Genomic DNA, 72,089 nt, shown 5'->3' on the forward strand with positions numbered 1-72,089 from the left:
TTCCTCCTTCCTTCCCTCCCTTCTTTCCTCCTACCTTCCCTCCCTTCTTCCCTTTTTCTTTCCGTCCGTCTTTTCCTCCTTCCTACCCTTCCTTCTTTCCTCCTTCCTTTCCTACTTTCCTCCCTCCTACCCTCCCACCTCCTCTTTCCTATCTGGAGGTAGTACCTTACATCCTAGGAATAGTTAATGGCTTTTTCTTTACGGGAACCTGGCATTACCGGGAGATTGTTCACTCTTTTGGCATTATGGTTTCTATTTTGATTTTCCTCCCAGGAAGAAGGAGGGGGAATTTGTATATCAGCTTCACACACACACACACACACACACACACACACACACACACACACACACACACACACACACACACACACAAACCCCAGTCACATATACAACCTCCCCCACATACTTAACCCCCCCCCAACACATGCAAACGCAAGCAACACCCACAAAGAAGGGAAGAGGAAGGAGGAGACGCAGAAACTACAGTAAACAAGACATAAAATTAGGAAAGTTTGGACAGCACTTGAGCGAGCGGCACTCTTGTGTCAGAGGTGGCAACAAATGGCCAGCGTCCAGCATACCAAGACAGGAGATTACTTGGGAAAACGATAAAGAAAACTACAGTAATGAAAAGAATAAAGACAACGATAGGGGATAATACAAAACTAGGAACACATAGGAAATAAATCACTTAGGAAAACGATCAAGAAAAGGAAAGAAAAGAAATAGAATAAAGACAACGGTAGGAGGTAACAGAACACTAGAAAAACCATGGGAAAATATGCAAATCTACAAGACGTATAATGAATGAAGCGAGGGAAAAAAATTAATATAGACAAGAATAGGAGGTAATAGAAATCTAGGGAACCATGGAAAATTATGCATAACTAAAAATGGTTAGAAATCATAGGAAACTATAGGTAAGGAAGGTAAAACGGAGCGCAGGCACAATCAGACGCTTAGCCGCGGTACTCATCTCCTTATCCTAGGCCTTTGAGGCAGTGACGAATTACTCATCTAGAGATCAAAAGCTACTACATTATCCAGGTCACAGCACTTACCTCCACTAAATCTTACCCCAGGTACTCATTTTACCTACCAAACTACAAAGGGTGGATGGACACTTCTGTAGAGATACTTCTGCTGCCGACACTAGGATTCGAACGCTGGCGCTGTCTGGCAGGCAAATTCGTTGCTGACGAGTGTGGTGGCTGAGAGGAAGCAATACAAATAGAAAACTAGAAAAAAGGCTAGAAAATAATAGAAACATATTAAAATACAGGAAACTACGGCACCCTACGACAGGTAGAATCCTTGATAACTGAAAAATAGTCGGGAAAAAAAGATACATCTTTGCCGACCCACACAGAGTTGGAAAGATAATTAACGGTATAATTTTTACCCTCTTCTGCTGGTGGTTGGAGGGGGTACGTGGGTGGAGAACAAACGAGACTCCTTTATTTGGGTGTGGAGGATGTTGGTAAGCCGTTGGGGGTCTCTTGGTTTGGTCTGATTCTGCAAGAGAAAGGAGACCATTTTAGGCTACTTCTTTTTCCCTCCTCCTCATATCCTTCTTTCGCCTCCTGCTTTCTACAGAGGGCTTACTCAAACACCCAAACGTTCTCTTTCTCTCTCTCTCTCCCTCTCTCTCTCTCTTTCTCTCTCAAATAATGCGAGGGGTAATTACTGCCTAAGAGAGCCCCGTGTTTTTTTTCGTGTGTGGCTTTATATATTAGGCTGTGGAAATGACATTCACTGCACCATGCCAGAATTTTTATCATGACCATTAGGGTTTATCATTTATTTATAATTGCTTTTGTTCATTTTTATGGTGTGTGTGTGTGTGTGTGTGTGTGTGTGTGTGTGTGTGTGTGTGTGTGTGTGTGTGTGTGTGTGTGTGTGTGTGTGTGTGTGTGTCTGTGTGTGTGTGCGTGCGTTTGTTTCTTTGTGTTTGTTTGTTGTGTGTGTGTGTGTGTGTGTGTGTGTGTGTGTGTGTGTGTGTGTGTGTGTGTGTGTGTGTGTGGTGTGTATGTGTGTGTGTGTGTGTGTGTGTGTGTGTGTGTGTGTGTGTGTGTGTGTGTGAGAGAGAGAGAGAGAGAGAGAGAGAGAGAGAGAGAGAGAGACTGAGACACAAACAGGCAGAATAGTAGGAAGCAGACAGACAGGCAGACCGACAGATAGACAGGCATCTACCAGGAAAAGTGAGTGACCTAGCAAGAGAAAGAGAATCATGAGAAAACACAAATAAACGTATTAAGAAAGTATGAAGTTAGCGAGCGTTCCAATACCTACCGAAACAGATGCAAAGTGGCCGAACAAAACCCCATTACACCCTAATGCACCAGACCAAGCCATCCGATAATCTATACACGCCTGTGATTGGACACATAGACTGGGGAGAGAATTATACAATGATTTCCGGCCCTTCTCAGCCCTGAATTGAGGCATTATGCAGATTTGTGTTTCCCTGGCGATGGAGGGGGTCTTAGAATACACAGGCCTTCCCCATCTTCCTACCGACATCTTTACTTCTCTCACTTCTTCACAACCATCTACACCTTTACTCCTCCAACCTACCCATATAATTCCTCCCACCTACCCCATTATCTCTCCCACCTACCACATAAACCCTCCCACATACCATTTTGCTTCCTCCACTTACCCCTGTGCCCCTCCCGACTACCCCTTAACCCCTCCCACCTACTCCTTTACCCCTCCCACCAACACGCTTCTAAAACCTTCCATCTTTCTCTTTCTTTCTTCATAACTTTTTTCTTCCTTTTCTATTTTTTTCATTACTCTTATCAATCCTTCTTCCTGACCCGCTATTATCATCCTTCCTTCCTCTTTCCTTCATTCTTCCTAACCCGCTACTACCTTCCTTCCTTTTCCTTTCTTTCTTCCTCACACTCTCCATCTTCCATATTTTTTCTATCGTTCTTCCAAACTCTTTTCTTTCTTCCTTTATCACCTCCATCATCTCTTATTCTTCGTCACTTTATATTACCATGTTATACAATTTTTTTTTCTCTATTTTCTTCCACCCTTATACCCTTCTAAAAATCTCCTCTTTTTTGCTCTTTTATTCTGCTTCCTTACTCTTTTCTACCTGTCTTCTAACCCCCCTGCCGTTCAATCTACCTCATTTTTTTTTTTATCTTTCGTCTTCTTCCTTTACTCATATCCTGTTTTCTCTCTCTTTTCCTCGCCACTCATCCTGAACTCTCCTTTAATCTCTTCTCCCTCCCTCCCTTCCGAGTTTCTCCCTCCCTCTTGCGTTTCTCCATCTCTCCTCTCCTCTTGGTTTCCCACTTTCTTCCTCACCTTCATCTCGTCCTTCCCTCTCACTTTCCTCCCTTTCTCTCTTTCCTACTCCTCCCTTCCTTCCTACTTTCCATCTTGGTCTATCACCCAATTTCTTTCCTCATTCTCTTTCCCTGGCAACATTCTCCATTCTTCCCTCTTTTTCCGCTTCTCTTTGTATTTTCTTCCCTCCCTTTCTCTAGTTTCCTTCCGTCTTTTTCTTCCTTCCTCACCACAGTATCCTTCCTCATCTACAGTACTCTTTACCCGACAATCTTCCTCATTTTCTCCCTCCCGCCCTTGTTTCCTCCTTCCTTCCCTCCCTTCTTTCCTCCTACCTTTCCTCCCTTCTTTCCTCCTACCTTCCCTCCCTTCTTCCCTCTTTCTTTTCCTCTCTCTTTTCCTCCTTCCTACCCTTCATTCTTTCCTCCTTCCTTTCCTACTTTTCTCCCTCCAACCCTCCCACCTCCTCTTTCCTATCTGGAGGTAGTATCTTACATCCTTGGAATAGTTAATGGCTTTTTCTTTACGGGAACCTGGCATTACCGGGAGATTTTACACTCTTTTGGCATTATGGTTTCTATTTTTTTTTTTCCTCCCAGGAAGAAAGAGGGGGAATTTGTATTTCAGCTTCACACACACACACACAGAAACCCCAGTCACATATACAACCTCCTCCCCCACATACATAACCCCCCCCCCCAACACATGCAAACACAAGCAACACCCACAAAGAAGGGAAGAGGAAAGAGGAGACGCAGAAACTACAGTAAACAAGACATTTAATTAGGAAAGTTTGGACGGCACTTTAGCGAGCGGCACTCTGGTGTCAGAGGTGGCAACAAATGGCCAGCGTCCAGCATACCAAGACAGGAGATTACTTGGGAAAACGATAAAGAAAACGATAGTAATGAATAGAATAAAGACAACGATAGGGGATAATACAAAACTAGGAACAAATAGGAAATAAATAACTTAGGAAAACGATAAAGAAAAGGAAAAAAGAAATAGAATAAAGACAATGTTAGGAGGTAACAGAACACTAGAAAAACCATGGGAAATTAAGCAAATCTAGAAGACGTATAATGAATGAAGAGAGGGAAAAAAATTAGTATAGACAAGAATAGGAGGTAATAGAAATCTAAAGAACCATGGAAAATTATGCATAACTAAAAATGGTTAGAAATCATAGGAAACTATAGGTAAGGAAGGTAAAAGGGAGCGCAGTTACCATCAGACGCTTAGCCGCGGTACTCAGCTCCTTATCCTAGGCCTTTGAGGCAGTGACGAATTACTCATCCAGAGATCAAAAACTACTACATTATCCAGGTCACAGCACTTACCTCCACTAAATCTTACCCCAGGAACTCATTTTACCTACCAAACTACAAAGGGTGGATGGACACTTCTGCAGAGGGACATCTGCTGCCGACACTAAGATTCAAACGCTGGCGCTGTCTGGCAGGCAAATTCGTAGCTGACGAGTGTGGTGGCTGAGAGGAAGCAATACAAATAGAAAACTAGAAAAAAGGCTAGAAAATAATAGAAAAATAATAAAATACAGGAAACTACGGCACCCTACGAGAGGTAGAATCCTTGATAACTGAGAAAATATAGTCGGGAGAAATAGATACATCTTTGGCGTCCTACACCGTGTTGGAAAAATAATGAACGGTATAATTTTTACCCTCTTCTGCTGGTGGTTGGAGGGGGTACGTGGGTGGAGAACAAACGAGACTCCTTTATTTTGGTGTAGAGGGTGTTGGTAAGTGGTTGGGGGTCTCTTGGTTTGGTCTGATTCTGCAAGAGAAAGGAGACCATTTTAGGCTACTTCTTTTTCCCTCCTCCTCATTTCCTTCTTTCGCCTCCTGCTTTCTACAGAGGTCTTACCCAAACACCCAAACGTACTCTCTCTCTCTCTCTCTCTCTCTCTCTCTCTCTCTCTCTCTCTCTCTCTCTCTCTCTCTCAAATGTTGCCTCCCTTGCATTATTTTACAGATATTTTTTTGGCAAATGCTCAGACGAAGTTGCGTCCATGGTGCCACCTCTCCATGCCTTCCCTCGTGCTACACGGGCATCTGGTAGCGCTCATGACTGGAATGTCACTCAACCATATTGCAGAACTTCTATCTATCTATCTATCTATAGCCCGACGCCCTAATCCCGCAAAGGGTGGCCGCAGACAAAACGCCTCCAAGTCACTCTGTCACCCACCATTTGACTCCCCTCCCCCCAACTCACCCTCCCCTCCCTCATATACCTCTCAACTCCATCCCTCCACCTCATCCTCGGTCTACCCCTCCCTCTCCCTCCCTCCACCTCACCTACATACACCCTCTTAGTCAGTCTTTCATTCTCCATCCTCTCCACATGTCCAAACCACCTCAGTGTATTTCTCCTAATCTTTTCAACCACATCCACATCTACCCCACAACGTTCCTTCACTTCTTCATTCGTCAACCTGTCCCTCCATGTCACTCCACGTGCTCCTCTCAAGTAACTCATTTCCACTGCTCTCACTCTTGACTTGTTCCCCTCTTGCAAGGTCCACGCCTCGCTTCCATACGTCAGGGTAGGGATCACAATACCATCATGCAGTGACTTCTTAACTTCCATACTCACCTCCCTATTTCTCATCACTGCTTTCAGTGTGCCAACAACCTTCCTTCCCTGCTGTACCCTTTCACGTACTTCATCCCCCAAAGTTCCATCCTTACTCATCACACTACCCAAGTACTTGAATGCACTCACATTCTCCATATCCTCACCATCCAACCTCACTGCACACTCTGTGACTTCATTCCTCTCAAACACCATAACTTTACTTTTGTTTACATTAACTTTCAGCTTCCTCCTCCTACACACTGTCCCAAATTCATTCACCAAACCTTACAACTCCCATTCATCTTCACTCAACAATACTGTATCATCAGCAAACAGCAACACCGGAAGCTTCCAAATCTCACCCTCATTCATTAAGGCCACCCCCACATCCAATGCCCTACCTTGTACCTCCTTTACGACCCCATCCATATATATATTAAACAGCCAAGGAGACATTACACACCCCTGTTTCAGTCCCACATTGAGATCAAAGAACTCACTCAGCTCACCATCCACTCGCACCGTAGCCCTAGCTCCCTCGTACATACTCTTCACAGCACTCAACAATTTCCCCTCCACTCCATATATTCTTAATACCTTCCACATACCTTTCCTATCTATTCTGTCATAAGCTTTCTCCAAGTCCATGAAGGCAGCGTACACTTTCCTTCCCTTCTCTAGATACTTCTCCACTAAACATCTTAGAACAAATATCTGATCTACACACCCTTTTCCCTTCCTAAATCCCCCTTGTTCTTCTCCAACTAGCTCCTCTGTCATATGCCTAACCCTATCAATGAGTATTCTACCATATATTTTACCAGTCACACTAAGAAGGCAAATACCCCTATGGTTACCACATACTTCTCTCTCCCCTTTTCCTTTGTACAGAGGAACAATTATACCTGATTTCCAGTCCTCTGGAACCCTTCCCTCTTCCCAAGCCAATCTACACAACTTCCATATCCACTCCACAACAATCTCACCCCCATACCTAAGCATTTCACCACACACTCCATCAATTCCTGGGGCCTTTCCCAGCTTAATCTTCTTCATCGCTTCCACTACTTCCGACCTACTGATCTCTTCCTCCCTCCTCTCATCTCTTCTTCTCCCAGCCATTCCCCAACCACTTATACTCACACTGCTCTCACTCTCTACATTCAACAAATCCTCAAAGTGCTCCTTCCATCTCCTCAATTTCTCTCTCTTCTCCACCAACAATCTATTATTCCTATCTTTCACTCCCCTACTATTTCCCCTTTCACACTGCCTTACTTTCTTTACCTCCTTCCAAAACAATTTCTTACTCTCCCTCCATTTCACACTCAGATTCCTCCCAAACTCTTCATCCACTTTCTTCTTACTCTCCTTCACCAGTCTCTTAACCTCCCTTCTCCTGCTCACATATACCTCTCTCTTCTCTCTCTCATCTTCTCCCCTACCTCTACTCGCCAACCATTCACCATATGCCTTCTTCTTTTGTTCCACAGCTCGTTTCACCTCATCATTCCACCATGCTGTCCCTTGCACACCCTTGCATCTCCTCCTCACTCCACAAACCGCCTCACACGCTGTGCTTATCTCTTCCGTGAATACCTTACATACGTCTTCCACCCCTTCCATCTGCTCTAGCTCATACCTTCCCAATCTTTCTTCCACTATGCTCTTATACTCTGTCCTCTTCTCACTATCTTGCAATTTCTCCACTCTTCTCACAGGAGCTGCTTCCTCCTGTCTTCCCCTTCGCCTCCTCAACCACTTTCTTTGCAGCTCTACCTTGGCCATCACTAAGTGATGGTCCGAGACTCCATTCCCCCACCCTCTCCACACCCTTGCATCCAACACTTGTCTTCTCATTCCCTCATCCACACACACGTAGTCTATCATTGCCTTTCGTTCAACAAGTTCACCATCCATCCTCCTCATTACTCTCCATGTATACCGGTGGATCATCTTATGACGAAAGTAGGTGTTGGCTATTGCCAACCCCTTACCAGCACAGATGTCCACCAAAGCACTACCATTCCCATCTACTTCCGCTGGCACACCCCACTGACCAACCACTCCATCCACTCGTACATTCCCGACTTTGCCATTCATGTCTCCAATCAACAGCACTCTCTCGCTCCTCTCAAACTTGTCCATACATGCTTCTACTCTCGCCCAAAACTCATCTTTCACTCTTGCCACTCGATCCTCTGTTGGAGCATATACACATACAATCGCCCATGCTTGTATACCTACTTTCATCCTCACTCATACAATCCTTGCACCCACTGTTCCATAGTCTCTTATATTCTCCTTCCACTTCTTGCTTATCATCAGACATACTCCCTCTCTTGCCCTCTCATTCTCACTGACTCCCGCACATATACCTACACCGTATTCCCATTCTCTCACTCTTTCACCTACCCTTTTAGTTTCAGTCAATCCACATATATCCACTTTTGCATCCTCAAGCACCTGGACAATCTCTCTCTCTTTCACTTCATCATTCACTCCTCTCACATTCCACGTTCCTACTCTCAGAATGTCCTTTGTCCGTTCCTTAGTCGTCAACGTATGGTCCGTCCGGGTCCGAGGCGCTTTATTTGCTTTTTTAGTTAGTTCTTTTTACGGGGTGGGGCACTAACCCACCAGAACTTCTGCCTATCAGAATTCTTTCATTCCCCGAACTGCATCTCTCTGGAACTCGCTTCCCCAGAGTTGTTTTCCTCCAAATTTCAACCTACAACTGTTCAAGTCTAACTATTACAGATATTTTATGAACAGAGGACACCAGTAATCTGGTGTATGGATTATTTTTTTTTTTCCATTTGTTTTTCCTTCCTCCGTTCTGTTATTTAAAAAAAAAAATAATAATAATGCGAGGGGTAATTACTGCCTAAGAGAGCCCCATGTTTTTTTTCGTGTGTGGCTTTATATATTAGGCTGTGGAAATGACATTCGCTGTATCATGCCAGAATTTTTATCATGATCATTAGGGTTTCTCATTTACATATAATTGCTTTTGTTCATTTTTAAGCTGTGTGTGTGTGTGTGTGTGTGTTTGTGTGTGTGCGTGCGTGCGTGCGTGCGTGCGTGTGTGTGTGTGTGTGTGTGTGTGTGTGTGTGTGTGTGTGTGTGTGTGTGTGTGTGTGTGTGTGCGTGCGTGCGTGCGTTTGTTTCTTTGTGTGTGTGTGTGTGTGTGTGTGTGTGTGTGTGTGTGTGTGTGTGTGTGTGTGTGTGTGTGTGTGTGTGTGTGTGTGTGTGTGTAATTATATTTCGTTTTCTTGCTTTATTATAATATGTACAAGTAATATGTTTGTGTGTGTGTGTGTGTGTGTGTGTGTGTGTGTGTGTGTGTGTGTGTTAGTATTTGGCTTAGTGTGTAACTTTTACTTTCAATGTCATTATCAGGTTATTAATATTCTGTAAAATACATGTGGATGTGATAGGAAGCGTTATGAGGAACACACTGAGGTGGTTTGGCCATGTGGAGAGGATGGAGGGTGAAAGACTGACGAAGAGAGTGTATGTGAGTGAGGTGGAGGGGGGAAGAGGGAGGGGGAGGCCGAGGATGAGATGGAGGGATGGGGTGGAGAGGTATATGAGAGAGGGGGGTGTGAGTTGGGAGCAGGGCAGTGAAATGGCGGGGGACAGGGCGACTTGGAGGCGATTTGTTTGTGGCCACCCCAAACAGGATGGAGGGGTCTGGCAATAGATAGATAGATAGATAGAAAATACATGTTGCTTTTCATCGAGAGGCATAGAATATAAAAAAAAATGAAGGGCTCGTGTTTGCCAGAAGACCTTAATTTTGTTTAGACTTTCCAGGAACACGAGTTCCATCTTCAAAACCTCCCTGGAGTTATCCTTGGCGAGAGACTCAGTATTTCAACCCTATTAATATTAATACATAGGGAGTGAGGTATCCACAAGCATAAAGTGGAAATTTTAATATACAGTAAAGTGAGCCAAAAGTAGGGGAAAATATTATTCCAGACATAATCCAAAAAAAATTCATTTAACTGAAAGTGAGCACAGGGGGACTAAGGATATTAATTCTTCCCAGTTATACTCTCACGTGGTCTAGTCAGTTACAATGTTCTCTCCCATGTAACACCAAACAGTTTCATTCAACTGTCAGCTCAAAGGAACCAAGCATTGTTAAGGAATATATAAATATCCTGTAAAGATAAATTGCATATCCTTTTGGTAAACTCTGAGATAAAGGAAGAAGTGGTCTAAAGTATTCTATGGCGAGAGAGAGAGAGAGAGAGAGAGAGAGAGAGAGAGAGCACTAGGTTTCTTTGTGGCGATGTCGTTGCTTTTCGCTATCAGTAAAATATTTCAGTTTCCCTTAAAGAGTAGAGGAAGGAAGTAGAAGGAGATCCAGGGATTAGGACTGCCAGAGTAACGAGCAGTGAGTGGAACACACACACACACACACACACACACACACACACACACACATAAACAAACACGCAAACCTCGTTGTCTCTCTCTCTCTCTCTCTCTCTCTCTCTCTCTCTCTCTCATCCAGTGTTGCCTTGGTGTCGCAATCATTGGTCACAAAAGACCAGGTCATTTTTTATCTCCCCATCCAATGAATTTCATCAGATACATGACGAGGAATGATAGATTTTGGCCGCTAGAAAAAAAAATCAGATGGCTCTGTTTTTACTCCCCCCTCTCTCTCTCTCTCTCTCTCTCTCTCTCTCTCTCTCTCTCTCTCAATCTGTCTACATTTTATTGTTAATAGTGCAATGGACGAAGGTATACTGACTTTCTTTTCCTTGTCTCATTTTGATAGCGAATCTACTTGGCTCTCTCGGGCTCCTATGACACACTCAACTGAATAGAATCGTCTGAATCAGCTAGATTGGAAGAGTTAAGTGATTCCCACCATGAGAGGGTTATGTTGATGGACACTTCTGCTCCTATGACTTACTCTCAGCTGAATAAAATCACCCACGTAGAAACTTTAAAAAGTAATATTATTGGTCATTGTAGTGATTTGCGTCTTCTGTACGTGCCATCTTTTTTGTAACTATTTATCTTTCTATCCATCTATCTATCTATAATTCTATCTTGCTATACCTGCGTATCTAGACATCGTTTTCTTATTTATCCTATGATGAGAAAACCTAACCTATTATGAAGAATGGTTTGGAAATTACTTTGCTCTTGTAGGAGAGATGCGTTTCACTGAGTGCCCCTCTAGTTATATAAGCGCCCTCTCATGAAGTAATATATCCCAGTGGAAATGTTCTTGATTGGAGATATGAATGGAAAAGTAGGGAATGTGAATGTGGATGGAGTAGTTGGTGAGTGGGGTGTGCCTGCAGAGGTGGATAAGAATGACAGTGCCTTAGTGGACATTTATGCTGGGAAGGGATTGGTGATAGCTAATACCCTCTTCAGGCACAAAATGATCCACAGGTATACATGGCGAGTGATGAGAAGGGTAGATGGTGAACTGAATGAACGGAAGGCAATGATTGATTATGTGTGTGTGGGTGAAAGGATGAGAAAGTGTGTGATGGATGCAAGCGTATAATTATGGAGGTTGGGGTAGTGGACTTTCAGACCACCACTTGATGGTGGTCAGAATCAGTGTCCAAACAAAATAGAGAAACAGAAGAAGGGAAGGACAGGAGGACGTAGCTCTTACAAGGAGGGTAGCAAAGTTACAAGAGGATAGAAAAAAGGCAGAATAAAAGAGGGAAGTGGTGGAGCGATTGGGTGAGTACAGACTGAAGCAGATGGGGGATGTGGAAGGTGCGTGTAAGATATTCACAGAAGAAATCTGTGCAGCATTTGAGGTGGTGTGTGGGCTGAAGAGAAGACGAAACGGGATGCAGGGAATAGCATGGTGGACTGAAGAGGTGAGAGAAGCTGTGGCACAAAAGAAGAAAGCATATAGTGACTGGATGAGAAACAGGGGCGTGGAAAAAATTGAGAGACGGAAGAAAGAGTTATATGTAGAGAGGAAGAGAGAGGCGAAAAGATTATTGAGAGAGAGTAAAAAGAGCGTGGATGAGGAATTTGGAAGGAATTTGAGTGTAAAGTGGGGGGAATGTAAGAAAATGATGTGGAAAGAGGTCAAGAGAGTTTGACAGGGTACCAAAGACGTTAGTTGGGGAGTGAAAGATAAAAATGGTAGGTTACTAGTGGAGAAGAGAGAAAAAGTGAGCAGATGAAGAGAAAACTTCAATGAATTGTTGAACATAGAGAATGAAAGTAATGCAAGTATAAGTGGCTGGGGAATGGCTGGGAGAAGGATGGAGGTGAGAAGACAGGAAGAAATCAGTAGGATGGAAGTGGTGGAAGCAATGAAGAAAGTTAAAATGGGGAAAGCCCCAGGAATTGATGGAGTGTGTGGTGAAATGCTGAAGCATGTGGGAGAGATAGTAATAGAATGAATGTGGAAGATGTGCAGATTGGCCTGAGAGGAAGGTAGAGTCCCGGAGGATTGGAAGTTAGGTATAATTGATCAATGAACAAAGGCAAACGGAAAAAAGAAGCGTGTGGTAATCATAGGGACATTTGTCTTCTTAGTTTAATAGGAAACGTATATGGTAGGATACTTATTGACAGAATTAGAGAAATAACAGAGGAATTAGATGGAGAAGAACAGGGAGGTTTTAGGAAGGAAAGAGGTTATGTAGATCAGATATTCATTCTTAGATCCTTAGTGGAATAGTTTCTAGAGATGAGAAAGAAGCTGTATGCAGCCTTCATGGATTTGGAGAAAACACATGACAGGGTGGAGAGACAAGGATTGTGGAAAGTATTAAGAATATATGGAGTAGATGGAAAGTTGTTGAATCCTGTGAAGAGTATGTATGAGGGTACCAAGGCTGCAGTGCGTGTGGATGGTGAACTGAGTGAATTTTTCTCTTTGAAGGTTGGATTGAAACAAGGATGTGTCATTTCTCCATGGTTGTTCAATCTGTGGTTGGGGTTATAAAAGAGATACAAGGTAGGGCAGTGGATGTTGGAGTGGCCCTAGTGAGAGAGGGCAGTGTTTGGATACTCCTGGTACTGTTGTTTGCAGATGATATGTTGTTGGGTGAAGATGACGGGGAGCTGCAAGACTTGGTGGATGAGTCTGGGATGATGTGTAAGAATCGGAATTTAAAGATGAATGTAGGGAAGAGTAAAGTTATGGTCCTCCAGAGAAGTGAAGTCAGTGAATGTACAGTGAGGTTGGATGGGGAGGAAATGGAGAATATGAGTGCATTTAAGTATTTAGGTTGTGTGATGAGTAAGGATGGAAGTTTACAGGGTGAAGTGCTTGAAAGGGTGCAGCAGGGAAGACAGGTTGCTGGCTCCTTGAAAGCGGTGATAAGAAACAGGGAACTGAGCATGGAAGTGAAAAAGCTACAACATGACAGTATTGTGATACCAACTCTATCGTATGGAAATGAAGCCTGGATGTTGTTGGAGGGTTAGAAGTCAAGAGTGAGAGCAGTGGAAATGAGTTTTTTGAGAGGAGCATGTGGAGTCACATGGAGAGACAGGCTGACGAATGAGGAAGTGAAGGAGCGGCGTGGTGGGGATGTGGATGTGATAGGAAGGGTTAGGAGAAACACATTAAGGTGGTTTGGCCATGTGGAGAGGATGGAGAGTGAGAGACTGATGAGGAGAGTGTATGTGAGTGAGGTGGAGGGAGGGAGAGGGAGGGGTAGGCCGAGGATGAGATAGAGGGATGGAGTGGAGAGGTATATGAGAGAGGGGGGTGTGAGCTGGGAGCAGGGCAGTGAAATGGCGGGGGACAGAGCGACATGGAGGCGATTTGTTTGTGGCCACCCCTTACGGGATTGGGAATTTTGGCAATAGATAGATAGATAGATAGAAGTGTACCCATCGCAGACAACGTGTCTCTTTATGGACGATGGGTGAGGGGGCGGGTCTTAGAGACAGTTTATGTGGGGCCAGTATAGCAAGAATAAACTGAGGCACCATTAGAGTGACGTAAATTACCCATTGACTATAATGAAACATTCTTGTAGTATATTCTTCTTGTTTAATCTTGTTACTGTAACACGATTTTCAGTTTGAGTGTCGTCTATAGTTCATTTATTTTAACCTGCTAGCCTAATGATAAAGCAAAACAGTATTGAAGCTGTACATCTTTTTCCATACTACTGCTTCGTGACTGGCACTGTATTCTAGTGTTGATCTTCTCTTGCTGGTCAGTATTCAGATTGGAGAAATGGTAATATTATGTCCAGCTAAATCGAACAGAATATATTAATGAAAGGGTTAATAATGTTTGTATCTGGCCCCACAAGTTAAGGAAGTACAGGTATTTCCCAAGTTATTTACAGCACCCTTGGAGAGACCAAGAATAAAATGAAGAAAAAAAAACTCTTCACTACTGTATTTACGGTGAAAGGTGAGGAGGAGGGGAAGGGAAGGACGCGGGTTTCGATTCTCTACCCATTCTTTTATTTTTTAATCTTTGAATTATTACCTTCTCATATTATCGTATCCATTCATTTTGCTGCCTCAGCTGAACAAGAGAGACAATTTAATTTGTGGCCCAGGCGAGAAGAGAGGGACTGGGAGAGAAGAGCGAAAGGGGGAGTGGAGGAGAGAAGGAAAAGACAGGGCCAGAGAGAGAGAAAAAAAAAATGGGAGGGGGACCTGAGGTAGGGAAAGAGTGGGAAAGAGGGAGATGAAGAGGTTTTAAGTGGGATTAGGGAAGAAATGAAGGGGTATGGGTATTGGGGGAGAGAGAAAATGGGTTGGAGAAAAAGGAACGAGGAGTAAGACAATAAGGTAGATGAAAGGGGAGGAGTACAAGAGTGGGAGGAGAGAAGTTGTGTGGGAAAGAAAGGGGGAAGAGAAAGTGTAGGAGTTGGGAGGGGGCAGGAATGGGAGCGGGAGAGAGGATGAGGGAGAAAGAGAGGAAGAAAGGTAAGTGAAGGAGCCTAGGCGAGGGAAGAGTGGGAGGGAGAATGACAGAGGGGCTAGCCAGTGGGGGATGGGATTGCGAGGTGAGGGGGCAGGAAATGAGCTTGTCAGTCACTATGGCAGATGGTATAGTGGTTTTGTCTGTGGGATTCATTTAATGAACGTTGACAAAGCTGTTCCTCTCATCCACCACAATATCAAGGAAGGCAATTAAAACGAGGCAGAAAAAAAAAAAGTCACCTCATTAATCTCTGTGATGCGGAAAAAGTCTTGTCGCAGGAGATAGGAGGTGGGATACACATCTTCACCACGACTATTTCTTGTACAGTATATTTAGAGCAGACGAAGACATAGCGATTGTCAGTGAGTCGTTGTCTAAATAAGTATATATATTTGTATGTATATTATCTTTGTGATAAGAAAGTATCTTATCAATAACCGATTCCATTCCGATGAACATGTTCACATTTATTGTGTGTAAATCTGGAGATTAGTGATTAGATTTTGGTGCATATCTACTAAAGGTCATAGGTCATAGGTCAAGGTCAATGTTGAGGGTGCTGTTATCTCATGAAAAACTGGAAAATTGGCATATATATTGGGTGTAGGTCTAAAAGAAATTTCATTTTTTTTTTTTTCAGTCAAAGTTCAAGGACGAGTCAAAGCCAAAAGCAAAGTATGGACCCGACATCGCTCTAGTTTGTCATTACTCCCCAACCACAGATTGGTAAAGATCTCTCACCTCGAGTAGAGGGTTAATGGAGGCAGTCGAAGGAAACTGTAAACTAAAAAAAAAAAAAAAAATCTATTGCCTTTTCCTTTAGATTGCATTTCTTCTGTGACATGACGGTTCTTTGATAAAATAACCACCTCTCTACATCCTACACAACTCTCTCTCTCTCTCTCTTTCTCTCTCTCTCTCTCTCTCTCTCTCTCTCTCTCTGTATACATACCGGTATCTCATTCCCAGTGTTCACGCCACACTTGCCATACATCCAGTGGATATTTACACTCGCTGGTCACTAATTAACCCTGGTATTTATGTTAATATTGCTGCCGGTCAAATCTCATCTCTATATCTCAGAGGAAGCGTTCATTGCCATATGGTCTGTTAACCTGTTGCATTCATGAGTGACTGAGAGTGACGGTTAGCTCTTGCATTAGAGATTTGGACAGAGAAAGGATGAGGGTTTGTTTCTAGACGTGTGCACCGCGCCCGCTGTAGCGGTGAAGGGATGCCAGCAGACAGTTAAGAGGAACAGTGGCCATTGAAGCAGCGACAGAAAAGAGATACAGTGTGTAAGATATATAAGAATCACATAAAACAGTTTTCGTAGAACACATACATTTGTGCTACACAATGTTGAGACCCTCGAGGGTAGACATAAAATAATTGCATTAATAAATATAACAAAAATCATACATTAAAAATCACATTTACAGTCTCTCTCTCTCTCTCTCTCTCTCTCTCTCTCATGACCCACATCACGATATGCCCGCTGCTCACTCATCTTCTTCACTGCTGGTTAAACACTACATCACTGTCTCTATATTCTTCCTCAACTTTCTTTGTATGTGCAGTACACCTTTGCCAGTTCTGTTTCATCACCTTTTCAAATCCATCGTGCCGGCCTTTATGCGGTGACCTGACACAGGCAGGGAGGGTGGGAGGGAGGTCAGGGGAGGAGAGGGATGGCCACCCGGTGACCTTGGGTGAGATTTGATGAGAGAGAGAGAGAGAGAGAGAAGGATGGAGAGGAAGGACAATGAAAATAATTATCGAGGTCCATGCTGTAAATCAATATCTTACCTACTTCATAGAGTTGATAAACCTATCGAGAGAGAGAGAGAGAGAGAGAGAGAGAGAGAGAGAGAGAGTAAATGCGATTTTACTGTATGATTTTTTTTATATTTATTACTGCTCTTATATTATGTCTTCCCTCAGACACACACACACACACACACACACACACACACACACACCATGCAACATTGTGGAAGGGTGGGCCATGGGTCATGGAAGAAATGAATAAATTTAGGGGCGGAACCGGATCCGGATCCGGAGTATGCAGCACAATATCTCAAAAGGTTCTTAATGAATGTCAATGAAATTTTGTGGAAGGGCCATTGGCCATAAAAAATTGATTAAATTTGGCGTTGGATCCGGATCCGGATCATTTCAATGGCAATGGCATTGGAGGAGGCATACGCTCTCTGGGTACTTTCTAGTTTATACTTGTTATCTTCAATTGTTTTAACTTTTCTAACTGGAGGGGTTAAATATAGCATTCAATATGCTTCTTCAAGGTCGATGAGCTTCCCTCAGCTGAATAAACAAGTCTGTAGGTAGGGGGAATACACTAAGAATATACGTCACAGGCTTGGAGGGGTTAACGGATAAATTAAGGTTAGGAGAGGAGTGTTAGGAAGGGGGTTATCCTCAGTTGGATCCTGCTGGTGGATGAGAGAGAGAGAGAGAGAGAGAGAGAGAGAGCAAAATGAAGAAAATTAAGAAAACTCCAAGACAAAGCGAGAGAAAATATTGGTCAAATTTAGGGTTGGCGAAAGGACAGGCAGACTTTATGTTACGTCTCCGTGGAATTGCCTTTATTGGGAGTTGAAAATTCTTTGTGTGTGTGTGTGTGTGTGTGTGTGTGTGTGTGTGTGTGAGAGAGAGAGAGAGAGAGAGAGAGAGAGAGAGAGAGAGAGGTACTAACACAGACAGACGCAAACAGGCAGAATAATCGGAAGCAGACATACAGACAGGCAGACCGACAGATAGACAAGCATCTACCAGGAAAAGTAAGTGAGCTAGCAAGAGAAAGAGAATCATACGAGAAAACCCAAGTAAACGTATTAAAAAAGTATGAAGTTAGCGAGCGTTCCAATACCTACCCAAACAGATGCAAAGTGGCCGAACAAATCCCCATTTCACCCTAATGCACCAGACCAAGCCATCCGATAATCTATACACGCCTGTGATTGGACAAATAGACTGGGGAGAGAATTATACAATGATTTCCGGCCCATCTCAGCCCTGAATTGAGGCATTATGCAGATTTGTGTTTCCCTGGCGATGGAGGGGGTCTTAGAATACACAGGCCTTCCCCATCTTCCTACCGACATCTTTACTTCTCTCACCTACTCCTTTACAACCACCTACACCTTTACTCCTCCAACCTACCCACATAATTCCTCCCACCTACCCCACTACCACATAAACCCTCCCACATATCATTTTGCCTCCTCCACTTACCCCTCTGCCTCTCCCGCCTACCCGTTAACCCCTCGCACCTGCTTCTTTACCCCTCCCACCAGCACGCTTCTAAAAACCTATCTTACTCTTTCTTTCTTCAAAGCTTTTGTGTCTTCCTTATTATTTTTTTCTTCAATACTCCTATCTATCCTTCTTCCTAACCCGCTACTATCTTCCTCCCTTCCTCTTTCCTTCCTTTTTCCTAACCCGCTACTACCTTCCTTCCTTATCCTTTCTTTCTTCCTCACACTTTTCATCTTCCATACCTTTTCTGTCGTTCTTCCAAACTCTTTTCTTTCTTGCTTCTTCTCTCCTTCATCTCTTATTCTTCGTTATTTTCTTTTACCATGTTATATAGTATTTTGTTTTCTTTCCTCCGTTGTGTTCCACCCTTACACCCATCTAAGAATCTCCTCTCTTTTGTCCTCTATTCTGCTTCCTTACTCTTTTCTACTTGTGTACTAACCCTCCTGCCGTTCAATCTGCCTCACTTTTTTATCTTTCGTCTTCTTCCTCTTCTTATATCCTGTTCTCTCTCTCTTTTACTCCTCACTCTTCCTGAATTCTTCTTTAATCTCTTCTCCCTCCTTCCCTCCCGATTTTCTCCCTCCCTCCTCCTCTTCTCCTTCTCTCCTTTCCTCTTGGTTTCCCATTTTCTTCCTCACCTTCATCTCGTCCTTCCGTCTCACTTTCCTCCCCTTCTCTCTTTCCTACTCCTCCCTTCCTTCCTACTTTCCATCTTGCTCTATCACCCAATTTCTTCCTTCATTCTCTTTCCCTGGCAACATTTTCCATCCTTCCCTCTTTTTCCGCTTCTGTTTGTATTTTCTTCCCTCTTTTTTTCTTAATTCCTTCCGGCCTTTTCTTCCTTTCTCCCCACATTACCCTTCCTCTTCTACTCCTTACCCCACATTCTTCCTCATTTTCTCCCTTTCACCCTTTCTCCTCCTTCCTTCCCTCCCTTCTTTCCTCCTTCCTTCCCTCCCTTCTTTCCTCATTCCTTCTCTCCCTTCTTTCCTCCTAACTTCCCTCCCGTCTTTACTCCTACCTTTCCTCCCTTCTTTCCTCCTTTTTTCCCTCTCTTCTTTCCTCCTTCCTACCCTTCCTTCTTTCCTCCTTCGTTTCCTGCTTTCCTCCCTCCTACCCTCCCACCTCCTCTTTCCTATCTGGAGGTAGTATAGTACATCCTAGGAAAAGTTAATGGCTTATTCCTTACGGGAACGTGGAATTAGGGGTAGATTTTTTCACGCTTTTGGCATTATGGTTCCAATTTTGATTTTCCTCCCAGGAAGAAAGAGGGGGAATTTGTATTTGAGCTTCACACAGAAACAGACAGACAGACAGACACACACACACACACACACACACACACACACACACACACACACACACACACACACACACACACACACACACACACACACACACATACACACACTCACACTTCATCTGTATATATATATATATATATATATATATATATATATATATATATATATATATATATATATATATATATATATATATGTGTGTGTGTGTGTGTGTGTGTGTGTGTGTTTACATGGAATATATACCATCGCAGTCCTGTGATTCTCTAATTAATATCCTCTCTTTTACCTCTTCAAATCAATTATGTAATTTTTGTTCATGCTGGATCCATAGAATCTTTCAGTGTATCAGAGAGAGAGAGAGAGAGAGAGAGAGAGAGAGAGAGAGAGAGAGAGAGAGAGGAATAAAAGATAAACAGCAGACACGAAGAGAGAGAGATAAAAAAAAAAAAAAAAAGAGAACATACGGTAATTGTAACTACGTGCCTATTAAATGGAAATAGTTGTGTATTATTCTGATTTTAAACAATGTTCAGTTATCTTCAATATTTATCCTGATTTTATCACTCATCTGGTGTTTCTTTGCCGTTATAGCAATTATTTTTATTATCTTCATAGGACCCAATTTTCCACGATTGGTTGCCTATCCTCCTTCTCCTCCTCTTCTTCCTCATCCTCATCCTCATTTTCATCCCCCTCCCCCTCATCTTCATCATTATCATCATCATATTTCCTTTTCTCTGTCTCCCTAACTTCCATTCGATAAGTCTTTACCATTATTGTCATATTACACAAGATTGTGTTCATAATCTCCTGCCTCCCCTTCTAATCTTTCCCTCATCTCCATCCCCTTCCCCAGTCTCTGCTACTCCCCTCCTCCCATCCCCCCTTCCCTCTCCTCCCCAGTCTCTGCTACTCCCCTCCTCCCATCCCCCCTTCCCTCTCCTCTCCTTTTCTCTAGTCTCCCTCCTCCCCTGCTACCTCTCCCTCAGTCTCCTCTTTCCCCTCCTCACTTCCCCTCTCCTCCCTCTACTCCAGCACCCAGCACTTCTCTCCTCTCTCTTTCTTGTCCCCTTCCTCCCACGACTTCTCTTATAGCCACTTAAAAACAGAGGAGCCTTGGAAGTTTTCAAGACATTATGATCACGCTTGTGTATAAACATTTACTTATAAAAGAAAGAGACTTCATAATTTTAGAGCAAATTTGGCCGAAGATCATGAGATGTAGAGCATTTTAGACTATATATATATATATATATATATATTTGTGTGTGTGTGTGTGTGTGTGTGTGTGTGTGTGTGTGTGTGTGTGTGTATGTGTGTATCTGCATATATCATCATCATCAACCGTTTGATTGTCCACTGCAGGATTGGCCTATCCCGACAGAAGTGGGGAAGATACAGCCTATGTAACTCTACTAAGTGGCTTAGGCTGTCTGGTAGAGATTGTATGTAGGGTGAGAAGTGCTTGTAAGTGTGATTGTAGTGTTGGAGGGGCTTTGGATATGTGTGCAGTCTGTGAACCATGTGTAATCGGCCCGACCAAGTAAACTGGGTGCAAGCATACTTTATACTACACGACACTTGTTCAACCACAGCACCCCTTGTGTCCGCCAAAGCAGTATGTGGCCAGAAGAACGCTCCCAAAGTTTATTACCGAGGCAGGGTGCGAACCCTGGTTCTTCCATGTACGAAAACGCAATGTCTACCACTTACCACTGAGGCTTTAAATATATACAGTCTGACCACTACCTGGTGGAGGGGAAGTTAAGAGTAGGTAAGAGATGGGTGAGAGCGAGGAGAGTTATGTGTGGCAGGGAGATTTTAATGGTGAGTGAGTTGGATCAAAGAGAGAAAATGATAGAGTATCAGGAGAAATAGAAAGATGAGTGGAAAGCAGTGAAAGATCAGGAAAATGGCAGCGTGGAGGAGGAATGGCAGTTGTTTAAGAGTGCTGTGGTGGGACATGCAGAAGAGGTGTGTGGTGTGAGACTTGTGGTTAGTGGTGTAAGAAAAGGAGTGAATGGTGGTGCGAGGAAGTAAGTATGGCTGTGGCTGAGAAGAGACGTGCATATGAAGTGTGGCTGCAGAGGAAGGATGAGGTGTCATATGAGAGGTAAAAGGAAAAGAGGAATAGGGCGAGTAGGGCTGTGCGTGATGCTAAAGTGGCAGCAGATGAGGGGTGGGGTAGACGGTTGACCGAGAATTTTCAACAGAATAAGAAAATGTTTTGGAAGGAGGTGAAAAGGGTGCGAAAGGGAGAGTCTGGGAAGGAAGAGCGAGTAAAAGCAGAGGATGGAAGGATGTTAACTGAGATGGATGCAGTAAGGAAGAGATGGGCAGAGTATTTTGAAAGACTGTTAAATGTAGAGGAGGAAAGGGTGGCTGAGACTGTGGAAGAAGGAAGGGTGCAAGGAAGAAATGTGTTGGGAGAGTTGAATGATTCTTTGATCACGAAGGAGGAAGTGCAGGAGGCAGTAAAGGAGATGAAAAAAGGGAAAGCTGCCGGTATGGATGGGTGTGCTGTGGAATGCCTGAAGGGTAGTGGAGTGCTGTTGTTGACTGGTTAGTAAGACTGTTGAATGTGTGCTTTGTGAATGGTATGGTGCTAATTGACTGGGTAAGTGCTTGTGTGGTCCCTTTGTATAAAGGCAAAGGTGATAAGTATGAATGTACTAGCTTTAGGGGTATAAGTCTGTTGAGTGTTGTAGGTAAGGTGTATGGTAGAGTGTTAATTAAGAGAGTTAGAGAGGGTACAGAGGGAGTGAGTGCTAATGAGCAATGTGGCTTTAGGAGAGGGATGGGATGCGTGGATCAGGTGTTTGCTGTGAGACAAGTGCGTGAAAAGTGTTTAGCGAAAGGCAAGGATGTGTTTTAGGTATTCATGTATTAAGAGAAAGCGTATGATAGAATTGATAGGGAGGCTTTGTGGACTGTTTTAAGATTGTATGGACTTGATGGTAGGTTACTAAAAGGGGTGAAAAGTTTTTATGTAAATAGTAGAGCGTGTGTAAGAGTGGGAAATGCAGTGAGTGATTGGTTCCTGTGGGATTTGGGCTGCAGCAGGGGTGTGTGATGTCGCCTTAGTTGTTTAATGTTTATATGGATGGTGTTGTAAGGGAGGTGAATGCAAGAGTTTTAGATGGAGGTCTGCGTCTGGTGAATGTTGATGGTAGAGAGTGGAATCTGAAACAGCTGCTGTTTGCAGATGATACCACACTGGTGGCTGATTCAGAGGAGAGATTGAGACAGTTGGTAGAGGAGTTTGGAAGGGTGTGTGAAAGGAGGAAATTGAAAGTAAATGAGAATAAGAGTAAAGTGATGAAGCGTACGAGATCGGTAGATGGTAGGAGGATGAATATGGTTCTGAATGGTGAGTTGCTTGAGGAGGTACAGTGTTTTAAGTATTTAGGGTCACATGTTGCTGTGGATGGTAAAATAGATGCAGAAGTGAAGTTTAGAATAAATGAAGTAGGAAAGGTGCTGGGAGGAATGAAGGAAGTGTTTAGATGTCGTTCGCTTAGAATGGATGTAAAAAGAAGGCTGTATGAGGGTGTTGTGGTACCGACTGCGTTATATGGGGATGAAACATGGAATATGGGTGTTGCAGAGAGGAAAAGTTTGAATGTAATGGAGACGAGGTGTCTGAGGAGTATGTGTGGAGTGATGCATATGGATCAAATGGGAAATGAAGAAGTGCGAAGGAGAACTGGAGTTGTTCGGGAGATGGCTAATCGAGTTGAGCAGAGGGTGTTGCGATGGTTTGGGCATATGGAGAAAATGGATAATGAGCGTTTGGTGAGAAAAATAACTAGATCTGATGTGAGAGGTGTAAGGCTGAGAGGGAGACCACGAATAGGTTGGATGGACAGTGTGAAGAGAGCGTTGGATGCGAGAGGGATGTCTATTGAGCAAGGAAGAGTGGGTGTGCATGACAGAAATAAATGGAGAGAAATTGTGAATGAATAAATGATGATGCAACCCTGAGGGGATCTCCTGCATTTGGTCTTATCAGCTGATCAGGTCAGGTGCGGGTAAGGGGATGGGTCTATTATGATGTGGCAGGGGTAAACCAGCTCTGCTGTTGAGCCCTGCTGCGGATGTCACTGATTGCACTGCGCAGTTGACACTCGTGCGGTGTGGTGCGGTGAGGATCTGTTCCTTCTCCCCTTTGGGGCTAAGATGCGAATGAATGTGTTTTGAGTGGATTAGTAAATTGGGAGAGTGTCGTCCTGCCTCGGCTACCTCTCTTTCCTTGGGGAAGCAGTATATATATATATATATATATATATATATATATATATATATATATATATATATATATATATATATATTGGTGGAACCTGAAGGAGATGGCAAGAGACAAATATTGGTGGAGAGAGTTCATTGAGGCCCTATGCATCCCGTGGGGTGCCACAGGAAATGATATATATATATATATATATATATATATATATATATATATATATATATATGAGTCATGACACCTGAAAGATGTTTCAAGGAAGTATAGACAACGATCATGATATCTAGGAAATTGTACAGCAAGAACGGAGTAAAATTACGACACAATACAGTACTCTGTTCACTTATACTTGGCCCAAGAATTGCACCCTCCATCTTGAAGCCGAGTTTTAACAAGAGATTAACACTATTAGACGACGTTTGTTACAAATAAGTGCTACAGCAATTATGTAGGCCCAAGATATTGTCTTTTATCAGCCAATGAGCATCGGGAAATAAGCTTCAATGGGATGAAAATCTTAACCAAGTTACAGTGAGTGAATTACAGTATTTAACATGTAGTTATACCTTTTTAAAGCTTGATTTTTGTCTATTTTCCTTGTTTAGAAGTGTCAGTTTTGCAGACTACTAGTTATATATATAAACAAATATTGAGTAGTAACTGATTTTATATTGATGTATGTGTGTGTGTGTGTGTGTGTGTGTGTGTGTGTGTGTGTGTGTGTGTGTGTGTGTGTGTGTGTGTGTGTGTGTGTTGTGAGAGAGAGAGAGAGAGAGAGAGGGGGGGGGGGGCATGGATGCCACGGACGCTGGACTTGTAAAGATAACACGCAACATAGGTTGTGGGTACTTCAGTAAAAGACGAGTAAGAAGCTAAATATATTGCGTGAGCCCAGAACACCCTTTACCAGTTCCGTTGAAAGGAGTATTAGGAGAGGAAGGATGCGTTTGTCGCAGCTGGGAATGAAATATTTGTCTTACTTTACATCTTACAAGATAGCATATCTTATTTATTCATAACAGCGTGTGAAATACGGTTGGGAGGCACTGCCTTTTGTCATGGTGGACCCTCCTCCTGATAAAGCTTACAAACGTTGGAAGTGGTGAATGTTTCATTGCCGTTCAGATACACACACTATCTTCATCATCATCATCATCATTATTACGCTTGTCCTTTTATCCCCACCTTAGGATGTGGTGAGGTGAGATCCGCCTGTCTGTCTGTGTGTCTGCTTGTGTTTGTTTATTCTTGTGTCCATCAGCCAGGTTATGTATTTGCCTATCTCTGTTTCTGTGTTTGCTTGTCTTCCTGTCTGTCTTCCTGCGTGTCTCCCTGTCTGTGTATCTGTCTTCCTGTCTGACTGCCCGTCTGATGGAAGAAGTAACTTCGGTGGATATGTGTGCTACTGCTGGTAAGCTTTGCTCCACGGTCACCACGCTTGCATTTCCTTGTTAATAAAAGTAGTTTCGAACCCTTCCACCACAAAGGGTCTTGCATAAAGTGAATAATATTTTATCCTCATGTACTTAAGAAGATATTACACTGAAGAAGTTATTGGAAGTGAGCGTCCCAGTTTCCCATCCATCCATTCATCATACAGTCCTGAGTTGGTTCATCAGAAGCATGGAGATCCGGGGACTAGGCTGCTTAGTCCAGGCGGTTTAGGCAAGGGTAACCAATTAGTCTTCTTCCTAGAGACACGTGTTTCCCAGTCAGACAACAGTGCTTTGATCATCATTCCCTGCTTCCCTGACAACACTAAACACAAACACAACCCCAAAAACAGGTAAAGAAAGTATCCACCCCACCCATACTGCAATGTAGTTCTTCACACTACAGCACACTGACCTGCATCTAATTATCGCAGCACAGGCAATCTTTCAACATAACCTCAACAGATCTCTGGAAGCGCCCTGCTGAAGTGGCCTGGTTCCTGCAGTCCACCAGGCTTTATATCCAGATGATCCTGAGCCAGTCAGCTCGACGTGCCTGAGACCTGTGGTAGTGTTGTGCTAGTGTGCTTTAGTGATCTGTGATAGTGGTTGTGTTAGTGTGTTGTAGTGATCAGCGATAGTGCTGTGCTAGTGTTCCGTGAGAGTGTGTGTTGTGGTGACCCGTAGTGACCCGTGATAGTGTGTGCTACCTTGTGTGAACTAGTGCGTAATGGCTTCCTCGGCAGAGAGCTGTGTCCCCACTGCAGGTACTGAAAAGGACTACCTTGAATTAAAGGAGGAACTTCTCGAACTGATGCGGGAGGTACAAATTCTCAGGCAGGAGAAGGCACAGATGAGGGAATTGTTGGAGGAGATGTTGGAGGAGAAAGAGAAAAAGGCTGAAGGTTGGACACTAGTTAACAAGGGTGCAACGAAGTTCACTCTTAAAAAGCAAACTGAAGTTAAGACAACTATAATGCCTTCGACGCACTACGGGACGAATGTGAAGGGAAGGCAGAGAGGGAAGTAGAGGAGAAGGAAGGTGAGAGAACTTCCAGTACAGGTAAGTATAAACAGAACAAGAAAGGTAAGAAAAATGTTGTTGTTGGAGACTCCCAGGTGAGATATCTGAACAGGGCCATGTATACTCCACTCGCTAAACATGTGTGTCTTCCAGGGGCCAGGGTGGCTAATGTGGTAGAAAAAATTTCAAATATCGTAAAGGAAAGTGGTGACAAACCCACTGTGTGCCTCAGTGTAGGAGGCAATGATATTAGTAGCCGTAAGAGTGAGGTACTGTGGAAAAGGTACAAGTTGATGTTAGAAAAGGTTAGGGAGAGGGGAGGAACCCCTGTAGTGCTTGGTGTTTTACCAAGGTGGCGGGTTGGAAGGGAATGGTTGAACAGGGCAATAGGATTTAATTGCCGCCTTGAAAGGTATTGCAAAGATAATGCAATACCTTTCATAGACAGCTGGGACCGGTTTTATGGACGGAGTGCCTTGTATAGTTGGGATGGGACTCATCTTAGTAGGCAGGGAGTTACTGTTTTAGCTGGAATGATAGATAGGGAGTTGGAGGGATTTTTTCGAGATTGAGAAGTAGATGTACAGGATGATGCAGCAACTACACTCAGAAATCATTATTACCATGTTTGGATAGACGCATCGATACTTGCAAAATTAAGAACAAAAGTTCAACCAATAGTGTAGATACATCCACTCAGGCACCTCAAATTGAGCAGGCGATGATAGATGATAGAACAAGCGATGATAGAAGGGCGATAAGCGATAGTACAAAAAATTGTTATATTAGTAAAGTAAAGAGTTTCCCAGTTAGTAATAAAATAAATAACAGTAAATGCCAAGGTAAAGGCATAACTACTCGTAATAATCTGAAAGTGTACTACACAAACAGCCGGAGTTTACGTAATAAAATGGATGAACTGAGGGCTTTAATTTGTACAGAGAATATAGACATTGCCGTTATTATAGTCTGACAAATCTAAACATAGAGTTTGGGTGGAGTCACCCCCTCCCCACACTAATGCCATGTTTCCTAACCCTACGATGTATAACGCCTGTGGTTTGTGTAGTAGGAATGATACATAAACATAACTCATACTAATATAACTGTAATGAAAGTGCTGACATGTATCAAGGAAGAATAAAACTATTCTGCATACTATATTATACGATAATAGAGAAACGTGGCATAAAAATTTGGCAATGTTGCTCTAAAAATATTCTAATTATTATTTACTTCCCCAACACTTCTAACATTGCTAATTAATTTAGCAAGTATAATTGCAAGAAAATTTGAAGGGATAAAAGTGGGAAGAGGCGATCCTTTCATAATTAAAATAAATATATCAAACAGCTCTGGGGTGGCAGCACTCACGCGACACGTGTTTGTGTGTACGCTATGGGAGGTCACCAACCCCCTACAGGATTTAGGCCTACTGGGGAAACCTCTATAAAAAAAAAAAGCCGTGACTTTTACCTCAAGGGTGGTGCGGAAATAAAGTCAAAATTATAATCCATACATAAAAATGGAAGTAAAAAACCATGGATGACACATAACAAAATCTAGCGAGAGAGAGAGAGAGAGAGAGAGAGAGAGAGAGAGAGAGAGAGAGAGAGAGAGAGAAATAATAATAATAATAATAATAAAACTTTATTTCCACTAAACAGTGGGTATTCTTATACATTATACAGTAGTACAGCATACAGTATGAAAGTTCTATACAGAATATAATACAAGTTGATACATATGGTGGAGAACAGTGACAGAGAGGTAAATGGTTTAAAAGGTGTGGGGACACTTAGGTTAAAAATAGATCAATTAAGGGATTTAGGAACGAAGGCAGTGGGAAGGAGTAAGACAGATGGGACTGTAAGATTAGGGAGTTTGAGCAATAGGGTGGAATGTATGCTCTCAATAAAAGTGTAGCAATTATCAACGGCTAATTATTATACAGGTGTTGATCGTGGGGGTCTATATTTATAGGAGGTGTTGGTGGTGGAGGTATAGCGGGTGTTGTTGGGGGTAGGGGTGTAGGGGGTGTTGGTGGCAGGGGTATAGGGGGTATTAGAAAAACGGAGATCACAAGAGGGAAACAGTGTCAAAGTCATCGCTGATGGAGAGGTCAGCTCGGAAACGTGGCAACAGTGCAGTGAGGGGGTGACTCCACCAAAACCCTACGTTTAGATTTGTCAGACTTTAGTGAAACTTGGATGAATACAGACACTCGAGAATTTTTAGCAGAATATCAGATAAAAGGCTATAATATTTTTGTGTCAAACCGTCAGGGAAGAAAGGGGGGAGGGGTAGCTATTTATATAAAGGATTCATTAAACTGTTACAATAAAGCAGACATTAAAGTAAATAGGGACACAGAAAGTGTCTGGGTTGAAATTAGTAACAATAGGGAGAAATTAGTCTTAGGAGCAATTTACAGATCTCCTAAATTAAGTAGAGCTGATAGTAAATTCCTCTGGGAGGAAATTAGGAAAGCATCACAGTCCAGCTTAGTAATAATTGTTGGGGACCTTAATCTGCCAAGGATAGATTGGAGAAATCAGACAGGAGATGCAGAGTCAGAGGAATTTCTAGAGGTAGTACAGGATAATTTCCTTTATCAGTATATCAGGGAGCCCACCAGAGGTAATAATATACTAGATTTGGTTTTAGCTAATAAAGAAAATATCATTAGCGATATAGAGGTTGGTGGACGACTTGGTAATAGCGATCATGAAGAAATTAAGTTCAAATTTATTTGGGATGTCTGTTCCACTGAAAATACCTCCACCGTTCCTAATTTTCGTCTAGGAGATTTCGATGGCTTAAGAGCTTATTTTCGAACGGTATTCCACAGGGAGATTAGCTATTTGAGGGAATGCCAGGTCAGTGGGGATCCCCAGGTCATATGTCAGGCGCAGGAAGCACGTGGGGATGCCCTTCAGGTGTCTGTGAGGGGGGAGGTGGTAGATAGGAATGTAGTCCAGGTGACGGAAATTAACTCAGCTCCAGTACCAAACAGACGTTCAACCAGTGAGAAGTATAACGAGTTAATAAATATAATACACGGAGGCCAAGATAGATATATTCCTTCAAAACCGTTTAGAACTAACAATTCAGAACCAAGATGGTTAAACAACAGATTAAAATCTCTCATAGGCCAAAGGAAAGGAATATATAGAAAAATAAAACGTGGAGAGGAACACTTACGTAACCGGTACACAATTTTAAATAGAGAAGTAAAGAGGGAGATAAGAAAAGCAAAGAGAAGTTATGAAATTAAGGTAGCAAGTGAATCAAAAGAAAACCCCAAGGGTTTTTATCAAATGTACCGCACGAAAAATAAAGATAGGATAGGACCACTCAGAACAGAATCAGGTGACATTACCAGTGAAGATAAAGAAATGTGCTCCATCCTAAATAATTATTTCATAACAGTATTCACCAAGGAAAATCTAAGCCTGGTCCCTCAAGCAGCAAATATTTACCATGAGAATACGGAAAATATTCTTAGTAAAATAACTATTAGTAACGAGGACGTATTGAGAGAAATTAATAAGTTAAAACCACAAAAATCGCCAGGTCCGGACGATATATATGCAAAAATTATAAAAGAAACCAAAGAAGAATTATGTCAGCCACTTTTAACGTTATTTAATGACTCTTTAAGTTCAGGAGAAGTTCCAGAGGCGTGGAAAACCGCAAACGTAGTGCCCATCTTTAAAAAGGGTGATAAATCAGCTGCGTCGAATTATCGTCCGATAAGTCTAAAGTCAATAGTAGGAAAAATGTTAGAGTCAATTTTGGCAAATAAGATTAGAGAGCGCTTAGAAAGATTTAATCTTATAAACGAAAGTCAGCACGGATTCAGGCAAGGACGATCCTGCCTCACAAATTTGTTGTCATTCTACTCGGAGGTCTATGAGGCAGTAGATAGCGATAAAGCTTACGATGTTATTTATCTGGACTTAAGTAAAGCTTTTGATAGAGTCCCAAACGAAAGGTTACTTAGAAAGGTTCGAGCACACGGTATAGACGGCGATATCTTAAAATGGATAGAATCCTGGCTGAAAGGACGAAAGCAGAGAGTATTAATAAATGGAACTAGGTCGGACTGGGGATTAGTAACTAGCGGTGTACCACAGGGTTCAGTACTCGGTCCCTTATTATTTATCATATATATAAATGATCTAGACTTGGGAGTCAGTAGCAGCATCAGCAAATTTGCCGACGATACAAAAATAGGGCGTATCATTAACTCGACTGACGATTGCCATAACTTACAAAAAGACCTCGATACATTGTCCAAATGGTCTAAAACTTGGCAAATGGAATTTAACGTTGAAAAATGTAAAGTACTTAACGTAGGCAAGACCATTGGAGATACTAAATACAGCTTAGATAGCAAAGAAATTAGCAAATCGGAATGCGAGAGAGATCTAGGAGTTATGATTAGTAACGACCTTAAACCAAGGCAACAGTGCATTAATGCGAGAAATAAAGCAAATAGGGTCCTAGGATTTATTTCGAGAAGCGTGAGCAATAGATCATCTAAAGTAATACTGAAACTTTATCTAGCATTAGTAAGGAGACATTTAGACTACGCAGTACAATTTTGGTGTCCTTACTATAGAATGGATATTAATTCGTTAGAAAATGTACAGAGAAGAATGACTAAAATGATACATGACGTCCGGAACCTGTCATATGAAGACAGACTGAAAAGACTAAGTCTGAGAGGATAACTGCAGTAGGCCGGTTGGCCCATGCTAGGCAGCTCCTAGAAGAGTAACTGAACTACTAGAAGGAGATAAGGATAGCAAAGAAGAAGGCTCTCCCCCGCCCTCCAAACCCTCCAGCCGAAGCCGGCAGGAAAAAGTCAGAAAGAACACCACGCCGTATAGAAAAACTGGCGTGGACATTTTACAGGAAAGTGTGAAAGGAGAATAGAGACTATCATAGTGTAACCTGAAAAGAAAAAATTTTTGAATTAGTATTGGTTATAAGATTTTCTTTATTCTATATCCACCCCTTACTTGTCATATGCTTATCTAGCCTATGCTTGAAACTCTCAATGGAAGTGGCAGCAACTACTTTACTAGGTAGCTTATTCCATTCATCTACTACTCTATTACCAAACCAATTTCTACCGATTTCCTTTCTGAAACGGAATTTTTCTAGTTTGAAACCATTATATCTAGTTCTATCCTGTATACTCACTTTAAGTACCTTGCTAATATCTCCCTTATTTATACCATTCATCCACTTAAACACCTCAATTAAGTCTCCCCTTACTCTACGCCTCTCTAGTGAATGCAGACTTAGTCTTTTCAGTCTGTCTTCATATGACAGGTTCCGGACGTCATGTATCATTTCAGTCATTCTTCTCTGTACATTTTCTAACAAATTAATATCCATTCTATAGTAAGGACACCAAAATTGTACTGCGTAGTCTAAATGTGGCCTTACTAATGCTAGATAAAGTTTCAGTATTACTTTAGATGATCTATTGCTCACGCTTCTCGAAATAAATCCTAGGACCCTATTTGCTTTATTTCTCGCATTAATACACTGTTCCCTTGGTTTAAGGTCGTTACTAATCATAACTCCTAGATCTCTCTCGCATACCGATTTCCTAATTTCTTTGCTATCTAAGCTTTAGTATCTCCAATGGTCTTGCCTACGTTAAGTACTTTACATTTTTCAACGTTAAACTCCATTTGCCAAGTTTTAGACCATTTGGACAATGTATCGAGGTCTTTTTGTAAGTTATGGCAATCATCAGTCGAGTTAATGATACGCCCTATTTTTGTATCGTCGGCAAATTTGCTGATGCTGCTATTGACTCCCAAGTCTAGATCATTTATATATATGATAAATAATAAGGGACCGAGTACTGAACCCTGTGGTACACCGCTAGTTACTAATCCCCAGTCCGACTTAGTTCCATTTATTAATACTCTCTGCTTTCGTCCTTTCAGCCAGGATTCTATCCATTTTAAGATATCGCCGTCTATACCGTGTGCTCGAACCTTTCTAACTAACCTTTCGTGTGGGACCCTATCAAAAGCTTTACTAAAGTCCAGATAAATAATATCGTAAGCTTTATCGCTATCTACTGCCTCATAGACCTCCGAGTAGAATGACAACAAATTTGTGAGGCAGGATCGTCCTTGCCTGAATCCGTGCTGACTTTCGTTTATAAGATTAAATCTTTCTAAGTGTTCTCTAATCTTATTTGCCAATATTGACTCTAACATTTTTCCTACTATTGACGTTAGACTTATCGGACGATAATTCGACGCAGCTGATTTATCACCCTTTTTAAAGATGGGCACTACGTTTGCGGTTTTCCACGCCTCTGGAACTTCTCCTGAACTTAAAGAGTCATTAAATAACGTTAAAAGTGGCTGACATAATTCTTCTTTGGTTTCTTTTATGATTTTTGCATATATATCGTCCGGACCTGGCGATTTTTGTGGTTTTAACTTATTAATTTCTTTCAATACGTCCTCGTTACTAATAGTTATTTTACTAAGAATATTTTCCATATTCTCATGGTAAATATTTGCTGCTTGAGGGACCAGGCTTAGATTTTCCTTGGTGAATACTGATATGAAATAATTATTTAGAATGGAGCACATTTCTTTATCTTCACTGGTAATGTCACCTGATTCTGTTCTGAGTGGTCCTATCCTATCTTTATTTTTCGTGCGGTACATTTGATAAAAACCCTTGGGGTTTTCTTTTGATTCACTTGCAACCTTAATTTCGTAACTTCTCTTTGCTTTTACTTATCTCCCTCTTTACTTCTCTATTTAAAATCGTGTATCGGTTACGTAAGTGTTCCTCTCCACGTTTTATTTTTCTATATCTTCCTTTCTTTTGGCCTATGAGAGATTTTAATCTGTTGTTTAACCATCTTGGTTCTGAATTAATAGTTCTAAACGGTTTTGAAGGAATATATCTATCTTGGCCTCCGTGTAATATATTTATTAACTCGTTATACTTCTCACTGGTTGAACGTCTGTTTGGTACTGGAGCTGAGTTAATTTCCGTCACCTGGACTACATTCCTATCTACCACCTCCCCCCTCACAGACACCTGAAGGGCATCCCCACCTGTTTCCTGCGCCTGACCTATGACCTGGGGATCCCCACTGACCTGGCATTCCCTCAAATAGCTAATCTCCCTGTGGAATACCGTTCGAAAATAAGCTCTTAAGCCATCGAAATCTCCTAGACGAAAATTAGGAACGGTGGAGGTATTTTCAGTGGAACAGACATCCCAAATAAATTTGAACTTAATTTCTTCATGATCGCTATTACCAAGTCGTCCACCAACCTCTATATCGCTAATGATATTTTCTTTATTAGCTAAAACCAAATCTAGTATATTATTACCTCTGGTGGGCTCCCTGATATACTGATAAAGGAAATTATCCTGTACTACCTCTAGAAGTTCCTCTGACTCTGCATCTCCTGTCTGATTTCTCCAATCTATCCTTGGCAGATTAAGGTCCCCTACAATTATTACTAAGCTGGACTGTGATGCTTTCCTAATTTCCTCCCAGAGGTATTTACTATCAGCTCTACTTAATTTAGGAGATCTGTAAATTGCTCCTAAGACTAATTTCTCCCTATTGTTACTAATTTCAACCCAGACACTTTCTGTGTCCCTATTTACTTTAATGTCTGCTTTATTGTAACAGTTTAATGAATCCTTTACAGAAATAGCTACCCCTCCCCCCTTTCTTCCCTGACGGTTTGACACAAAAATATTATAGCCTTTTATCTGATATTCTGCTAAAAATTCTCGTGTATCCGAAATCATCCTAGTTTCACTAATAACGGCAATGTCTATTTTCTCGGTACAAATTAAAGCCCTCAGTTCATTCATTTTATTACGTAAACTCCGGCTGTTTGTGTAGTACACTTTCAGATTATTACGAGTAGTTATGCCTTTACCTTGGCATTTACTGTTATTTATTTTTTTACTAACTGGGAAACTCTTTACTTTACTAATATAACATATTTTTGTACTATCGCTTATCGCCCTTCTATCATCGCTTGTTCTATCATCTATCATCGCCTGCTCAATTTGAGGTGCCTGAGTGGATGTATCTACACTAATGATTGAACTTTTGTTCTTAATTTTGCAAGTATCTATGCATCTATCCAAACATGGTAATAATGATTTCTGAGTGTAGTTGCTGCAACTTCCTGTACACCTACTTTTCAACCTCGAAAAAATCCCTCCAACTCCCTATCTATCATTCCAGCTAAAACAGTAACTCCCTGCTGGCTAAGATGAGTCCCATCCCAACTATACAAGGCACTCCGTCCATAAAACCGGTCCCAGCTGTCTATGAAAGGTATTGCATTATCTTTGCAATACCTTTCAAGGCGGCAATTAAACCCTATTGCCCTGCTCAACCACTCTCTTCCAACCCGCCGCCTGGGTAAAATACCAAACACAACAGGGGTTCCTCCCCTCTCCCTAACCTTTTCTAACATCAACTTGTACCTTTGCCACAGTACCTCACTCTTACGGCTACTAATATCATTGCCTCCTACACTGAGGCACACAGTGGGTTTGTCACCACTATCCTTTCCGATATTTGATATTTTTTCTATCACATTAGCCACCCTGGCCCCTGGAAGACACACATGTTTAGCGAGTGGAGTATACATGGCACTGTTCAGATATCTCACCTGGGAGTCTCCAACAACAACAACATTTTTCTTACCTTTCTTGTTCTGATTATACTTACCTGTACTGGAAGTTCTCTCACCTTCCTTCTCCTCTACTTCCCTCTCTGCCTTCCCTTCACATTCGTCCCGTAGTGCGTCGAAGGCATTAGTGGTCTTAACTTCCGTTTGCTTCTTAAGAGTGAACTTCGTTGCACCCTTGTTAACTAGTGTCCAACCCTCAGCCTTTTTCTCTTTCTCCGCCAACATCTCCTCCAACAATTCCCTCATTTGTGCCTTCTCCTGCCTGAGAATTTGTACCTCCCGCATCAGTTCGAGAAGTTCCTCCTTTAATTCAAGGTAGTCCTTTTCAATACCTGTAGTGGGGACATAGCTCTCTGCCGAGGAAGCCATTACGCACTAGTTCACACAAGGTAGCACAGCACTATCAAGGGTCACTAAGGGACACACAACACACTAGCACAACACTTTCACGGATAACTAGCACAGCACTATCACTGATCACTACAACACACTAACACAGATCTCTAAAACACACAAGCACAACACTACCACAGGTCTCTAGCATGTCTGAACAGACTGACCTCACGAGAGGTGTGTGTGTGTGTGTGTGTGTGTGTGTGTGTGTATAATACCCAACATTATACATTCCCTGTTGTCTACATCCACTATCGAAAATATATCTATGTAAATTCATTATACTTAATATAACTCTTATTTCAGATTTTTGGGATGACAATGCCTCTCAATTGTGTGAATGATCCTAATGGTTTCTGTTATATATGTGGAAGTTAACTCCAAAGAAGCAGAAATAGAAGATCATGTCCCTTGTAAAGACAATTTATCTACATTATTTTGGTGTTAAGACTGGCTACCAAGACTTGTTCCGACTGTCCACGTGGATGGCTTGCATCAAGGAAAACAGTGACACCTTTCGCAGTTTCCATGTTGTGGTGAGAACCTGGTGACCACTCAACAGATTGCTACTCGTGCATGACAAATGTTGTGGATTTTCTTCCAAAATCAAAAACAATATTGTTTATCCACATGAGGAATGGAATAGCTACCCCTGATTCTGATTTCGGATGTTAGCCTCTGGCAAAGCATCCCATCTAGACACCGAACGTGACCTTAACGATCATGTACGTGACCTAAATTTATCTAAACAACAGTCAGAACTACTTGCGTCGAGATTACAAGAATGGAACTTGTTGCATCCAGACAATAAGGTGAAGAGGTTAACGAAGCAGCAACAAAATTAGGAGCATTTTTTCAAGTCAGACCAAGGAGTAAGCTACTGTAGTAATATCACTGGTCTGTTCGAAGCCATAGGAAAGATTCATGATCCTGATGAATGGTAACTTTTTATTGACTCCAGCAAATAGGGTCTGAATGCTGTTCTCCTCCACAAAGGGAACATTTTACCTAGTATACCACTTGTTCTAGCTTCTGAAATGAAGAAACCGTAAGAATCAATGCAAAGACTCCTCATTTTGACTGAACACGACGAATTCCGTTGGAAATTCTGCAGGTATTTGAAAGTGGTAGCTGTGCTGCTTGTACTACAAGGAAGTTTCACAAAATACTGTTGCGTCCTGTGTTTATGGGACAGTCGTAATGTGCAGCAGCACTACATCCAGCCTGAGTGGCCTCCCCGAAGTTCCTATGAAGCCGGTGTACACAACATATGGAACAAACCACTCGTCCAAGTGGAAGATATCATACTTCCACCTCTTCACATCACGTTATCCTTGATGAGAAACTTCTTCAAAGCCTTAGATAAGACAGGTGCAGGCTTTGCACACCTGAAGAAAGTCTTCCTTAAGATTAGCACTGCCAAATTGAAAGAAGACATACTTTTGTTGGCCCACAAATTCATAGCCTGATGAAAGACAGTTTGATGCAGAGCTAAACTTCAGATAAACTGTGCGTGATAGAAAGAGTAAAAACATATTTGTAATTAGCACCGTCAATTTAATTCAAACCAACCATTCTTATTTCTGAACTAGATAGAAAATTTAAATTTGTCGAATAGTGTAACTAAGAGGAGGAGGAAGAGGAGGGGAAGTAGGAGAAGGAATTTGAGTTAATGATAATGATGATGATGATAATGATGATGATGATGACGACGAGGAGGAGGAGATCCCCCCCCTATGAAGTACCTGCAATCTTTATGCTGTCTTATGCCCAGCAGAAGAAAGCCCCCAGGTAATTCTGAGAGGCTCGACCAGAGATTAAAGCTATTAATTCGTTCCAGGAAGCCTCTATAGGAGAATAATACTCCTAGGTCATTCCAGGGAGCATCCAAACACCAGCATAATAAAGCCCAGCAAAATTAAGCCCAACAAAACAAAGGCCGCAGATAATTCTATGGCGCCCTCAGCAGGGGAATAAAGTCCTTGGTTTATTCGAGTGAGCATCTACAGGAGAATAAAACTGTTCATTCTAGGGAGCCTCGACAGCAGAATAAACCCCTAGTTCGTTCCAGGGAGCCACGAGAGAAAAATAAAGTCTCTGGTTTACTTCAGGGAGCCTCTAAAGACTAGCATAAAAAACCAGCACAATAAAGCCCAAGAAACTAAAGTCCGTAGATCATTCCATGGACCAATCTACAGGAAAATAAAGCCCCCAGGTCATTCCAGAAACCCTCTGGAGTCCTGGAAATTAAGTTTGATACAGCTGGTTTCTTTCCAAATGACAAATATCAGTAACTTCTTCCAGCTGAGTTCGGTAGCCAAGCATTGTCAGATCAGAAGGCAAAGCTGACCAGTAACCAAGAAGACTCATTGGTACCTTAAAAATAAGGCACACCGAATTTCATAAAACCACACTTTTATAGGAGCATTGCCTCTATTACTCTTAAGCGGTACATCAGAATTCGTTGCATGGACATGGAAAAATTATGAATAACATTCCTTGGTAATGACGTATTATTGCTATAGAGTACCATCTATTCCAGTGGATAATTCTAAAAATATCTAGAAAAGTGTGTAAAATCTGAGTACACTTTCAAAATGCTAAAAGTACAGTTTTAACCCCTTAACTGTGGGGCATCACTTTTGTGACGCTCAGGCGCAATGGATCATACCGCGGGGCATCACTTTGCGATTCTGTGTTATTTTGAATTCTCCCGGGCTTTCAAGTGGTGGCTTGTATCATCTATCAGTACTGCCGGTGTCCAACAAAAGTCAGCACTGCTAATGTCATCTGTACTCCCATCCATTGTTGACAATTTAGCTATTTATCCCCGTTCTTGACTCGCCTCCCTACCTCCCCTCCATTACCCTCTCCTCTCACCTGCCCAGCCGCGCTGCGCTAAGCAAATTTTCCCCAGAATTTTCCACTGATTTCATCCAATGAAATAAGCCCTATGTCCTATTCTTATACAAAATAATATATACAAAAAAAAATAAGGTAACTTATACAGTAGTGTCATACACTTGGAGTTGGCTAATTATCACCTGTCAGCACCCCACATGCACTTGTTCATTAATTTTCCCTGGAAATTTCCCCTTGAAATATGCCATATAATCTGTTCTCGTAAAATATATATATATATATATATATATATATATATATATATATATATATATATATATATATATATCAGAAAGGAAGGGAGACGCCTAAGTGATATTTACATTCACATGGAACTACCTAATTTCATGCCAATCATTTCACAGCATATAAATTAGCAGCTGTCACCTCGCTGACATTGTCAACCCTTGGCAGCCCCATATCTGCCTCATCATTTAGTTCAGTGTTGTTTCTTGAGATGAAAGCATGTAGCACTCACGCACCTCCATTTCCACTGCTTCTAGAGGGCCCTGTGACCTACTGCTACTAAACTTCATGTGGGAAAGGGTAAAGGACTAAATGACTCTGCTGTGGAGCATGAACTGGCTAATTTATCCATGATAATGATGGACAGTGACTACTGTACAATCTTTCTGGTGAATCGTGTGATAAGCCAGTGGAGGAAATGTTGATAAACTACGAGTGCTTCAGTGTCCCAAGTTCATTCTGGCTACAAGGGAAAGGGGCCCTTATTTACTGGAAGTGGCAGTGTATAACATAGTGTAAATAAAATAGAAATGTAAATAATCACTAATATAAGAATATGAGTACAAATACTTAGAGTAATGACAGTCAAAGCTTTGCTCTCTACGCTAGTTTACTGAACGAGAAAGTTGCCTGGAGTGAAAATAAACTACTATTACTGAAGGAAACTTTTGGATAAATACTGTGTATATATATATATATATATATATATATATATATATATATAAGTGTAATAAAGTAATAGGAATATAAAGTGTGAGTGTGTTTATGAATAATAAATGACAGAATACCAGCGAGGAATGAGAGCAAGTGGGACACTCATATGCGCTCATAATTTTCATTGCTTTCACAGTATTTTTTTTTTTTGTGTATGGATTCCAAACTACTTGAAAATCATAGAATAGTGTTTCTTGTGATAATATCATATTACGGGGTGTCGGGAAATTTAACCCGCCCCGTCCCGTTGACGTATGGGTACATTGCAAGGATTTGCATTTGCCAGTCCCGGCGACGTACCAGTACGTCGTGCATTTGCAAGGTCCCTAATTTGCACAATTTTCAATTTTCGCGCATGATTTTTTGTATGTATACACGGGACCCCTTCCTCTATTCCTCTACAAGATGCCAAGCAGGGACAATGCCTTATACCGCATAACCTCCCCCCTCCCCCCCTCACGCCATTGTCTTGGCAAAGGACCTGTTACCAGTGACCTGGCTAGTAAAGATATTCAGGGCCAGAGTGATTCCCCAATCGATGACAATGTGGAGGACAATGTTTACATAGCATTAGAAGAAGAAACAGCCAGAAATAATGATCAGGTAATGTGGCAAAAAAAGGTCAGGTATGGTGATTAGTTAGTGAGTGAAACAATGCTTATAATGCCTTTATTACTGCTTGAAAACCAATATACTCTCATACTACATATACATTCGTACCAAGTAAATAAATAAATACCGTTTATGAATGGATAAAATAGTTACCCTCCCATAGAACTCGTTTTCTTTGGTGCCAGCATGTTAGAAAACCCAGTCAGGTAAGGAGGAACTCCTACCTGGATTGGGTATTTTAAACCTCAGGCGAGCGATTTCTCTATGAATTTTCGATGTTTCTCACCAAAAGCGAAGGTTTTAGCCAAAAAATATTTTTTTGAAAATACCTCGGGACTGGGGGATGTCGGAGGTACAGAAAACCTCGGGACGTGACGGGTTAAAGTGGAGTTACCCAACTTCAGAAGTCTCCACAAGTCCTATGGGAGTCGATGAAGGCTCAAGAAACATCCCAGGAGAAAGCTGAAGGTATGTGGCATATGAACATGTAATTATAATATTCAAGGGCTAATATCTGATTATTGGCAAATATTTTTTAAAAGTCAGTTGGAGCACGAATATCCTCGCGGGACATGCAAGGAGAGCAAAAACATGACTGCGGTGTAGGGGCTAAACTTACCAAATGTTTTCTCCATTTGACTAATATAAAGAGAAGATCTCTTGCAACCATTTTTATAGAATAAAAGTTTAGTTGCTCTCCCACGAGAAGATTACGAATTTTATGTATATAAAATACTCAATAAATTTCTGATTCACTGGGGAAAAAATCATACAAAAATGTATTTTTTTCTTTATTTCACTCTACAAACAAAATAATGCAGAAATTATTCCTTAACTGAAAAAAAAAAAAAAAACATTGAAAAGGGCTAAAAAGACAATGGAGTTATAGAATTATTTATGAATAAATTGTACTTCTCAGGAAAGAGCCTTTAAACTTTGGCTAGCATCCATTGTGGGCATTTAAATATTTAAAAGGCCAAGGTAGGGTAGTTTCTGGTTGTCTCTATCATCCACAGCAGTGCAATTTGATTGTACAGTATGTCACTCCCCATTCTCTGTAGTGAAGTTCCAGGTGGGTCTTGGTTATTTTGGTAGTTGGAGACCCAAATAAAGGTCCAACACCATCTTCCTTATATTATGTTTCTTCTTCCTCCTTCCTCCTTCTAATCTCCTCTTGGGCCTTCTGAAGGTTTTTGCATTGCTGTTGAGTGTGTTTCTTAAACCATGCGTCGTGACAACTGCGTACACTGAATGCCATAATAGTAATCAGCAACATCCAGATAATAAATTATAATTCATTAAACAAAATTAGTTATAAAATATATATAAATTCTCTATTATAACCAGAACCATCCAGATAAATATTTATCATTTTAAAGTGCATGCATACTTATTAGTTCAGGTTTATTACGCAACATAATTCTATCACCTGCATATTGGGAGTGCAATATTTTTATCTATTTTGTTAATTAAAAGATACTTGGAAAGTAGATACACCCACGAAACTTTGTGAGCACATTGCCACATTCACAACCACATTTCAAAAGCATTTATCAGATTTTTGGCAATTTTTCATAAATTATGCTGGCGATGCTGCAGACTTCTTGAATGTAGCCCAGTCCCATCAAATGAAAACAGACTGAATGCATTTCATTCCATGAAGCTTTTACCCACCACCACATGACCCCCTGTTACTTACAGAGGGCCAATTCTGCTCATGCACAATCAAAATCTCATAGGAACCTTTACTGAGCACAGAAAACATGGCAGTTTGTTTACCATGACAATGGAGTTGGGGGATAGCATAAACAACACTTTTAGGACTCTCGTTATGTGTGCATGAGGCTGTACTCACTTCATAGCTGCTTGTAGTAGGTTTTGTAGAGCATGTATGCATATATTGTACTCGTGGACAAGCCGTAGTTTTACGTGAGAAGGTATGTAAGTAGATAATCTTAGTTTCCTTTGTCATGCAATGACAGAAGGGGTAAATATGAGTATGGGATTATTTTTAATTTTATTCTCTTGAAAAGACTAACTAAAGTCTCACACACACCAGTGAAGTATGGAGTAGAGTCCCGCTAGCTACCTGGCAGACTGTCTTACTGTATCTCTTGACAACCTCTTGCCCCCGTCGCTCTCTCCCTTCTGCCTATCTAATTCCTCCTTTCTTGTATTGCAGAGCTTGTGTCACGTGTGCTGGACATACGTAAGAATGTTCTAGAAGCCTGTGTGTCTGTCTGTAGTAGCGTTTCCGGTGACACATTGCAGTTTGGCATTCCTCCGAGAAATCTGGAAACGACATTTCCTTTTCCACTCCTAGCTTGACTTTCATTCATCCTTGAGTCTACACATTTATGTCCCTATCTATTATGCATTGTATTATGATAATTTAGAGTCCTGACATCACTCGGTCACGCCAGCTGGCAAACCTACGAGAGCGTGTAGCAGTTACACAATCTAATCCTGATTATAATATTGTATTGATATAATATTCATGATAATACTGTACTGACCTAATAATATTCTAGAAACATAATACATTGTAAACATATTGTATACACAATGGAGCAAATGTACTATAGAAATATTGATTATAGAATATCGTATAACATATTGTAAAATGTGTATGTATAACAGACATACACATACATGCAAAAGCAGTACAATGGCAAGATTATATTAAGAGTTATTAATATATTTGTAATTCATCTATATGAGATATAATGATATTGTTATAAGAATTGGATACTTGTAAAACATGTACTCTTAATTCATGTGTTGTCCCATAATTTTCTTCATTATATATATATATATATATATATATATATATATATATATATATATATATATATATACAGTATATACATAACTTACACTATTTACATAATGTACACATTTCATTCAGAGGGTCTCAAATGTTCACTCTTCCTCCAGTAAATACTGACTCCAAGTTTGCAGTTCTTGCTTGCATTCTGCACATCGCCAACAGCACTATTGCAAATACAATAGAGAAGATGTATAAATATTGTTGGTGCTGGGCTATACACATAATATGGGTTGAACATACTCATACTCAGTTCTTCCCAGGGCTTCATTGTTTCATTGATTAGTTGCATAGTTTCAAACATTGATGAAGTCAACTTAATACTTGTGCTCATGTATAAATCCATCTTAGGTAGTGGCTGGAAATATTTGTGTATGATTGAGGATGACATAGTGAATGCTGGTAGCTAAAGTGGACAGGACAGTAGTGTGATGCTGAGGTATGAGATGGTGGTATATCTGGACAAATTATGTAAGCTGATGTGTTATGAATGAAGTAAAAAAAAGCTGTGAATATCCAGTGCATTGATAGTGTGTAGGTTTATCGGAAGCAAATGTGATGTGCAATGGTGATGAATGTTATGACTTCTTATGATAGCCATTTCACAAGGGACTGTTCCACTAAGCTGAAACATGAAAATGTATGCAGGACAAAGGTGAGCAGCATGTAAGGATGTACGGCACTTTCGTTCAATCGTTGATTCACTGGCGAATGTGACAGTGTCCTGTCTCTTGGAAACCATTATGAGTTCGGTGTCTGTGTTGATGTTGATGATAACCAAAGTGTCATTATTCTTAGAAGGGAAGAGGTATGTTTGATAAACTGTGAACAGATCGTCAGTTATGAATGGTACATGAACTATTATTGATGTTAGTGTTAGAGTTACGTCTAAATATGGATAATATAACATGAGATTTCTACCCCGGAACAAAGGCTTCAAACCATGTTTATGTATGCTTTGACTAATTATCTGACGTAGATTGTGAACTGGAAGTAGGTCAATAGTGATCTTCCCATTACCAGCATTTGCAATACCTTTCGTGAGTGCCATGTAAAGAACTCTAGTGTTATCTAACTGGAGTGTTATTGTGTCAATATGTTCCAAGATTTCTGAGAAGTGTTGGAAAAGTGTCATGTTTCCTTCTATGGCATTTATTTTGTCCACACTATGGTGAGTTATACTTTCTGTATTTCTCAGATTTTTCACGATCGTCTTCTTTGTTGTGTTTTGACTGTCAACTAACTTGTTTTGATATGTTAGTACCCGAGCTGTTTTATTAAATTTGTTGTTTATTTCTTGAAGGTCTTGCTTTGTAGCCAATCCAAAGATGTTCCCTAGAATTGCACCACCCAGGTCAAACAAACAGCGCCTTTGACGAGTACGTGTGATGTTGTTCGTGTCCATTAATGCCTCTGTTCCATGAGATGGGATATCGTGGATCATGATGAGCATGATTGATTTAGCCTGTCCTATTTTCCATTTCACTAACTTCATGGTTTCAATCACTTACTTTGTGTTATGAGCCTCTGAAACATAGCCTCCTATCATAAAATCCAGGGTCCTCAGTGGTTTGGCAATATTCTCCAAATAAGTAGGTAATTCGAATAATAAATCCAAACTAATTTCAGTACTCATAATATCTCTCATGACTGATGTCGAGGCTGTTGGAGCTATGAGGCATCCTCGCCATACTATATGAAGAGGGTCTAAGTGAGCATTTCCTCTTGCAATGTAGAGGACGTTACCTCCCGAAAAAAAAAATCTATCAACCCGCCCCTTACCAACTAATTTATAACAAAACCCACCCCCAAAACCCGACAAATTTTGGACTTTTTTGGAGGGGGCTCAAACCTCCTCTTTTTATTAGAAACATCGAGAATTCATAGAGAAATCGCTCACCTGAGGTTTTAAATGCCACTACAGCTAACAGTACCCTCACCTGGCTCTGCTTTCAATGGTGTCTGGCTCCAGAGAAAAAGTGTTCTATGGGAGGCATAACTATTCCAAACCATTCATAATTAGTATTTATTTATTTGGTACGAATTTATATGCAGTACAAGAGTATGTTGGTTTTCACACAGTAATATAAGCGATATAATTGTTGTTTCACTCAACAAACACATCAACATACCGCGCCATTTTTGACAACATTACCTGATCATCATTTCTGACTGTTTCTTCCTCTAACACTAAATAAACTTTGTCCTCCACATTGTCATCGATTGGGGAATCACTCTGGCCTTGAATTTCGTACCATGGCATGACATGTCTTTAATGGCCAGGTCACTGGTAACAGGTGAGTTGCTGAGACAATGGCGTGCGGGGGGAGGGGGGAGGTCACGAGGGTTAAAGCATCTCCCCACCGGGCATCAGGTAGAGGAAGGTGTGCCATGTATACATACCAAAAACCACGGGCGAAATTTGAAAAATGTACAAACGACGGACCTTGCAATACCAAAACGTTTATCGTACATTGTGGGGACTGAGCGTGAAAAAAGTTGTAATGTGCATCGTACGTTGTGGGTACGGGGTGGGTTAATAAGCTAATCCGGTCATGCCGTGGTCGATGATAGTGATGATATGCATTACAGCTGGCTCATGGAGAACAATAACTTGCTTGTTGTTTCACTTATAGAAGGAGTTTAAATCGATACCTAGATCATGCAAATGCTGTATTGTAGCACTTATAGCAACAGTTGCACATAAGTTTGTTTGTTATGCGATCTTAATTTATTTTTGTAAGTATTGTTGTCCTCTTGATTGATTATTTAAGTTTTGTTCAGTTTGTAGGTGGTGTCCGAGGTTGTATAATTGCAGGCTAATTCCCTTGGGACCTGTTTTAAATGATTAACATAAATTTGTTTTTCTTTGCCACTTGACAGTGACCTAATTACTACCTTGTTTGCTGTCTTTTTAATTACTCTAAATGAGCCTTCAAATTTAGGTGATAGTTTATTGTCGCTAGTATGAATAATACCATAGACAATGTCTCCTAAGCTGATAGTTGATTCTTTTGTCTTTTTATTGAATGACTCGGTCATTCTTCCTTGGACATTGATAATTGTTTTTTCACCCTCTTGTGTATATCCTGCAGTTCACGCAAACAGAGTTTTGGATGATCATCATAGTTGTATATAGGGAGATTTTCACCGTCGAGAATTTCATAAGGTAATTTTTTATCTGACCCATAGATAATGAAATGTGGTGTATTTATTGACTTATTTATAGATCCATTACTTGATGTTTCTTCTCTGGGAATCCAATCATCCCAGCTTGCATAATTTTTGTTGAGAATGTGTCGTAGCACATCGAATACTTGTTTGTGTTATCTCTCTGCTAACCCATCGGATGCTGGGTGATAGGCTAAAACGTTAACCTTTTTGATATTACAGTGTTTACAACTTTACATATATCTTGCAAGATTTTAGAATTAAATTCACCTCAATTATCGCTTATAAGTACCATTGGGGTTGTGAAGGGACATATGATATTATTAATGATTGCTTTTGCTACTGTTTTTGCTGTCTTATGCTTAAATGGGGCTAAAATTACGTATCGTGAGAAATGTCCTGTTGCTACGAATAGGTATTGGTTATTATTGTATGATAATGGTAACCTGAGTAAGTCAACCGCGACAACGTCCCACGATTGACGTGATACAGGATATTTACCTATAGGTGCAGGTGTTATCGTGTAGCCTTTGTGTTTCGCATCTATCTATATGATTGTATATATCTTTTCGTAACGATGTCCAGTAGCATAACAGCTGGGCTTGTTTAAATGTCCTATCTTTTCCAGGATGTCCTGCATGTGGACTATCGTGTATTGTTCTTAATACTTCAGGTACCATATCATTAGGTATCACTAACTGTTTATTATTTCTTTAGTGTTTCAGTTGTCCTGGGTTGAGGCATTATTGACTATTGTGAATTGTTCGAGTGGTGTATGTAGCTTTGGTAACTGTATGTCCTCGTCACTTTCCAACTTGTATATAAATTTAGACCACGTTGGATCAAGTCTCTGTGCTTTTGCGATGTCATCATGGTTTGGGATGTTTCCTTTGAAATCTAATGCCGCGACATGAAATGTTGTCAGGTTCCTAGATAACGCATCAGCTATTAAATTTGTTTTGCCTTGTTTGTAGTGAATATGTACATTGTAGTTTTCAACTGTATGTTTCCATCTTGCTTTCCTCCCAGAGAGGAGTTTTTCTTTGAACATACCCACGAGTGGTTTATTGTCGGTGAATAAGTGAATTTCGTAACTATATACCAAATCTCGAAACTTTTGTAATGCGATGACCACTGCAAGTGCCTCTAAGTCTGTAGCGCAATATTTTTTTTCTGCATCTTTTATTTGTCTGCTGGCGAATGCAATTGGTTGATTTTTTCCTCGTTTATCTTCTTGCATCAACACAGCCCCTAATCCTTTAATGGATGCATCTGCGCAAATTATAAATGGTTTTGTGAAATCAGGATAAGCCAAGCATGGTGCACCTGTAAGTTTATATTTTAACTCATTAAATGCGAGTTTTTGTTCCTCTCCCCATTGGAATATAGCATCTTTTTTAAGTAGTTGGAATAGAGGAAAAGCTATATGAGAGAATTGTTGGATAATAAAAGATCTATAATATCTTGCCAGACCTAAAAATTTTCTTACTTCCTCTATATTTGTGGGTTCAGGAAAACCCCTTACTGCCTGTATTTTGTCCTCAGATGTATGGATTCCTTCTGCATTTAGTTTGTGGCCTAAGAATTTTATTTCCTTATTGCAAAGTTTGCATTTAGACAGCTTCATTTTTAAACCAGCATTACCAAGCTTTTGTAGGAGTTTATCTAATTTCCGGAGATGTTCCTCTGTGTTTTTAGTTGCAATAATTATGTCATCAAGATATGCGAATATTCCTTTTCCTAGGATTCCGGACAATACATAATTCATTAATCGTTGGAATGTTCCTGTTGCTGTCCTCAAACTCATTGGAATTCATTTGTATTGGTAATACCCTGTATTTGTGGAGAAGGCAGTGTATGTACATGACTCCTCATCTGATGTGATTTGATAATAGCCATTACGCTGACTGATTGTGGAAAATACATTAGCTTCTGGTCCAGTATTTTGCAGGACGTCACTTAGCAATGGCATAGGAAACCGGTCTTAGATTGTGTGATTATTAAGTTTACGGTAACGAACTACCGCACGCATTTCTCCGTTTCGTTTGAGCACGAATAATAATGAGGCATTCCACGGGGAGACTGATGGCTCAATAATACCCAGTTTTAGCATTTCATCAACATACTGGTTTGCAAGTGTACGTTGTGATTGCAGAACTCTATAAGCAAGTGCAAAAATAGGTTATGTGTCTGGGTGCACGTTAATCTTTGTGATCAATCAGGTTAGTACACCCTAATTGTTCTCCAAGGAATTATACCATTTGTCGACGTTTTTCTAATAAATTTAAGATATCAGTTTCTTCATTAAATTGTCCTGAGTGAATCAAATATTCTTTTATGCTTTCTCTGTCTATAGATTTTATCTTACTGGTCGTTACAGCTGTAACTGGTTCGATTATAGGGGTAGGACATTTTTCTTTATTGGCTAGACAAGTCCCCTTCTTCATCTGTACTTCTCCATTCATGTGATTTATCATGCCCATCGTTATCCACCTGACATAATGCGCTCTACTGACACCCCTTTCACTTTACATAATTCCTCTAAGACAAGAACAGTACTGTTCTTCGATTTGCTCTTTATGGTAATTTTCATGTATGAGTTAGGCGGAATAACTGTATCACTGGCGAGATAAACGGGAAAAACTGATGAGTCAGTACTGTTACCTCGGTCTCTAGTCCGGGAAGCTGTGGGGGGTGGTGTGAGTGGATCTGTACCTTCGTCTTCTTGTTTATTTCTGTTTAGGGGTTTAATATTTCCAATTCTTTTTGGTTCTCTACTATTGATGGGTGAGAAATCTGGTGATAATTCCTCCCATTCATTTCTGGGAGTAAAATTATTTTCTCTGTTCTCATTGTTCTTAAACCTAGCAGCATATTAGCTCTTTTTGCTAAGTTTTCAACAGTATAGAAAAATGCAGAAATTGGTCTTGTAGTCTCTGTAAAACTGATGTCTAACTGTATCATGCCTTTTTGAAATTTGTTTGCCATCTACCGCATATAAGTCTAAATCAGATTCTTCTAGGAAAGTTACTTTCTTCTTATTTCTAAAAATCCTATCTAATTCTTCTTGTGTTATTAAATTCACTGTAAAACCTGTATCCAAGAATAATGAAATGTTTTGATCTTCACATACAGCTGGTGTCAAGATACACTCACTTCCCAACATGCCTCCTGTGTGAATTTTAGACTTGGCTTTCACTACGTGTGGTCGTTTTTTGTCGTGGCTTGCCCTTCCCCCGACTTAAAAATAGAAATTAGTTTTTCAACTGTCTTACAATTTGAGGTCCAGTGACCCCGGGACTTGTGATGTCTGCAGTATGGGTCATACCCTTGTGTCTTTTGTCTGTCTTCTTTTGTTTTGATAAAGCATTCATTCTTTGTGTATCCAGGGTTCGCACAATAGTAACATAGTGGACCTATCTCCTGAACGTGATCCTCGAGATGACTTCCAATATTTAGTTGTTTCTGTGGCACAGCTTCTGCTTGGACTGTGTGCAAACTTGTGACTGCCTGTGGCCTGGTGCCTGTGATAACTGCCTCGAAGTTTGTGGCTGTTTGTTCTGTCTGTCTTCGGGTCGCAACCGATTTTGTTCTTTCTTTGAGGTAGCTGTTTTCACGGCTGACACTGTCTGTCATTCTCTTTCTAGTAGCATATGACTGGGCTTCGGTCACCCTGCTTTGCTACAATTCATCTCTACCTCATTCTAAAAATCTAGCAAGCACATTCCTAGGGTGTAAGGAATTGTTTTAGCGATCTTAAGGATCCTATCAGGTAATTTACATGGGGCAGCTACATAACCAGTGATGTCTACGGCATGCATTGGTGACATCTTTCCATCACCTGTTATCCAATTTGAATTCCCTATGGTAGCTAGTAATGTTCTCTTAATTGTGGAAACATCTGTTGTTATTTCACCTAGGACAGGATTAGTTGTGTGTTGTCTCATAAGATCCACGAGCTTATGTAATTCTGGAATTATACCTGGCAAAAAGTTTATACATCCAGAGAATTTCTTCAGGAATTCTGCCCTAAACTCCTCATATGTCTTTGCTCGTAGGAGTTTATCTGATCTAAGTAAGTTGCCTGCTGGACATGTTTCTTGGTTAATCCATGAGGAAAATATTGCTGTTTTCTCATGTTCATCTGTTACATGTCTCTTAACAAAGAGTTGTTCGCACTGGTTTATGAGAGACATTACTGTACATAGATGCGATCTTTTTCTGTGCCTGATCTATGAACTCTCCTAAGTAGGTTTTCATAAATATGTATGGCAGAGCTAAAGTCGTCAGTTTCTACATCAAAGGGAGGTTCCCAGTGATCATCATCAGCATCAAAAAATGATGTATTTGTTTCTTTATCTTTACTTTGTGGAGAATTTTGTGTGTTTGGTTTGTTTTCCTGTCGTTCTCCTAATTGTGAATCGGCATTCGATGCTGTGTTTCATCTGGTACTAACACTGGTGTTGTTGAAAATATTCTCGTCATATCACTCAGCTAAAATACACTCATTTTGCTAAGGTATGGTGTTGTGGAACACTTATTTTATGTATGTGTTAACTGTATAGGTGAATAAATGAGTATTAATAAATGAAAGGTATTAAGTATGTGTATGTATATATATATAACTACATAAAGGAGGTGACTGTACCTAATTTTAAGCACTGGGAAAAAATAAGTAAAAAGTATAATCACCCACTTAAAAGGTAGATGATGTCACTCCCGGAAACTCAGGGCTGTGTTAATAGATGATGTCACTCTCGGAAACTCCAGAGCTTGTTGATAGCTCAGGGTTGACTGAAGTGTGGAGCAACCTCAGTCATACTCGACCCTCACCATACAACGTCGACTTGTCACTCGAAAATTGTTGAGAATAAATGAGTATGAGTAAGAATGCGTGAGTAACGATGAATGAAAAGTGGTGGGTGAGGTGCCTGGGTCAGAGGTGCGTGATGTTTTTTGCTGGTGTTGACTGACCTCTTCACCTCTACATCAGAGTGGTGATGATGGAGATGAAGGGTGGCTGGAGAGAATGGTGGGGTCAAGTGCTGGTTTGTGAGAGGTTGGTTGTAAGTTATAAGTCTTCTTGATCTGTTTGCTTGTTCTGTAGCAATCGTAAATGGTTCTAGTTCATTGGTTCGTCGTAGAAAGTAGAAGATTCTTTGTAACAATATTTTGTTATATTACTGGCAACGCGTTGCGTGGCTCGATTTGTAGTATTGTTTGTTTTCTATCTTAATAATGTAGAATCAACCTTGAAACTGAAGCTGATCTTGGTTAGTCTCACCTGCTTTTGAAGAAATTCACTGTAGAACTGTAGATTCATAGACGAGGTTCGTACGTTCGCTGCCACCATTTTTTGTAGTCACTTCGTAGCCGCTTGTAGTAGGTTTTGTAGAGCACATATGCATTTATTGCACTCGTGGATGAGCCATAGTTATACATGAGTAGGTATGTAAGTAGATAATCTTAGTTCCCTTTGTCATGCAATAACAGGAGAGGTAAAGATGAGTATGGAACTATTTATAATTTTATTCTCTTAAAAAGATTAACTAAAGTCTCTCACACACGAGTGAAGTATGGAGTAGAGTCCCGTTAGCTACCTGTCAGACTGCCTCACTTTGTCTTTCGACAACCTCTCACCCCCGTCGCTCTCTCCCTTCTACGTATTTAATTCCTCCTTGCTTGGACAGGAGAGTTTGTGTCACGTGTACTGGACGTACGTGAGAATGTTCTAGAAACCTGTGTGTCTGTGTGTATGTAACGTTTCCGGTGACACATGGCCGTCTGGCATTCCTCCGAGAAATCCGCAAACGACATTTCCATTCCCACACCTAGCTTGTCTTTCATTCACCCTTGAGACTAGACATTTATGTTCCCATCAATTGCTCATTGTATTATGATAATTTAGAGTCCTGACAAGGCCAGTAGTATGAGGGTGTGTGTAATATAAGGGAGAGTGTAATATGAGGGAGTGTGTATTGTGAAGGAGTAGTGTTTGCAGTCAAAATCAGTGACTGCAGTTATGAGTATGTTTAGGCACACAGGCTTGTGCATGTGTATGTTTGTGTGTGTGTGTGTGTGTGTGTGTGTGTGTGTGTGTGTGTGTGTGTGTGTGTGTGTGTGTGTGTGTGTGTGTGTGTGTGTACACCCTGGAATAAAGTTGATAAATTTCCAATAAGACAATTAAAGCACACTTATCTTCCCCATACAACCTCATTTATTCAAATAGATTACATTCAATCAGGTCAGAGGTATGAGTGATGCGAGGACTCCTATTCATTCATTCTAGACACCTTTTTTGCATACCATTCATTCAAGATCCCTTCTTTTCCATCCCACTCATTCAGAAATATTATCTTGAGCGTGTCGGCAAAGCTGCCCCATCAAGGTCATCTTTGAAATGAACAACTGCAGCCACAACCACAATCGCAGCAATGGAGTTGCGAAATCTGACAACCGCTACACCAATATAGTTTTTCCAATTCAGTTTGGCAGGAATTTTCCTCCTTTTGCAACTTTTTTCTTTACAGTTGAGTTGAAGAATAAGACGATAGGCTTCCATGGCATCAAAATGCTGAACTGTAGTATTGTCTCACGAAAGAGTGCTACTGAGAGTGACTAAATCACATGAAGTGATTTTGATATGCGGGCTAAATTAGTTCCTATGAACACACATGAAGAGTGAATGTAAAAGTAACCTAGTGGCGTACATGACCAGGATAGTGGAGACTGAAAAGGGATGAAGGCACAGCTGTAAGGAGTAAGACAAGTAACACAGACCCGAATGAAATCAAAATACTTGAAAACTGAGTGTGAAATGTCTGAGAAAACTAAATGTTAGAGGCAAGCAGAATGAATGTGGTACAGATGAAAAGTCACACATTTGCAGGTGAGATGCACATTGCGTGAAAAAAGGAATGTGAAATACGGTAAGTGTAAGGGTAATGTGAAACACATGAAAAGTAAATATGAGGCACAAGGAAAAGGAATTTGAAACACACGCAATGAGACAACTGTGATTTTTTTTTTTTTTAAATAACAGAACAGGGGAAGGAAAAACAAATGAATTAAAAAAAAAAATCCTTACACCAGCTAACAAGAGTCCTCCGTTCATAAAAAATCTGTAACAGTTAGACTTGAACAGCCACAGGTGTAAGTTTGGGGGCAAACCACTTTGGGAAAGCAAGTTCCAAAGAGATGCAGTTTGGGGAATAAAAGAATAGGCAGATGTTCTGCAATATGGCAGTGTGACAGAATAGTCATGAGCGTTACTGGATGCCCGTGTAGAGCATGGGAAGGCATGGAGAGGTGGCACAATGAATGCAACTTCGTCTGAACATTTGCCATAAGAGTATCTTTAACACTAGGAAGCGCACAGAGACTGCATACCATCCGCCAGTCCCATTACCATTAAAAAGGATCCGGATCCGGATCCGTGGATATAGGATTCGGATACGGATCCGTCCCAAAATTTACCAAAATCTTTCTTGGTCCATGGCACACCTTCCCACAAAATTTAATTGAAATTCTTTGAGAACCTTTGGAGATATTGTGCGGGATACTCCAGATCCAGATCTGCCCCAAATTTAATCATTTCTTCCTCTCCCCATGGCCCACCCTTCCACAAAATTTCATCAAAGTCGGTTCATAACTTTTTGAGTAATCCTCCTAACAGACAGACAGGCAAACAAACAAACAAACAAACAAATACGCGGGTAAAATATAACCTCATTGGCGGAGGTAAAAATGTAAGAGAGACAACATTTCTTCTTACTTGTAGTTCATAGTGTGTACTAGTAAGGCTATTAATAGTTCTAACAGCGTTGTTCTAAATTTTGTGTAGTTGTTTTAATACAACCTCACAAAGTCCATTCCACAAGGATAAGTAATATTCCAGGTGATAGTGCAAATGACTCTTGTAAATTATAGTTAACTGCTCGTCAGTGACGTAGTTACAGACTCTGTAATATAATCCAAGTTTCTCTGAAGTGGTTTTAGCAAGATCTAACATGAGAGGTGCAGCTAAGGGCACTGTCAGTTTCAATACTATTAGAGATAGGAATATAAGTAGCACTGACAGTAATATTGGAATCAGGCAATATCTGTCTATTAGTAAACTGTATAGATTTGTTTTTTCTAGCATTAAAACAGTGTTATTCTGTCCCCATTCAGTGATTTTAGATAAGTCTTTATTGATGGAGATTGCTGTACTGAGTTGTGAGTTAGAGATATTAAACTTTGTGAACGAGTGTTTTAGCATGAATGAACCGTGAAGTGTTGTCATCTGCACATGAATGGATGGGATTATGGGTGACAGATAAGAGATCATTAATATGAATTAAGAAGAGGGTTAGGGCTGAACTGATCCTTGTTGCACGCCAGCATTAATCGGGTGGGAACTGGAATATATATCATCTACTTTTATCTCTCTCTCACTGAGATATGAGGAAATCAGAGGAACAAAAGATGTTAGGCCACAGCATGGGAGTTTGAATAGCATGGAATGGTGACTGTCAAAAGCTTAAAAAATATCAAGGGCTACTGCATGAGTTTTTCAATGCTGGTGAGTTTATGATGGAGACTATGAGTCAGGAGATTGAATATATCAACAGTGAATCTTTCGTGGCGAAAACCGCACTGTCTATCATTAATTAAGTTGTTGGATTCAAGATGATTAAGTATGTGCTTATCATTTACAATCTCAAATACGTTACCAAGAGAAGATGTGACAGCAATTAGTCTGTAATCAGAGGGGTCAGATGAATTTCCTTGTTTGGATTTGGGTGGATATTGGCTTCGTTCCAAGAATTAGTGAATGAAGAAGTACGTAAGCATAGTCTGAATAATTAAACAGGAGCAAGTTCTGGGGAACAATTTTTCAAAACAATTGGAAGGATTCCATCTGGACCTAGTAATAGCCTTTGACGGATTTTACGTATCTAGTCAGTATCTTAAGTGGAGCAATTTCAGGATAGTCTAGTTCTAGTACAGGGACGTTCTGGCTGACATCCCTTAGCGTAGAATGTCTGGCAAATGTAGTGGCAAGGATGTTCGCTTTACCGTGCGGGCCATTTATAGTGTTACCGTCTGAAGATTTTAGTGGGGGAATGGATGATGACTTGTAAAGGCTGTTATTGAAAGAACTGAGCGTCGACCAGAATATTCTACAGTCATATGGATTGTTTAACTGTTTGGATGCTTGGTTGTGAAGAAAGTTTGATTTGGCAAAATTTATTACTGTTTTTGCATGGTTTATAACAATTTCATATGACTAAGAGATTCAGATGTTGTTTAAGTAAGAGTTATATGCTAAGGACTTTTGTGTCATTGCTCTGGCACTATTGCTGTCAAACCATTTTGAGGAGTCTGACCTTTTATTGGACTGTTGTCTGGGTATGAATAATTCCATACCAACTTGCATTAAGTCAATAATGTGGGACTGGGTAGAGTTGATGTCAGTGGTAGAAAAAGACTGTCATGGAATATCAGCCAGATATTTCATAAATCCTAGACTGTCCTATCAAATAGCCATTTAGTCACTCTGGTTCAGAACAGGGAGGTTAGGGCAAACTGACTGATGAGGCTTTTATGAGATTGTGGTCGAAGGATCCAAGTGGTGAAGTACTTCTATCCTGTATTAGTCTGAATTATTTTGTCAGGAATAGGACCAAGAGATTGGCGTTGTGGTCAGGATTATCTGGTATCCTAGTTGGTTTTTACCAACCGTGTTAGGTTCAATGATTCTGCAAACAGCCTGCATTCTAGAGCAGTACTGTCAGTCCTGGAGGACTGCAATAATAATTCTGCATTATGGACAATACAATCACCCCAAACAGTACTTTCAGTAGAAAGGTTGAGGTTAAGGTTATTCAATTGTGTGAGTATAGAATCAAATATACTGGGTTCTGAAGGAGCATTGGGGGAACGACAAACTACGCAAGTATATCAGGCAATATTTAGATAATGTAGCTTATTTAGTGAATACTCAGTATTAGTTGGTGAAATTCAAAATAGCATCAATTGCAAATTCAGATTTGATATAACAGCAGGTGCCACCTTGTTAGGAATGTTTGTGAGAAGATGATAACATATATACATCACATACATACATCATCTAATCCTGTGTTGCCCCATGAGGAGTGTAGGATCCTGGGACTAGGCAAACTGGTCCTGACAAATAAGATGAAAGTGACCAGCCTCACTCATCCCTGAGTTGCATTACGTAAGCAATTAGCCTCAGCCATCCTATGGATATAAACCGACACATGCTCAATGAAGTTGGAGCACCTTAATTACCCACTAAACCACCAGGTATCCTTGTTTTGTTATATGGTTACGACCCAACATAGTAAATTGTATCCTGGTGTACAGGAAACCATTTGGCTTGTCACTCAGTGTAGAGTCACCCGTTGACAGAAGGAAGAGGAAAGAAAGAAGAAAAGAAGGACATAAGAAGAAAGGAGGAAGGAAGGAAGGAAAGAAGGAAGAGAGGAAAGGGCAGCCACCCAAGAGCAGCGCTACATCGAGTGAGTGGATGACATGCGCCCCTACTTACCACTAGATGGTAACCAGGAAATCAAAATGGGGATATATCAGTTGAGGGAGAGATCTGGGGTTCCGTGAGGACCAGGGCTAGAGGAGATACTAATTGGAGAAGAAAGTGAACAGAATTCAGATTGGTATTAAGACCACTGATTTTAGCGAAAACAAGGCCGAATTCCTGCGTCTCCGCTGACGAGCATGAACACTGTAACAGCCACTGTCGGCAAAGTCTCTAAATTGAAACCAGAAGGATCCTGTGCCGCCAGCCCTACCCTGCCAATGGTGGTTATCCGAGACACCATCGAATTTGCTTATATTAACGCGGCGGCCATTGCTAAAGGGGGATGGATATACTGTAGAAGGTGTGATATCTCATGGGCATGTAGTGTGGTGTAGACAGTTGGAAGTAAACGTATTAAGAGAGTATGCTGGCCTGCTGTCTGTGTTAATGAAAACACTGAAAATGTTCAGCAAAGGGAAATCGTCAGGAACAGATCCTGAGGGCTGGTGAAACGGGAGCTCATGCTGTCTCCGTCACCAGACTGCCATCTTCCCCGAGAGTACCGCCCTGTTCGACTGGTGCTACATTCAACTCCCAGCAAATGAATGCAAGACACCTGAAAGTGAGTATGAAAGGCGTGAAAATGAATACAATACTCACGCAAAATGACACAAACCGAACAAAAGCAAATAAGAGTGAAACGATTTGAAACTCGCGGTAAATGACACAAGCGCAAATGAATGCAAAAATGCGTGGAAATTAATACAAAACTCACGCAAAATGACAGAAGCGGGAACGAATGCAAAAACGCGGGAAAAATTAATGCAAAAACGCGGGAAAAATTAATGCAAAACACACGCGACATAACACAAGCGGGAACTAATGCAAGAAGCTTGAAAAATTTATATGAAGGGCATTAAAATGAATACAAAACTCGTGCTAAATGACACAGAGCTAACGAATTCAAAACCACGTGAAAAGTGAATAGGAAACGCTTGAAAGTGGACACGAAACTTGCGCTAAATGGTACGGCCGCTAACGGTGGCACAATGACGAATATAACGTGTGTGTGTGTGCATGAACGTGATCGCAGTTGGAAATCGTCCTTGCTGATTAATATTCCATGCTATTAGTGGACTGGGCTGCGAAACACGAGATGAAGTCCTGTTGGACCGCGGTGTTAATGTGAGTGTGGGGGGGGGGGAGATGTGTTGGTTTAGCCTTCTGTGTGTTGGGGTAGGAGGTTTAACATGAGAGGATTGTATGCCAAATTATGTTTATAAGCAAAAACAAACTCAAATGGACACGGAAAATATAGGTAAAGAAAAACGAACTCTAATTTAAGAACACGAAACAATATGCAAAAAACGAACTTTAAGAAAATGAAACTATATGCAAACTCATGCCTATACAGAAAACGTAGCTCTAATGATTCACATTTTTTAGATCAATGCAGTAGCCATCGTTCATTAGGGAAGGGGAGGGAGAGGTATACTCATTGCTACACCCACATGCAGGTATAGTGAACAGCGCATAGAGGTGTAGTAGTGTATGTAAATTGTTGCTATTGCTGAAGATATCTAATGACAGCCCACACCTAAACAAGAAAGTATACACACAAACGCATAGAAGCACACATTTCTACAACACACACACACACACACACACACACACACACACACTCCTCCATGTCACTCATAAAGTCGTGTGTGTGAAATACCTAATACTTACTAGGGGTTTCAGAGGCAGTGGAACACTGGTTTTCGCAATAACTTGTTATCAAAGCGTTGGATTACGATGATATTTTACTAGTGTATGTTTCAGACCCAGACCTACCTGGCGTCAATATGGATTATTACCAACTGTGGAGACTTAAGGCACTCATAGGAATAAAATAAGCATGCGAGGCGACAGAATGAGCCATCGCGTGACGTATAGTCATAACGTTATGTAGGCACCGCCCATCTGGGTACTTTAAATATTACAGTATAGTACTAGTAAGGCAGGACTCTGTCCGAAAACGTCAATTCATGGCCTTGGTTACAAGTTACACTGACTCCAACAGAAAATGAATCAAGGTATGGAAATAATGCAATGCTTCGGAGTTAGAATGAAACGCAATAGCAACGCCAAAAATACAAGGATACGAACACACGTTCGTAAAGTACACCCATTGTGAATTTTTGGGTATCCAGCCCCTGGGCGAGGTAACCACGTAAACACTGACTTTCCTTGACAATTCATATTCAGGTAACCTTATTAAACAGGTGTCTGCTTACTCTCCGCTGAACTATATATTCCACTGTGACGATAACAGGCAACATGTCATGTGAGCAATGTAAGGCTATCATGTTACTTATATATGACGTTTCGTCACTTACAGATTTGTAATGTTGGAATTGTACTTCAATCAGGGGATATAGGGAGTTGTACACCTCAAGTGGATGGTATTTCCATATATGATGATAACATTACAATAATTCACATCCCTGCATTATAAATGGATAACTTCCTTATAGGCCTATACGAAAATACAGGGCTTATTTATCAAATATAGGCAACGTTTTCCGTCTACCAAAGCAGACACTCACCCTTTCCAATATTTCACCCATGCGATGATTAGGGGGCGGTGTCTATATGGACAACGTCAATGTGACGTCACGATATGAGTGAGGGGGCGGGGCATTTCCCCGCTAGACTCTCTCCGGCAATGGGTAAAACAGTCGCCTCGCATGCTTATTTTCCTCTTATACGTGCCTTAAGTCTCCACATTTGGTAATAAATCATATTGACTCCAGTTAGATCGGGGTCTGAAACATACCCTGGTAAAATATCATTGTAATCCATCGCTTTGATAAAAAGTTATTGCCGAAAAACACTGTTCCACTGCCTCTGGAATCCATAGTAGTGCTAAAATGGCAATTATAACGCTTCAGTAATGATTATCCCTTGTTCTGACTCCATTTAGGGGAGGAGAGGGAGGGAGGAGGGGGTAAGGGTGGAGGAGGGGGAAGGGGGGTTAAGAAGAGAGACGAACGTTTGGAAAAAGAGAAATAGTGGAGGGAAAAGAGGAAGGAAGATGAGGAGAAAAAGTGGAGGTGACATATAGGAGGACTGATGGAGAGGTAAAACGTGGAGGGAAGGTTTGGAACAGGAGATATGGTGGGGGAAAGAGAGGAGGGAGGAAGAGAAGGGTAGGGGAGGAGGACAAAATGTGGAGGTGATCCAGAAAGTGACAATTTTCTTCACTGTAACCTCTGCATTAAAATTCTGAGCGATAATTAACATTCTGGGGGCTTAGGGGCGTACATAAGAAAGGAAAATGAAACGGAAAGAAAAGTCTTTATGTGTGAGAACAAACAAACACTCCGGAAGACCCATATGAAGAATGTAGCCTGCTACATGGGCGAAAAAGACTACAGCCGCCCCCAGACGGCTTCTACCCTCCCTTTGCTTTTTTTTCTTTTTTAACCCGAACGTGGACTTCATCCTCCGTACTCTGAGGCGCTAATGCCCGCCGTCTATATTGCATACCTGCTGGGAGTGTCTCACTCAGGATTGGTATGGAATGGTGAAGATAAAGTGGACCGAATCGGAATGGATACTGTGAAAGATTAGTTAAGTCTATCGTGACGAAAATCAAAACATCAATTGTTCTCTGTTCCAGGTTCGAAATGAACCTGGATCCCTTAATCACGTAGCTAGCAGTATGTAACCCATCCACTTTCAAAAATATACGAACATCGCATTTAATCGCCAGGGGGATAGCAAAGCTGAACCTGAAATTGTCTCCTGGGGTCATTAAGCCAGTGCCGTAAGTACCTTCATCAAAAAGTTTGCTTTACCCTACGTTAGTTTCTTTGTTTGTCTGTTTGTCTTATCAGGATTACTTAAAAAGTTTTGTGCGGATTTTGATGAAATTTTGTGTAAGAGTGGGCTGTGGGCCAGGGAAAAAATTATTAAATTTTGGGCCGGATCCGGATCCTGTATCCACAGATCCGGATCCTGGATTACTCAAATAGTTATGAATGGATCTTGATGAAATTTTGTCGATGGGTGGGCCATGGAACAAGGAAGAAATATTAAATCTGGAGGGGGGGGGGTTCCGGATCCCGAGTATCCCGCACAGTATCTCCAAAAGTTCTCACTGAATTTCAATGAAATTTTGTAGAAAGGTGGTCCATGGACCAAGAAAGAATTTATTAAATTTGGGGGCGGATCCGGTTTCGAATCGGATCCTATATCCACGGATCCGGATCAGGATCCTTTTGGCAATGGCGGAGACATGCTCTCTCTGAACGCATTCCAACTATTTATGGAACTGTCAGTGTTTGGGTATTGATTCCATGTGCCCCTCTCACCATGCTCCTAATTACAACCATTAACTCTCCCTCACTCATTTAGGCCTATGTTCCCCTAGTGTTACAAAGCTCCCTAGCACAAGGAAAAATGTTAGAGTAGCTTTCTTATGCGACGAGAATACAAGCCACAGACCAAGTGAGTTAAGAAGGCTGCGTCTTGTGCAGTAACTCACAGTCTTTATTCTGGCGGTGGGTCTGTTGATGAGGATTGCTATGCTCTGTTCTTTTTAACTAAGACCCTATACTCCTACCTGACTTAAAATTGTCCTCTTTCCACTTTATACACAGAGTTTCAAGAAGACACTAAGAACAGAATATGAAGATAGTATCGAAGAAGTGCAATGGGATGGAAGCAGAGCCGTATCATTGTCTTGTTGCGCCACAGAGCTACGTGAAATAAACTACAAAAGGATGAAAAGCTAGGCCAAGTTAAGCTGACAGATGTACTGGCGTAAAACTGACATCTCTTCATCTTGAAGAGATGACACTAGGGTGCAGTGTCAGTCACGTAGAAGTGCTATGGGAAGGATATAGAGCCGTAATACTGTACTGTGTTATTCTACTACTGACCTACGGGCCACAAGCGACAAAAGGATGAAATTCTCCATCAACTTAAAGTGAATGGAGTATAGCACGTCATCATCTTCCTTATACTGATTATTTCTGCATAAAGTAATAAGAAATTTCCTAGCACATACGCCTCACCGATGTATTTTCTGAACATTTCTCTTTTCCTCAGTATATATTACTACACGTACATGATTAATATAGAGCATACTGACACTTCTGCCTTATAAGTATATCTTTGCATATATCTCTCCTTGTCCAGTATATTTGTGCATGAGGTGTATTTTCCTTATCAGTTTGTTTTCATAAGACACGTTCATTTAAAACCATCCACAGTTCATTCACTTTAACTTGGCCCAAATTTTCATCATTTTGCAGTTTATTTCACGTGGCTCAGTTGCAGAAAAAATATAATACTGTGGCTCTAGAACCTTCCTGTAGCACTTCTTTGTGACTATCATGATATATCTAGTGTTAATCCATTGCTATAACTCAGCATTCAGAATGGAGGGATGGCAACTCTAGGCAAAGATAAAGTGAAGAGAGGATAACACCTTTCCGTCAGCTGTCTATACCTGCACATAGACATTACCCCTTGACCTGGCCTAGAGTTTTTTTTTTTTTTCCAGCTATTTCACGTACATCAGTGGTGGGATACCACAGTACTACGCCTCTACATCCTTTCCATAGCACTCTTCGTGAGTAACTTCATATTCTAGCGTCAGTCTCTTGTCACAAGTTGGTATTCACGATGGAGAGTTGGCAGTTTAAGGCCAAGTTAAATCAATGTAACTCTGTCCTCTGTAAATATAACAATTTTCTTGTTACCAGTATACTTTTATATATATAGTAACTCTGTTATTAACATATTTCCCCATTTAAAGCCTCTTCTTACCAGTATATTTCTGTGTATGCCTCATCAGAATGTATCTTCCAAGCATCGTTTCCTTTTATGCTTATTCGTGTAAAGGACATATTCTCTTATTTTGTTCAGAATAAAACCGAACAATTTATGTTAATTTATGTTCAGCCGGATTTTCAACGCTATATTTATTAGGCCATTGGCTACTATGAACAGATCAAAGCATTCTGTTCAGGTCTAAACCGGACAGTCTTTTTCACATGAGATATATCCTTGCAGTCAATCGATCTATAATTACATAGATACATGGATATATATATAGTTACTTAAATCGTCTTGGTTGCATTTTCGTCAGATAAGGAAGCTCCCTAACTACTCTCCCTAATACTCCCGTCACACAGGAAGGCGACCCTTGAGCTGCCAAAAAATTTGCGAGGTCGCCATTGGTCGCCCGAGGCCACCTAGGTCCTCCAAGGGGTGCTCAATGGTCGTTCAGAGGTCGCCTAGTTCGCCTAGGTCGTCGTCAATTTTTGAACATGCTCAAAACAGTCGCAGCGAGGTCGCCAAGGGAAGAGGTCGGTAGTCGCTCAAGGGTCGCACAAGCAGCGCCGAGGTCGCCCGATGGTCGCTCAGAGGTAGCCCAGTGAGCGCCAAGCATCGGCGGCGGTTTTCCTCGAATTTTACGCATCAATGCGGGCGACCTCTTAGCATCATTGAGCGGCAGAAGCAGTCACACAGAAACAGGTTTTTGTGAGTTTCGGCGACCTCGCTGCGACCTGGCCATTTTTGGTCACTCAAAGGTCGCACAGAGGTCGCCTGCCTGTGTGACGGGGGCTTAAGCTATTTATTATACTTATCAGTCCTTCCTATCCTCTTCTGTGCCATTCACTGTAAATCATAGCCTACACATACCACAGTACTGGGCACAGATAGCATACATATTCATAAACCAGCTAAATCAAGAATTAAATTGCTAAACAAAAAGTGTCGGGCAGCTTCCTTGACTGAAGAGAATACGGACCTCTAAGGCGAACTGGCTTAAGCAAAGGGGCAGAAACGATGGAAATAAATGAGAGGCCAGAAGAGAGTATTTGAGATGCGTATTTACTTAAGATGATAAGTGCAATAGTGTGAAGAATAACAGTGTGTGTGCGTGTGTGTGTGTGTGTGTGTGTGTGTGTGTGTGTGTGTGTGTGTGTGTGTGCGCGCGCATGTGTGTGTGTGTGTGTGTGTGTGTGTGTGTGTGTGTGTGTGTGTGTGTGTGTGTGTGTGTGTGTGTGTGTGTGCGCATGTGTGTGTGTGTGTGTGTGTGTATGCGTGTGTGCGTGTGTGTGTTTGTGTGTGTGTGTGTGTGTGTGTGTGTGTGTGTGTGTGTGTGTGTGTGTGTGTACTAAGCTACGGTATCTGACTACTTGAAGGATATGGCTGGAATATGCAGTGCCAGACCTAACCTGTCTTCCTGCTAGAGAGAGAGAGAGAGAGAGAGAGAGAGAGAGAGAGAGAGAGAAAGCTTGTGTAGGTGTATATGTATGGCAGGTTATGCTTTGGTGGGAAAAACTGGTAAATTAAGGCATGAGATAAGGTTGGTTAGGGTGGAGAAGGTCAGCAGGTTAAAAATATTATGCCAGGAGGTTGAAAATATTATGCCACAAAAATACTCTCCCACACCTAGCAAAATCCTGGAAAGAAAACAGAACATTAAGCCTGAAATTGTTTTGTATAAAACCTTTTTCTTACCCTGCTTTCCTACCTTCACTTCCCCCGTCGTCTCCTTGTGTCTTCCTTATTGTCTGTCTATCATTCTTTGTCTCTGTGCTTCTATCTGTTTGTCCATCAACTCGTTTAGACATCTATCAGTCTGTTTATCTGGCTGTCTGTTTCTTTGTGTTTTTCTGCTTGTCTGTCTATCTGGCTGTATTCTTTTGTCTGTCTATCTGTCTGTCAGCCTGCCTGTTTCTCTCTCTCTCTCTCTCTCTCTCTCTCTCACCCACGTCTGCCAAAAATTCACGATATAAAAATTAAAACTGCCAAGCCCGAGGAGAACATATTGACAGGCTCCACGACGTCCCGCTTTCGTTTTCTTTTCAGTGGCAGTTTTGAGGAGGGTCTAGAGCAGATTTGTTTTTGACTTTGCGGAAGTGAATTATGTCCTTAATATGAAATAAATAATGGGAGAAAATATGGACAGCAGACTGGACTTCATTAATCTTCCATAACACCTACCAACCTGTCATAACACCTGGACTGAATGTGGCAGCCCCACATGTATTTAGTATGGATGGCAGTTAATAAGACAGAAATAGTGTCAAGGGAGAGACTGTAGCTCGTAGGAGGAAGGTTGGACCTCATGTACCGGACTAGAAAAGTATGAGAGTCGAACACACACACACACACACACACACACACACACACACACACACACACCACTGAGCTCTATAGCATGGAAGGGCTATCTTTGCCGTGAGCGTGTGACTTTGGCCGCCATATTGAAACACCAACATTTGTCGCTTATAATACAAAAAACATACTCGTTTTGATTATGATTTTTTTCTGCCTAGTTCAACGGAGTCTATGAGGTACATTTAGCCAAGAATATAAAACAACGCCATAGGTTCCTGCAGTGCAGAACTTACCCTTTATGGCACTAAGGCAGAGAATGGTAATGACAGAAAGGGAAAAGATAGTGTGGTCTTCACGTTGAAGTGATAGTGATGCTGAAACTGTTTTACATCGAAGTAGTTGTGTTGAATTGGTGTATTAAGTCCTTAGACTATCCATGCCATGAAATCGATTATCCAAATTGATAAAGGCAGGAAGAAACAGCGAAATATCTGCAAGAGTGTTAACAGAAAAGAAGACATGAAGAGAAATACTGGAGATAAATGGGACCCTTTTAGCACCCTCATACATGCAGGGAAACTGGGAAGGAATCGTTCTCCATTCCCAGAGGCAGTAATCTTATAGAATTAGCAACAAGATATATTTCTTACTTGTGTAATGTAATGCCATCTCTCTTCAGTGAATTCTTGTGCCCATTTTTGCATCCGTAAGCTTCACAAAAGACCATGGCGCTATATTTTCAGGAATCATCGGCTGCTTTCAAAAACCCACCAAGCAGCTCAGCACAAAAACTGCGGGCAGCAGGCGTGGTGTACCATGGCTGCCGCTACACCAGCGGTGCCCTGGCGGCGAACACACAAATTACGCTGTGCTGCCTGTGAGAAAGCCCCTGCATACTGTAGAGCTCAGTGAAACACACACACACACACACACACACACCAAAACGCCTGAAACCCTGGACCCCATTACCCCATTGGCATTATAAAGAGTTGTCGGAAACTGGATTTTAATTGGCCGCTCAGTTGTTAGCCGCTGGTAAACTTGGGCCAGGGAAAATAGTAGATATTCTGTTGGCTCCCCCTGGCATTATATAGGAGGCGACCTGGCGCAATGTATCTTCGTTATTAGGAGGGCTTTGTCTTTGTCATATCTTGGGTGCTATTTTTCTTTTATTATTGTTTTTATTTTCTCTTCATTCTTTTCTCCCGTCCTCTTTAATAATTTGCCCTTTTCCAATTCCTCTTTCGTCTTTTCTCTCACCTTACTCCTCATTCATGGTGCTGCCTTTCATAATCATACGTTTACTAGTTCGCTAGTTCCTAATTTTTCCAGTCTACGACATACCTTCCTTTCATACCTTGCTGTATCTCGTTTTTTTTCTATCATATATGGTCAGGAAATGTACCCCACCTTTCGCCTTTTCTCTCGTACGCTTTCATATATCTTCGTTTAGCTTTACTGTCTTTATTTAGCTTCTTTATGCCCTTGTTTTCTCTCCTCCATTTTTTCCAGGCTTTGCCATACTCATTTTTTCCCCCCCTTTTCTCATATCTGGTCTATTGTTCGCCGTTCTTCTATGAGTGTAGTAACAGACCATTCTTTGGTTACCTCGGTAGGTATGCAGGAGGCGGGCAGGCTAAATGTATCTCAGTATTTAGGTGAACTTTACAAACATCCTTACCCAACGCGTTATCTTATTTTATTTATTTATTTATGTATTGCTTCTCTTTTTCGTGTTCATCCTGTCATTGCTTTTGCTTCTCATCTGGTCTTGTGTTCACCACTTCTTTCGTCTTCTCTCTCGCTCATTCTGTCAGTTTTCTTTTCTTTCCGAACTGTCTGTTTGCTTTCTTTGCTGTTGTTCATTAACATACTTAAAACTCTTTTTTTTTTCCAGTTTCATAACTTTATATTCAACCCTATATCGCCTTTCCTCTCTCTCTTATTTATTTTCTTTATTGCTTATTTGAATTCTTCCTTATCATACAGTAGTGTCGTATTTTTAGCTTTTTTTTTTTTCCTTTTGTAAATGCTTTTCTTTCCATATTAAATTTTGCCTTGTAGTCAAATCTTCCACTTTTTCTCTTTTAGCCCGTCATCCGTTTTCACTTCGTTTTTTTCATTTTTTTTTCTTTCTTCCTTATTTTCTAGTCTTTTTCATATCTCAAGTTGTTTTTGTTCGTTCTGGTGTGTCTGGCTACTGTGCTCTGCACTGCAGTAACGAGGAGGTCTTTGTGGTGGCTTCTCAGTGCGGTGTATATGAGGCGGAGTGGCGTAGACCTAATCTATTAGATTTTTTTTTTTTTCTGACAAAGATCTGCAGCCCTTTTCAGCTCACTTTGTGGTCATGTATGTTCAGATTGAAAGTTGGATATTACCAGTAACCATGGAGACTCATTCCGACCTCATAATTATAGGTTTTTCCATACAACCACCATTAAGTGTTCAATTTGTGAGAGATGAAAATAAACCGACTATAACAGCGTTGAGCTTATGTATTTATGTTGTACCAAGAGTCCAAACGCCGACTAATTTTCTTGAGAGACAGACTGCACATTCACCAAGAAGGGATCCAGTAACAAGCAAGAGAGAGCGAGGAGAGAAAAGGTACAAAATATAGGAGAACTTTGTAGAAAAAGAAAGGTGACGTGATATGTGGAGAGAGAGAGAGAGAGAGAGAGAGAGAAAATAAATGGAAGGTAAGTTGAGCGTAAATAACAGGCACACGGGGACTGAATATTACAAGTATCGTGAAGGAGGCATGGCAGGGAGAATATACAAAGCAGAGAGAGAGAGAGAGAGAGAGAGAGAGAGAGAGAGAGAGAGGTGCAAAAAGTTGAGGAATGATTTAGCAACGCGAAGAATATCACAGGAGTCAAAGGGAGAGGAAATTGAACGGGAGGAATGTAAATAAAGGATGAAGGTGGGAAGAGAAGAGACTGAGAAAATAAGAGAGCCGTAGAGAAAGGGAAGAACAAAGGACAACGCAAAAAACTGTGAGAGAACAAAGGGACTGTGAGAGAGATAGATAGATAGAGAGAGAGAGAGAGAGAGAGAGAGAGAGAGAGACCTGAAAGAACAGAGGAGGAAAAGATAAGGAAAGAGAAGGATAATGTTGGAAGGAAGGATACGAAGGAATTATATTGTATGAAACAATGGGATAGGATGAGGTATAGAGGAGAAAGTAGAAAGAGGAAAATAACAAAGGCATATACAATAAGAAAAGGAAAAGAGCACACTGGGAAGTAAAGAGGTGGGGTTGGGACGCAGGTAGAGTGGAGGGGAGGAAGATGAAGCAAAAGAGAACATGCAAACAATGGAAAAAGGAAAGGAAAAGGGGAATAAAGAAAGGAAGTGGGAAAGACAGGAAAAGACTACTAAATAAGGAAGCAAGGATGGGATAGTAAAGTCGATAAAGAGGCAAGGAGGAAAGGAAGGAGGGAAAGCGAAGGATATTAAACGACGTAAAGGGACAGGGTACATCAAGAAAGTAGAGAATCTTGAGAGAGTGAAGAGAAGAAGAGAAGGAAAATATATGAAAATGAGTGTCTTATAGCAATGTAAACTCGAGAAGGGAGACTCTAAGAAATGGACATAGGCCCACGTTGTCGTCGAGTAAGAAAGCCCCTTAAGACCTCTTCCTTACCGATTTATTTTTGGATATGGCTTGCTGATGTTGTTTTGTGTATTATTTAGGCAAAGTATGGTGATATCAGAATGATTTAAGTGACACAAAAGAAGACGGCCGATATAAATCGATTATTAAAGGGTGTCTGGGAGCTTCTTTAACCAACGAGAATAAGGGTTGTCGTAATTCATATTTTTAAATTCAGGAAGGACAAGGAGTAGAACCTTTCCATGTTTCTCGTTCTTGCCGAAAATTAGAAAAAAGTTCCGAGAAGAAAATTATCATAAAATCTTATTTCTTTTCACAGGATAGACAAGGAGGGAAGGGTATATACAGAATTTTCCCATGTCCCTATTTCTTAATCTATCTATCTATCTATCTATAGCCCGACGCCCTAATCCCGCAAAGGGTGGCCACAGACAAAACGCCTCCAAGTCACTCTGTCACCCACCATTTGACTCCCCTCCCCCCAACTCACCCCCCCCTCCCTCATATACCTCTCAACTCCATCCCTCCACCTCATCCTCGGTCTACCCCTCCCTCTCCCTCCCTCCACCTCACCTACATACACCCTCTTAGTCAGTCTTTCATTCTCCATTCTCTCCACATGTCCAAACCACCTCAGTGTATTTCTCCTAATCTTTTCAACCACATCCACATCTACCCCACAACGTTCCTTCACTTCTTCATTCGTCAACCTGTCCCTCCACGTCACTCCACATGCTCCTCTCAAGTAACTCATTTCCACTGCTCTCACTCTTGACTTGTTCCCCTCTTGCAATGTCCACGCCTCGCTTCCATACGTCAGGGTAGGGATCACAATACCATCATGCAGTGACTTTTTAACTTCCATATTCACCTCCCTATTTCTCATCACTGCTTTCAGTGTACCGACAACCTTTCTTCCCTGCTCTACCCTTTCACGTACTTCATCCCCCAAAGTTCCATCCTTACTCATCACACTACCCAAGTACTTGAATGCACTCACATTCTCCATATCCTCACCATCCAACCTCACTGCACACTCTGTGACTTCATTCCTCTCAAACACCATAACTTTACTTTTGTTTACATTAACTTTCAGCTTCCTCCTCCTACACACTGTCCCAAATTCATTCACCAAACCTTGCAACTCCCATTCATCTTCACTCAACAATACTGTATCATCAGCAAACAGCAACACCGGAAGCTTCCAAATCTCACCCTCATTCATTAGGGCCACCCCCACATCCACTGCCCTACATTGTACTTCCTTTACAACCCCATCCATATATATATTAAACAGCCATGGAGACATTACACACCCTTGTTTCAGTCCCACATTGAGATCAAAGAACTCACTCAGCTCACCATCCACTCGCACAGTAGCCCTAGCTCCCTCGTACATACTCTTCACAGCACTCAACAATTTCCCCTCCACTCCATATATTCTTAATACCTTGCCTATCTATTCTGTCATAAGCTTTCTCCAAGTCCATGAAGGCAGCATACACTTTCCTTCCCTTCTCTAGATACTTCTCCACTAAACATCTTAGAACAAATATCTGATCTACACACCCTTTTCCCTTCCTAAAGCCCCCTTGTTCTTCTCCGACTAGCTCCGCTGTCATATGCCTAACCCTATCAATGAGTATTCTACCATATATTTTACCAGTCACACTAAGAAGGCAAATACCCCTATGGTTACCACATACTTCTCTCTCCCCTTTTCCTTTGTACAGAGGAACAATTATACCTGATTTCCAGTCCTCTGGAACCCTTCCCTCTTCCCAAGCCAATCTACACAACTTCCATATCCACTCCACAACAATCTCACCCCCATACCTAAGCATTTCACCACACACTCCTTCAATTCCTGGGGCCTTTCCCAACTTAATCTTCTTCATCGCTTCCACTACTTCCGACCTACTGATCTCTTCCTCCCTCCTCTCATCTCTTCTTCTCCCAGCCATTCCCCAACCACTTATACTCACACTGCTCTCACTCTCTACATTCAACAAATCCTCAAAGTGCTCCTTCCATCTCCTCAATTTCTCTCTCTTCTCCACCAACAATCTATTATTCCTATCTTTCACTCCCCTACTATTTCCCCTTTCACACTGCCTTACTTTCTTTACCTCCTTCCAAAACAATTTCTTACTCTCCCTCCATTTCACACTCAGATTCCTCCCAAACTCTTCATCCACTTTCTTCTTACTCTCCTTCACCAGTCTCTTAACCTCCCTTCTCCTGCTCACATATACCTCTCTCTTCTCTCTCTCATCTTCTCCCCTACCTCTACTCGCCAACCATTCACCATATGCCTTCTTCTTTTGTTCCACAGCTCGTTTCACCTCATCATTCCACCATGCTGTCCCTTGCACACCCTTGCATCTCCTCCTCACTCCACAAACCGCCTCACACGCTGTGCTTATCTCTTCCGTGAATATCTTACATACGTCTTCCACCCCTTCCATCTGCTCTTGCTCATACCTTCCCAATCTTTCTCCCACTATGCTCTTATACTCTGTCCTTTTCTCACTATCTTGCAATTTCTCCACTCTTGTCACAGGAGCTGCTTCCTCCTGTCTTCCCCTTCGCCTCCTCAACCACTTTCTTTGCAGCTCTACCTTGGCCATCACTAAGTGATGGTCCGAGACTCCATTCCCCCACCCTCTCCACACCCTTGCATCCAACACTTGCCTTCTCATTCGCTCATCCACACACACGTAGTCTGTCATTGTCTTTCGTTCAACAAGTTCACCATCCATCCTCCTCATTACTCTCCATGTATACCGGTGGATCATCTTATGACGAAAGTAGGTGTTGGCTATTGCCAACCCCTTTCCAGCGCAGATGTCCACCAAAGCACTACCATTCCCATCTACTTCAGCTGGCACACCCCACTGACCAACCACTCCATCCACTCGTACATTCCCAACTTTGCAATTCATGTCTCCAATCAACAGCACTCTCTCGCTCCTCTCAAACTTGTCCATACATGCTTCTACTCTCGCCCAAAACTCATCTTTCACTCTTGCCACTCGATCCTCTGTTGGAGCATACACACATACAATCGCCCATGCTTGTATACCTACTTTCATCCTCACTCATACAATCCTTGCACCCACTGTTCCATACTCTCTTATATTCTCCTTCCACTTCTTGCTTATCATCAGACATACTCCCTCTCTTGCCCTCTCATTCTCACTGACTCCCGCACATATACCTACACCGTATTCCCATTCTCTCACTCTTTCACCTACCCTTTTAGTTTCAGTCAATCCACATATATCCACTTTTGTATCCTCAAGCACCTGGACAATCTCTCTCTCTTTCACTTCATCATTCACTCCTCTCACATTCCACGTTCCTAGCCTCAGAATGTCCTTTGTCCGTTCCTTAGTCGTCAACGTATGGTCCGTCCGGGTCCGAGGCGCTTTATTTGCTTTTTTAGTTAGTTCATTTTGCGGGGTGGGGCACTAACCCACCACCAACCCTTTTAGTCGCCTCGTACGACAAGCAGGGATACTGGGGGAGTATTCTTGAAACCCCCCTACCCCCAGAAAGAAATGTACCATAAGTTACTACGGGAAGTAGATTGTGTGTATATATATATATATATATATATATATATATATATATAAGTACCCCATCCGTGGCCTGAAATTGCCATCCCTCCATCTTGAATGCTGAGTTGTAGCAAGAGATGGAATGTGCTAGGTTAATACCTCTCCTATGTGATTTAGTTTGGTTATTACACCTTGCTCCCCTCTTCTGTTACTTAAAACGTTCTAGTATCGCCATACTCTGCATTAACAGCGCCATATCTAATATCCAGTTTATATGGAAGAGGTGCAAAGGAGCTTCCTTAGCCACTGAGAATAGGAGTCAAGCAATGATCGCCTCCACAAGAGGAAAAAAATTCGCCCATTCATCTGCCAACAGTGTGTCCTGCCTTCCACATTCTTTCACTTCTCCCCAAGCAGCAGAGATTACCCTTGCCTCTCACACCCCTTTGTTGTGTGCTTCATACTGCTGTCATAAAAAAAAATAACAGATGAAGTTCCTTCCCATGCGACAGAAATTATCCTATCCTCTCAATTTTTTGC

The sequence above is a fragment of the Coenobita brevimanus genome, chromosome 5 (assembly GCF_032717465.1).
Source record: "Coenobita brevimanus isolate Jiangsu-jjx chromosome 5, ASM3271746v2, whole genome shotgun sequence".
Lineage (NCBI taxonomy): Eukaryota > Metazoa > Arthropoda > Malacostraca > Decapoda > Coenobitidae > Coenobita > Coenobita brevimanus.